At 40.1% G+C, this 67,402-nt stretch overlaps 1 protein-coding gene across 2 annotated transcripts; it reads right to left on the reverse strand.

Moving 5' to 3' along the window:
- Positions 1 to 33,827: 33,827 nt before the first annotated feature.
- GPR63 (G protein-coupled receptor 63) lies at positions 33,828 to 59,433 on the reverse strand. Of its 2 annotated transcripts, XM_032184961.1 has the most exons (5): positions 59,259 to 59,433; positions 42,931 to 43,016; positions 39,899 to 39,980; positions 39,124 to 39,201; positions 33,828 to 35,718 (listed from the first exon to the last, which is right to left on the reverse strand). In XM_032184961.1, exon 5 carries the CDS (start codon positions 35,572 to 35,574, stop codon positions 34,315 to 34,317), a length of 1,260 nt encoding a protein of 419 aa, XP_032040852.1. In that variant the 5' UTR covers positions 35,575 to 35,718; positions 39,124 to 39,201; positions 39,899 to 39,980; positions 42,931 to 43,016; positions 59,259 to 59,433; the 3' UTR covers positions 33,828 to 34,314. The 2 variants fall into 2 exon arrangements, with proteins under 2 accessions (XP_032040852.1, XP_032040853.1); XM_032184962.1 differs by lacking the exon at positions 39,899 to 39,980.
- Positions 59,434 to 67,402: the final 7,969 nt, after the last annotated feature.

Here is a 67,402-nt window from a genome sequence, read left to right on the forward strand (position 1 = left end):
GAACAGCAATCCTACCTCCAGTTTGAGTGGCCTCATTAAAATTATCCTGGGATCCCTCTCCACAGAAGCCCCTGCTCCTGTAGGTTGGTTAGCTGTGCGTGTGCTAGGTATTGTGTCTAATCCTCACAGCTAATGAGGTCTGTCCAGATCCGAGGCAGGCTCATTGTTCTCAGTCTTCCCAAACTGACAAATCTCCCAGGGACGTAGCATGAGAGAGCTTGCTGGAATAACTAACAAAGGTGCCAAACATTACTATAGCAACTGGGGAAAAATAGAAGCTCACTGTATATCCAAGCTATATTTTCTATTTCTTTTATCATTCGTACTCAATCTTTATGCAGCTATACTGCAGTCCTTTGGCATCATAGCCTTTATATTTATTACAAATAAAGTAATACAATGTTACTCAACATAATTGCATTTCCTTCCCTGGAGACTCCCCTTGCACATTCACTGACAGGATAGCTCCCTTTCTGTGTCAACACAGAAAATTAAACCTTTCTGGCCTAAAGTGAACTGAAGAGTAGGAAGAAGCATGACAGAATGTATAATGAAAACATTCTTTGAATGTAAATCATGTCACTTCTTATTTTTTTTATGAGGTGTTTCATTGTTTTTTATTGTAACTCTCACCTCATTGTAAGGGGCATGAGGGAGACATGAGCTTTAGATTTTCTAGTTTCCTGGCTTTAACACTTCCCTGTTAGGTGTTTTAAGGAGCATAGGATATGGACTGTTACTTCAATTGCATAAGAATTTATATATGTTAAATCCCCCTATTTTTTTCTTTTTTTCATTCTTTCCTTCACCTAAACGTATTATGCTCAGTGAACACAGTTTAGTCTGACAGAGTGCTGAAGGATACTCCAATACCTGGAACACCAAAACGGCCCAGGACTAGGGAGCAGACACCAAGATTTCCCCTTTATGTGAGAAAAAATATGCCAAAAATTGCTCTGAATGTAGTAAAACATCTCAGTTTTCTCCATTTTTGCTGTATGGGTTTCTGCACTGGATTCTACTAAGTGTTCTGGAAATTCCTTCTACCTTCACAACACTCTGGTGAGCTATGCCACATAAACCAGAGATACAATCCAGCAACTTTCCAGTAATATGAGCTCAGTGCTTGTTTTTTTGTTTGTTTTTTGTTTTTTTTTTTTTTTGTGCTGGACTCCAGAGCTCAGCAGGAGAAGATGGTGATGTAAGCTCCACAAGGATCTTTCTTTCACAATGGCTTCTTCTTGGGTAAAGAAGAAGAAAAGAAAAAAGAAAAAAATAAAAAATAAAAAAAAATAAAGCCTTCTCTCTTTTCATAGAGAACATTTTCTGGAGGTAGATATATTTATCGCAAATTGTTTTTGATGAAATAATTCCCAATTTTTGTCATACATTTTATCTGAGTTTTGGGAATGCTCTAATATTTTTCAGGCTGTTTAACTGTATGTATATTTTAAATGGAATTTTAGTTCTTATCTTTACAGTGAACAATCCTGCAATCTTGTGTTTGAAGTCATAACCATGTAGATCCATTGTGCAGAAAAAGTGTTTGTTTAAGGTGATTCTTTCAATATTAATCCTAATAATTTCCTACCTCTCTTAACGGTTCTCAAATTTGAGCAAGTACCTTATTAAGCAGAGTCAAAACCAAAGAAGACTTTGCTCTTCCTAATTTTTTATTATTTAATAATTAATTGCAAGTTATTATCATATTTATTTAATAAAGACAATTTTACAATTAATATTAATTGGCTAAATTATAAATCAGGACAAAGACCTAATAGGTTCAGGATCATTTTTAAAAATACAATCTTAACAACTGGGAATGGGTCATAAAAACTGAGATGCCTTGACTATCTATGGAAAACTTTAAAAATTTTCTCTTTTAAAGGCATATGTCTGGTATATGTTATCCCAGAGATAAAGCATATAGCACTAAGAATAGCTGTGCTATTCCCCAGAAGACATCTAAGCCTGCTTTATAAGTCAAATACCTACTGAGCGATCTGCATTTCTGAGTAGGCTTACATTATAAATCATGGGAAATATCCAGCATCTATAAGTAAATACAGTATAATGAGCAAGAGATAAAATTTATGAGTAACCATGAGAGTAACTGGCTGAAGCAATAACAAAATAAAATGCTTCATGAGCAAAGAAACAGAAGAGGTCTGGAAACATGAATTTATACTGTGCCTCTTCTCCCTGTCCTGCTTCTCACCCCAGCATGTCCACATACACTTATAACACACCCACTGGGAAAAAGAAATCAGTGGCTATGACTCATCTGGAGCTGGGTCCATGTGGTTAGGCCAACCTGTTATGTGCCTTATTAACCAGGAGGTTGCTATGAAAGAGAATTATAATGACTGAGTTGTGCCTATCTCAGAGGGGTCATAAATTTATCGTTTATCCTGAAATTTATTTCCATTAGACCAGTAGGAACATAAATATCCTTGAGTACTCTACCCTTTTTAAAAATCTGGTTAAAATTAGTCAGCATCAAAAATAACTGGGGGAAGGGATTTGGCAAAGGGATCAATGGCAAATATTATGTAACGACCTTTTTTTTTCTTTTTTTTTTCTTTTTTTTTTTTTTTTTCCTGGAATCCAGGCCTAAATGAAACATACTTTGAAGCATCCATGCTCCTTTTTATGATTAAATGCATTTATCCATCCAAAATTCATCAACATGAAATGTTCATTAATTTCCAAAATTAACACATTTTCCACAGCTCATAACTCAAGCCCCAAACTTGCAGTGTGTGCTGAGTCTGCTGCAAGCCCCACAGGTTTCAGCAGGGCTGAAACTTCCTGGATAGAGACGTGGAGCTGCTTGCCTAGGTTGTTTTAATGATAATATTTACTCAGACAATATTTCCTTGGTAGCTTAGCACCTCATAAACTGCAAGTTATATATTCTTATCTCTGTGAAGTATGGAGGCCCATACTTTACCCAGACAGTAACTCCTAAAGCTACCTCCACCAAGGAAGATGACTAAAAAAGCATTTATCATTGTTGCAGTAAGTTTTCAGATGCCAGGCTCCTAAGCAGAATACATGATTATTCTTCAGGTGCTTGATTTCCTTTATTGTGCGAAGAAGAGCAATTTCAGAGTCCAAACACAGGGCTCTGGCACAGGTTGCCATTTGAGATGCCTTAGGGTTTCCGTCTTGCCCCCAGATGCCTCTCCAGGAAGACACACATCTCCAAACATACCGCTAGACAGCTACATTTATGTATCTAAGTTCCACTGTAAATGACGTACATTTCACAATATGTAGGAGAATTCACAGTCACCAGAAATCTCTGCTTGGATGAGATTTTAACATCTTAAAAAATAACATAATAAAATACAAAATATAAAATATAAAATAATATATAACTAAATTACAAGTCCAGAATAGGCAGAAGCATTATAAAAAAAAATACTGTATGGACTCCAAATCTGTGAAATCTGTGAACCAGGTGTGTTCTGTCCAGCATTTGCCAGGAAGATACTGCCAGCACTAGAAGCTGTTGACATGTGATGAATTTTGTAAGATTTTAAAGTCACTGACAGGCTAAGGAACATTTGGACTTCAGGACATAGATTTTGAACTGGTCAGTTAAATGATCTAGATGATGTTTTAGGAACTAACATCCGATATATGCTTAAGCTGAATGGATTTTATCTGTCATAAATAAAGTCTTACGGATAGGGAGAAACTAAACTCCTTTCTCCCATCACCCAAAGCACTGGATGATGTGGGTGACCACCCACACCACTCTTACAGCACATTGGCTCACAAATTAAAAACACGTCAACTCTAACTCAGTCCCTATTTCCTTGATTTTTTGTTTTATTTATCTATTTATTTGCATATTGTCTTGCAGATTCAACTTCCTCTTTCATATTAAGTGTCTGAGAAATGATTCTTAGAGAAGTACAGCATGACAATAGAGAGGAGTGTTTTAGGACAAAGGGGCTACAGATTTTCTGAGAAGTGAAAGGCAGAGCTAATGGAAGATTGGAGGAGGTTAAATAGGACTCCTTCGTGCAAATGGATGGTACCCCTAAAGAAAGGTCTTACCTGCATTTGTTCTGGTACCACGACTGGCAAGTGTTAAATGCACTGGCATGATGCAGCATGATTACTGAAAAATTTGAAAAGCAAAATAAATGGCAGTCCTTACTCTCCCTAATTAAAACAGATTAGTTACAGCAATTTACTGTCAGGATTAATGCAGCATCAACCGGGCAGATGTGATCTATTAAAAAGCTCTGCTTTTGCCAAAAGAAATTTATTCAGCACAACTGGATTTTATAAAGTCTTCATTACAGCTAGACATCTGCATCTAAACATCTACAACTTTATGGCATTTTTAAATTCCCCTTTCTAAATGTTTTATTACCAAAGGGTATTATAGGCTTTAACAGATCTATAAATATGCATTCCTTTATCTGTGTCCTCTACTCAGAGCACAGATATACTGCAAAGTTTTGCCTAGATCGTTGTGGCAATGATTTCAACTTCATCACTAACTTGAAGAATCAAGAATGCTGCAGTTTTCATGGCACTGGACCTCCATCTAGTGAGAAGAAGAATAGTGCATGCTTCTGGGGCATAAAACCTGCACAGTTCTTGTTTCTATGTTCAAAATACTTTCATAAGTGGAACTGTGCATAGCTGCCAGAAGTGATGTGGATATCTTTAAATAAAATGCATAGGAAAGTGTCATTTCTAACTGAAAACAAACAAAGAAACAAACAAACAAAAAATCTTAACCTCGGTTCCACTTAAATGCTAGCGATTGTTCACAAATCTCAGTAAAGGAAACAAACCTTGAGAAAATCCTGTGGTAGTCAGACATGTCTAACAGCTGACATTGTATCACAGTGTCGTGCTCTGCTGTTTATCCAGTTTAAAGCCTTAAATAGGCTGGTCTGTGGACCCTGTTCCGAGATAAGGCGGTGTTATTACCCCCTTCACACAGGTAGAGAAGATGTGTTCCCCCAAACACATGGATCAAGGGATGGATTTTGGAGGTCTGAAAATTTCCAGTAATGTAGAGAGGCACGTACTTGAGCTTTTCTCGCATTAAGTGCCTAACTCCTCCTAAGCATCAGGGCAGATGCCTGTCTGCACCTTTCGCCACATCAGTGCCTATCAAACATTTCCTGGTGTGCCAGGCTGACAGCCCACTCTCCTTCCCATCCGGAGGGTCACAGAACTGCGGTGTTAGCATCTGCTGTGCCAATGAGCCAGCAATACACCAAGGCTTGCATTGAGAAAATCCTTAGAGCATGTTTCATGAGGTTGCTGTAAAAATATCAGAGACCTTTTTGCACAAATGATAAAGCCACTGTGTGAATGAATCTGAATGCCCAGATTTCTCTGTTGCCTTAACTTTATAAGTGTCAGTTTGTAGGGTTTTTTGTTTGTTTGTTCAGCTGCTGCTTCCAGATGTAGGCATCTGAGATGTTGTATGATGGATGTAAGTTTTTCAAGTAGGAAAAAATCTTTGCAGTGGACTGCCTCAGTTACTTAGGTCATGGACCATCAAGAGACAAGGATTATTTTTTAAGAGATGTAGGTATTGGCTATAAATATGACAGATAATGTCTTCAAACATGCAACTGCTTTAAATGTAGTTAATAAAACCATATGACATTTTCAAAGTTTACAAGAGAATTCGAAGCACTCCTGTTTTTCAAAGCCAAAATTTGAACATAAGCACAGATTCTGTTTTAATGGCATTAAATTAAATTAAAATTAAATGGAATTTTGTATTTGGGGAAAAAATAATTAAAAAAAAAAAAAAAAAGTAGATTATTTCTGAACACTGTATATGGCTATGTTCACTTCATCCTGAAAATAACAGAAAATGGTACAGAAAAGGATGTCAGAGATGATGGGAAATGGGAAATGGCTGCCCAAGAGCTTTGGAATAGGTTCCTAGCAAGGAAATACTGACTATATTGAACACTGATTAAAAAGGACAAAACTGAGAGAGGATACAAATGAGTACCCTCTGAAACAGAGTGGGTGAATCAGAAACAATCATTGTCAGCATCCCATAACCCAGAAACCAGATGATGTTCCCTGAAACTATTAAGCTGACCTTCTGAAGGAAATGCCTGTTCACACCATGTAGTTAAATTGGGTTTGCCTAGCATGACTGAAGACAGTGTTTCTGAAGCAGCCTCCAACGTGGGTGGTTTTTAACTTGCTGGTAGCAACAGCTGGGAGAACATAAACAGGAAGAATTACTTTATGCCTGCTCTCTGTTTTATACTTTTTCATGAAGAAATGTTGTTTTACCACATGGTGCTCAGGTTCTCAGCTTCTGCAGTGTCCCAGAGCCAGGCTGCAGGCAGTGGGAAGTCAGCATTGTTGTGTGTGTGCAAGAAAAATCCCTCCAGAAGGTGTTACTTTAAAAATCCATATATATGGAAGTAATCATGACTTTAATTGTTGTTTCTGGAAGTTTATAGGGTAGTATTTGCCTCTCTGCAGTTTTAGAGATGTAAGCTGAGGATGAGCTGAGATAGCTCTCTGAACAATGCTCCTGGTTCTTCCATCCACAATTATTTAAAATAAATCCCTCTGCAGATCATACGCACATATTGTGTACTGCAGCTATGACTAAAAATAATACACTGAATGAAACTGCTGGAGTTGCATAACATTCATCAAAACATTCTGCTTTATCTCTCCTTTTCCACATGACATAGCTTATTTTCCTCTGGAGTTAGCAAACCTGATGCCTTCCATTTTCAGATTAGAGATTTAGACCTCATCATGCCATTTCTTTGTGAGAACATTAGCCTGAAGGTTTTCTGTTGTATCCTCCAAGTCAATAGCTTTAAGACAGATCAGCTATACGGACTGGCATTTCTGAAGGAAACTACATAGCATGGTTACCTGGGATAGCAGAGGACAGGACTGGACTTAACAGCTCAGGAGGTGTTCTTCTACTCTGCATTACTGATTTATGTTCTAGTCAGTATGAAACAACTTCAACCTGAAAGCCATTATGCTCACTGCATACTCTCCTTACCTTGTTCCTTCCAGCAGCTGAGATGGCTTTCTAAGTGTGACATTTGACTTCTGCAGTGATGGCAGGATGGCAGCTATGCTGTCCTAGATTTAAGGAGTAGAAAAGCTTTATAGGGTGAATTGATCATGTTAAAAATCGGCAAAAGAAGATCAGACTTTGTGGTCAATGGTATCTTTATTATTATTATTATTATTATTATTATTATTATTATTATTAAAGAGAGTGGGGCTTCATTAACCACCACTTCTGAGCTTGGTGTGAGAGAGGTGATCCCCCAAGGTGGCAAGTAGGTAAGTGGATTTCAGAAGCTGATTTCTGTGTGAGTGCACAAAAGCTCCATGTCTTTCAAGGTCAATAGCATCAAATTTAGGGCTGAGGCCTGAAGATAGGCACAAGCACAACAGTTTCAAAATGCCATTCAGAACCACTGAAGCTTGACCCTATCTCAAGCATCTTTGGGCAAGGCTTTAGGGAGGGTTTCCCAGCTTTGCCACCTCCCCCAATCCTCCTCCACTGTGCTCTCACTAGAACCCCTTCTGGTTTAAAGAGAAGGTTTATTGCCTCTTTAAATAGTGAAGACAAGCAACAGTTAAAAGAGTACTGAGCATAGCTGCATGTGAATCAGACATAGGAATGCATAAACAAATGTCAAATATGTCATTAAAGCCATGGTAATTTTTTCATCTTCTCTGCTAACTCCCTGGATGCTATGAAGTCTACATATGCTTTAAGAAGCTTACAATATTATTGTCAGTCACAGACTTAACAATCTCACTCAAACTAAAAGCACTGAAGTGGTATATTTCTCTTAGTTGAAGAAGAAAAAAAGATTCTCTGTATTAGCAAGACTTTCACACCACCAGAGTTACGCTACCAATTGCAATTTACACCTTCCCTACTTTCCTCTCCTAATTTAAGGCCTTACTTTTGAAGGCTGCATAGAGGTACTAGATTGACAGCTTATTAATAGGCATAACAAAAAGAGATCCAAGGTTTGAAACAGTGGAAATCAGATAGGCTGCAAGAACACAAAAATTTCATACACAAAACTACAGCATTCTATTGATTTCCTGAGGCTTCTTGCACCTTGTTGTTATGCCTTTTTATGTGCATTGGCATGTCTGCAACCACCTCTACCAGCACATAAAAATACTCATGTATATTTAATAGAGGAAAAATGTGGTCTGAGTACTTTATTTAAATATATACATATATATGTAGGACCTTACCTTGAAACGTGGAGGACTATGTCTGCAAAGAATCACAGAAATGGTACCTGAATTATGAGGTTCTTCAGTCTGCACATACAATTATATTCTGCCTTCCTTTAGGTATGTTTTCCTTGTGAGGAAGTAGGGAAAACTGCTTGTAAATTCACACACATACATATACCCCCTCACACTGATCACAGGTATATATATATATATGTTATACTCTGGTGATCACCCATTTCTAGTACAGCTGTCATACTTCATTAATTCTTGAATTCAAAATATTATTTCCTTCCTTTGGTCTGCATATGTATGTATGTATTTATTTACATTTATTCTATGTGAATGTATCATTCTGTATTATTATTTGCTATTTTATATTAATTTCTTAACTATTGTGCATCTATATATTTACCCAAGGCAGAAAGATGTTGTTTTTTGTTGACTATCCTATTATCTTTTTCCTAGCATATGCAATAGTCATGGGGTTTTAAATTCCTCACTAAATTTCCTTTGTCCACTTAAGGAAAGCCACTCATACACACAGGAGGCTCAGGTGTGGATTCCTCACAACTATTTTTAGGATGCACTTGCACAAAGATTTATGCCATTCATTCTCTGGAGGCGTCTGCCTTTCTTCACCGATTAAATTGGCAGACTGTGTGACTAAGCTTCTAATTCAGGCATCTCGAGGATGATGTTAGGCACAAACAGAGCTGGCAGTTTTCTAGGGTGCTGACTGCTTCACCAGCATATCTGGCATCAGTAAGAAAAGCAGCTCTGCCCTTACCAAAAATCTTTACCTCCACCTCGCAGCCAGTAACTGACAAGTTACTTTGTCCTTGGCCAGGGGACAGCAAAACTCAGTGTTGCCTGCCCTTCTTGAGAAGAACTTCATCTCTTTTCATAGACATCTCAAATCAATTGCTTATCCTATTGCAGCTTCCAGATCAGCACCTCCACCTGTGAATTCAACCAATAAAGCTTAGCATATGTGCAGAGTTCACCTGTACAAAGCCCACAAAGTGTCATAAGGCTTCCCTTTAGACAAGACATGAAGACAGTCATGAAGATGTTATTGCTATCACAGTCAGGAGGTATCCTGTGTTTTCTCCACTTCCTTTATCCCAGACCTTAATAGAAGAGCCATACATTATTTTATTTTTTATTTTTTTTGTCAAGTCCTTATAACTATGATGTTTGTCATGAATTTTCATCCTGTCTTACTTAGATGATAGTTAAATGTTTCAGGGCTTTACAGCTCAGATATGGATGATGAATTCTTAAGCTTTTTGTGTTTCAAACATGAAAAGAAAAACACACCCCTGCTTCTTATCCATTGACTCCTTGAATAATGTATATTCAAAAACCCCCACTAGTTGTCACTTTCAGAGGAAAAGCCTGAAATGTTTATACATTTTTTCAAACTGTTTTCTCCTCATATCACAATATATATAGAGAGAGTTAACCAAAACACCAGTTTTAGTATCTTGACCATGAAGAAAATATAGAAGTATAATAATCTTTGGTCCATAATTGATATCTTTGTTGTATTTTGTGCTATTTAAATATTTATACTATACATGCTGTTGCAATAGCTAAACATCTGTCAGGGCAACTCCTCCGTCTTTTTTTTATGGCTTGTTTGGCAGAGTCTCTGGATTCTGAGAGGAATGATCCGCTGGCCTGGAAATCTTCTACTGCAGATATTTGCAAAATTCATTTCTTCAGCTCTCTTCTTTTTTTTCCCTTTTTTATTTTTTATTTTTTACCTATTTCTCAAGTTTCTTTTCTTCTCTCTACTCATCTTCAAAAGATCTATATGAACAGTTGTGCTAGTCATGATAGTAATTGCCTGGATTGTCCTAGTCAGTCATGGAGTTAATAGCTTGATGTTCAAAATGATACAGCTTATCCATACATTGTACAATCTGCATATTGACTTTGAGTTCAGGTATTGAGAGCAGAGTCAGAGGCAACATCAAGGAGGTGCCATGTGAGGTTTAAGATTTTTGCACCAGTTTGAATGTGGAGGTCCCCCAAGACATCAGTGTCCTCTAGTATGAATTCTGTGGAGGCCAACATTTGTTTCTGTTCTGACTTTGATTCTTGGAAGTATGAGTACAGGAGAGAAGGTGTTGTTTGGAAGGGAAGGCAATATTTTCTTTCTAAGAATATCTCTTTAATAATTCCTTGCTTGACATATGTAGTGGGGTTGTGCTCTAACTATTGCAGTGTAAGAAATGAGTGGAGATAACTCCAATTAACATCAGTCAGACCAGGCTGGTCTGCTTCAAGTCAGTATTGGAGGTCCACAGAAATGAGGACCTCAGGAAAAGTAAAAAGTGGATTTTTCTGATACAAAGTAGAGTGCAAACCGTAACTAATATAATAAGGAAAAAATATAGTGAAAAAAAAAAATATAGTGAATCCAGATGAATCACACACATTACATGGACAGCATGTTCATAGCCATGAAAGGCATTCTTCTTATTACAGCTCCTTGCTGACTCCTTTAAATACTGTTATTATTTCTGCAACTCAAAGCTGCAAAAAAAAAATAGCACAAATTGGAAACTGCTGTACACTGCCCTTCCCCCATCACAGTTTAACATTACCTAAATTTCGATAATCTTTAAATTTATACTATGTTACATTAGAGCATATTTTGAAAACTAAAGCTTTACGAGAAAAATAGTGACTGTGAAAGCTAAAATACCTTGAAATAATAAAGCTGGCTCCTGCTGGAACACTGAGATTCAGCACTGCAACTGCGTGAAAGCAAATCAAATAATCACTTTGGATTGCCAGCAGATCAGGACTCCCCAGCGACTGCCTTTTCAATTTCTCAATGGGGACCAACAGATGGAAAAAAGCTGAAGAGAGCAGGTTTGCTTTCTCTGCCTACTGAATAATTTCCTTCTTGTGCCTTTTTGTCTATCTGTAGCTTATAGCTCTGTTTACCCAAAATGATTAGAGCTTTCTGTCAAACAGGAGCTCAGAGGAACAACAGAAGGTCATGTATATTCTTGCTGATACAGCCACCTGTTGTCTTGCCACATACCCCATTTATTTACTACTGACTCACTCAACCTTTCTCCCTAAGCCCAGTGCTGCCAAACGGGACCCAGATTTCCTCTTTTCTTTTTTCTTTTTTTACTGTAGCAGGTTCTGTTGAATGCTAAAAGTCGACTGCCTAATTTTGTAACCTTTCTGCAGGTTCTGTCTTAACTTTCGTCATGAGCTGTACTATTCCCTGTTCAGAGGGGAGAAGAACACAGGATAAACCCAAAAACAAAGCTTTGGTCCCAGACTCTCCCACACTGAACATTTCCTCCCCTGACACCCAGGCAAAGCCTGTAACCCAGGCAAAATTTATTCAGAATATGAATCCATTGCAATCCTGGGAAGACGGTACTTGGGCTGCACGAAGGCAAAGAAGCAAAACAGAACCAGGGCTCATGGATCAGCTTTCCTTACCCTTCTGTTACTTATAGAAGGCACCTTGTTGTGTGCCGATAGCTTCCTATACGTGACAGCTCACAGCACAGCACAGGTTTATTTGCCCTGGGTGTCCCAGGGCTTGCCAGACCTTGCCAAGCTGCACATGGCAGCAGTAGGGCTGCAATTGTGTCATGAGTGGCTGACGTGCAGTCAGCTCCGCTGTGCTCCACTCCCTGCACCTTTACATCAATGCACAGCAGCCAGGGATGGACATCAGAGTTTTCTGATTCAATCCATTTCTCAGTGTATTGCTACCATCTTCCTTCCCTCCATATATCCCTCTCCTTAGCCCATACCCTTGGATTCATCATAGCATGCCCTATGGCACTGTTTTCCCAAGGAGAAGGCAGAAGCACTCAATTTGACTAGATATTGGGAAACAAGAGGCACCGTCTTCTCCAGAAGGCAATCCTAATCCTGGTTTAAATCCAGTCATTAGAGCACCAAAGAATAGTGAATGAAGAAAAATCTTCATGGTCTTACCTCCTACCACCTGCACACAGCATACAGGAGGCATGATGGTGGCCGGGTTTTCCAAGCACTGGAAGTAGCTTTGAGTCAAGTGCACAGCCAGAGAGGCATGAGAGAGAGGGAGCAAGGCAGGTTATTTATAATTGTTGAAGATGCTTCACTATGGCAAATCATCTAAGTCCCTGGTTCATTTTCTGAAGCAACTTGGCTCTGCTAGAGATTAATTTTCTCCACAAGACTTTTTGGCAGAGTCATTAGAGCCTGCTGAGACACTCTGGACTGCCAAGATCCACACTAGCAAGCATCTCCAATGTACTGACATTTCTAGGTCGAGCTGATTCTGAGATAAGATTTTTACAGAAAATATCACAAGGCATTTCAAAAAATGAAACACCTGGGTGATTTTTTTTAGGGTTCCTTGTCTGCAAAACAGACATTGCCCAATTACATTGAAACTTTTCCAGAAAATGTACCTCTGGCTACAGCTCCACTCTACATGCCACTTTCAGATGGAAAAAATAAATAAATAAAATAAGAAAAAAAAAGGCAAAAAAAAAAAAAAAAAGGGCAAAAAAAAATTAAAAGCAATCATTTGTTGATTGCATGGAGGTGAGGCAGCCAGAATTAGACATACAACAGAAAATGATTTGTACTTTATCTTTGGACTTATTGTACAGCATCTGTAATTTCACCTGTGCTCATTCTGAAGAAAGATGAGGAGCAGAAAATAGTATGAAAGACTGGCTTAAAGATAAGTTGAAGGAGGCATGGGTGCATGCTTCTGGCTTTCAGGAGAGCACAGGGGAACCAATTCTGTGGTCTTTTGCCACAGCCACTTTCTCCTAGTTTTCAGAACAGCTGGGTGAACGGAGACATATATTCAAAAATTTTCCCAGATTGCTTTCAAACACTAATTGACTAAGCCTCAAGATAACTCACCTCTCTAGGGGACTTATTCCATGATAATTTTTATTTCCAATCATAGTGGTGTTGTTTTAGTGCCTTTAAAGTTTGTGGCAGGACACTGTTTTTAAGTTGTCAATCTTCTTTTGTTACTGCTATCTTTTTGTTTCTGATGAGCTGCTTAACCTGAAACAGCAATTGGGCAAGTACCACTTGCTTGGGGTAAACAGTTAATATCTGCAGAGGAAAGATTAGGCTGGCTTTAGGCAGCATCATCAATTTCTTTCAGAAAATCTGTGTTACGTGTTCTGTCAGGTTATATTCACTACTTGAAGGCGTTTTAGGAAACAGCACTCAAATTCAACTCATAAACATTACAAAGCATCGTGATATATTAGAAAGAAACCCAGAAAAAAATGACCCCACTGAGAAGCGGGCAAGGAGAGCTCAGATGGGCTGGTAACAGCCAGCTGCCCAAACAGCCCATGCACAGCTCTGGCTCAGCTGGGGTAAGTTCTGGCTGGCATTTAGACCCAACACTTCAAACAAAGTGGAGGTTTGAGCACCCAAATGGCTTGAGCTGGCTCCAACAAGCTTCATGGTTTCACATGGACTTGGTCCCAGCTCCGTGTTACTTGAGGAGAGCTACAGAGCAACACGCATTTCTTTTCCATTACTATACCAGTTGCCTACAAGAAACCCATCAAACACAGTGTTTTTTCTCATAAAATGTCTGGACAGCATGAGGTCATGTCTAGGATAAATCCAGGTAGAGCACACCATGACAGAGATTTAAATCGTTAAAAAATCAATACCTCCTATCTCAAGGGCTAGGATTACATTTATCACTCTGAGGTTACACACCACAGCTACCCTTCCAAGGAAATCCCTACAAGTCTCTGACAGGAGATCTACTCTCTGTTACAAGATCCCTTTGAAACTCTTATTAGAGAGCCAGGTTTCAGTCACTGCAGCTTCTCTGGACACCTCCTTCCCCTGATTCAGACATGAAATTCATAAAAGTTGCCCAGCGAGATGGTATGCAGGAGTTTGTTTCCTCTAGTCACCTCACACAGACTTCTGTGACCATAGTATAGTTCCTGTTCCCATATGTGGAAGGCAGGGACTAAAAAGGTTCTGTCTAGGAGTATGTCTTATGTCTGTCTGTGATAAGCCAGTACTCAGTCTGGGAGAAAAGACAAGAGAGGTACCTTGCCCTTGGGTGATAAAGGACACTCACAGGATGCTGGCCCTACAGAGTGCCCTGTGCCAGCGGGCTGGCTCTGGGGTTTGGGGAAGATCTGAGTACCCTGTCTTCTTCATCCTAAGGCCTCCCAAAGGCTGTGGCATACTGCATACCATTCAGGACATTGGCAACCAGGAGATTAAGGAAAATACACCCAACTATAGATAAGCATCCAAATGCATGTCCCACACCAAGGAGCTGATACTCAGGCAGAGAGCCTGTGGAGCTCATATTATCACAACTGGAAACTAGGGAAGAAGTAACTGTGACATTTGGCACATCACAGACTGATAGCCTGACATTGTCAGTGTTCCTTTGCTGCTAAGACAAGGTCATTTTCTGGCACTGAATCTGTGAAGACAGGATTCATGCTTACCCAAGGGTTGTTAGTGTTCATTAGCAAGCCCATCCTGACATTCCACCAGCTCCTGTGTTAGCACTGTTATGGTAGCTCTTGATGTATAATCAGGCACCCATCTGGGGGGGCTACAGCAGATAGGTCTGTAAGTGGCCCCTGCTGAGCTACAGAAACTTTATTCAACTACGACTCTTTTGTTCACCCTGAGGTGACAGACGCCAAACTCAAGACAATGACATTGTGCTCCTGAAAGTTTGAATGGAAGCCCCAAGTTTGACCACAGCCATTTTGACTTGTAGCATACATACCAGCCCCCTGAACAGCATCTCAAAGATGAGAGGATTTTGTAACCTATGCTGGCAACAATAGGCAGAGTTAATGCAAGAGGGGTCACGGAGGTGATGCAGACAAGCCAGGGGACATATGAGTAGAAAAATGTACATTGGTGAGACATGAAAAATGAGAGAAATAGAAAGATGGAGTTTACTTTTGCCAAGCTTTGCACCAAACTGAAGCAAGCTGGAGATGAATGACTGTGTCTAAGGCAAGTTCAGACCAGAGTGAGAGCCAGGAAACCCATAGTGCCCCCTTCAATGAAAGAAGGCTTTTTAAGGTTTATATCTAATCCCACTGCTAGAATACCAAAGCTCTCAATCTTCCCAGAAGCAAGAGAAAAGAAATTGAAGAATTCAAGCCCTAGTGTAATGAAATGCACTTTCCACCCACTTAGATTTAAGATTGTGAATCAGTGCTGCATTTATGCAGTTTCTGGGATGGAAGGGCATTGTGGTGCATCTAAATCAGATTGCTGAGCCAGTGGTAGCAGATGGACCTCAAGAGAAAAAAACACACAGTCAGATAGCTAAAATAAGCAGATATATGTTTCACTGTCTCTGTTTCAGTGATGGTGTCACATTCTGTCATTGCCAATTCTAACAAGACTAGAAACCTCTTTAAAAATGCGACACATGAAAGATAAAAATATCAAGAGCAGAGGTTCGCTAATTTTACAGCTTCACGGTTTTTGCCCAATTTGCATCATCTGTATCATCTGTCTGACACTTTGACACACGACATACACAGAGACTGTACTGGCAGTCCAGGAAAGCAACCATTAAGAGCTATCTCACAAACATAATCATAAAAGATTACATTAATATAATTTAATTTAAAATGGATGATAGCCATTCTGAATGATGAACTCAATTTTAAGGAAAATTTTAACAGACTGTGAATTGGTACAGTTTTATTTTATCATTAGTCTGTTCTATTAAAAGAAAACAAAATAAGTAAACAAGGCACTGGAAAATCTTTTATGTATAACAACCTTAACAGAGAATAGTTTCATCCACTTTAAAAGTTACTTAATGTTTCCCTGACAAAGAAGCATTTACTTTTCTCATTCCAGCATTGGGAAGTTCTGCACCTTAGTTCCTATTAAAAACAAAAAACAAACAAAACACCAACATTCAGGGCAGTGCAACTGCTTTAATTTGGGATGCAGGTGACAATCTAGCCCTCACCAGAAGTATGCAGTTTAATCTGAGAGATATAAATCACTCCAACATGATGCCAAACACTGCCCATGGTGTCAAGCAGAGTTAAAATTAGTCTTTTTCTTGTCTAGCCTAGGCAGTAGCATTAATAACAAGTAAATTTAGAGTTGCACATAAAGCAGAAAAGTTCAGTCATCAAGAACCAAAACCAGAATAGCTTATAAAAGAGGAAGAGAGATGCACAGATGAAACATTTTTAGTTTCAGAAACTTCCAGTCGCAGAAATTGTCGTAGCCAAATACGTCATTACCATTTTATTCAATGCTTAAGATAAAATGTGGCAAAAAGCATCCATCTGTTCATCTTTAGCACCCACCCAGACAGAATCTATACTGCCAATTTCTGCTCAGAAGTACACCAGGGTAAACTAGTAATAACTACTTTGACAGTAATGTATTCACTCCAGGTTTAATATAGCATCAAATTTGTTTCCTGTGTAGCAGTTCTCAGAAAGATAAGAAAATCTCCCTAGAGCCCTACCTAATATCTCTTCTGAAAAAACAGTGCCATTATCTACAGTGGTGTTTAAGTCATTGTTTGGCAGATAAGTATAAATTCTCCATCCACTGTTTAGCTGCTGGGCAAACTAATTTAAGGTATCACAAGTGAAAAAAGCATCATATGATGCCACCATCTATTGAACGTGCAGGGAAAAAAAAAAAAAAAAAGAAAAAAAAAAAAAAAAGGGACTTAATATCTGGTTCTCTAATTAGAAAACATAACATCTGTATGATATTACAGGCAGTTTTGAATACTGCAGTTGATACAACAGAAGAAAGAGATGCCATCTAAATGGACGTGGACAAGCTTGAGAAGTGGGCCCACGTGAACCTAATGAGATTCAACAAGTCTAAGTGCAAGGTGCTGCATTGGGGTCTGGGCAATCCTGGACATGAGTACAGACTGAAGAGAAGAACTCTTTGAGAGCAGCCCTGCAGAGAAGGACTTGGGGGTTCTGGTGGATGAAAAGCTCGACACGAGCCAGCAGTGTGCACTTGCAGCACAGAAGGCCAACTGCATCCTGGGCTGCTTCAACAGAGAAATGGCTAGCAGGTTGAGGGAGAGGACTGTGCCCCTCTACTCTGCTGTCATGAACCCCCCACCTTGAGTACTGCATCCAGGTTTGGGGCCCCCAGCACAAGAAGGAGGTGGTCCTGTTAGGACGGGTCCAGAGGAGGGCCACAAAAATGATCCTCTCTTATGAAGTAAGGCTGAGATAGTTGGGGCTGTTCGGCCTAAAGAAGAGAAAGCTTTGAGGTGACCTCATTGCAGTTTTTCAGTACTTAAATGGGGCTTATAAAAAAGATGGAGAGCAACTTTTTGCTCAATCAGATAATGACAGGACAAGGCGGAATGGTTTTAAACTAAAAGAGGGGAGATTTAGGTTAGAGGCTAGGAGGGAATTTTTCACTCAGATGGGGGTGAGGCACTAGCACAGGTTGCCCAGAGAGGTTGTGGATGTCCCATCCCTAGAGCCATTCAAGACCATGTTAGATGAGGCCCCGGGCAACCTGATCTAGTGGGTGGCATCCCTGCCCAAGGCAGAATGGTTGGAACTACATGACCTTAAATGTCCCTTCCAACCTGAGTTATTCGATGATTCTATGATTTTTTACCCTACATGAAGCAAAGCCATACAGGGTTAAAGTTGCATCAGTCTTGTGAACCAACATATCCTAGTGGCCTTCTGGCTAGTTGACAGAACATTTTCTCTGAAGTACAAATCTTGATAGATGTTCTAAAACCCTTTCTTGATTTCAAAATAATCCACCTTGTGTTTCATCTGGCTTCATAAGCACAGGAAATCCCACAACAGACTTGCACAACATGTCAGATATTATCAGGAAGAATACAATACTTTTATCTACAAAGATGGTGAAGGGTCTCAAGGGGAAGACGTGTGAGGAGCAGCCGAGGACCCTTGGTTTATTCAGCTCAGAGCAGAGGAGGCCAAGGGGAGGCCTCATAGCGGCCTGCACCTCCCTCATGAGGGGAGCAGAGGGGCAGGCACTGAGCTCTGCTCTCTGGGGACAGCGACAGGACCCAATGGAATGGCATGGAGACTGGACAGGGGAGGGTCAGGCTGGGAGTTAGGGAACGGGTCTGCACCCAGAGGGTGCTCGGGCACTGGGACAGGCTCCCCAGGGCAGTGGGCTCCCCAGGGCAGTGGGCACTCACTTCTTGAGCCTGATAGAGTTCAAGAAGTGTTTAGAGAACGCTCTCAGACATATGGTCTGATCTTTTGGGTGGTCCTGTAAGGAGCCAGGAGTCGGACTCAGTGATCCTTGTGGGTCCCTTCCAACTTATATTCTACATTTGTATGATGTTAAGAAATACTTAAGAAAACTTGTTTTCACTCATCTACTGAGCATATTGGAATCTTTGTGCTGTGTTCCTCCATACTGGCAGCTAGTGTTTTGATTCACAGAGCTGACAATGAGTGTTGACATTAGGATAAATTTGCCTGGATGTTAGAGAACATTTTGAAAGAATTAAGGCCTTTACCTACACAAAGTCTAAGGCCTAAATTCTGCCAGTTCACCTCCACTCTTTTTTCAAAATTCTGTAAAGCCCCTTTATTCCCATCTCAAAGATGGCCTAGCACATTCCCAGTAAAGTAATGTCCAATTCTGTTCTCATTTTGAACAGATTTTGTTAACTAAAGGCAAGGAGTCTCATTACAATGCATCTAAAGATAAATTTAGCCCAAAATAGTCCTCCCTCTCTCATTTCTACTGTTCCACAAGAATTCAAAAGGTAAGATGTTAAATGATGTGTTGCTTAAAGGGAAGTGCATAAATAGCTCTGCACCTCTAATCCTTAATGGAGATTGCAAGTGCAACAACACTGAGAGGCCTTACAATATGGCTAAAGAATCTGTGATCATTTGCATTCATCAGGGGAGGCCTGCAATATGCTGTTTAGCAGAAACAAAACGTGGTACAGCATGAGTTGGCTCTTCCCCACATCATGTTCTAAGAAAAAACTTAAATCTCCACTTCTGGAGTTTTCTGATAAAAGAATAGTTGGATCTTACTATCTATTTCTGAGAACATTAGCAGTTGCTGAAGGCCACCCTCATCTAGGACTTTGACATCTCTAATCCAAATGACCTATTTGGACTCCAAACAATTGCCCTAGTTAGAGATTCAATTCTATCACCTAACTTTCAGGATTTCTTAAAAACAACGGCATTTTTAAAAGGTTAAAAATAAATCTACTGCATTTGTAGTAAATGAGTGCATCTCAAATAAATGACTGTATTTTCTGTTTGGCATAGTAGAAGCAATATAAAATTAATTTAAAAAATGGACTAATGCTAAGTTTTGAAGAACCACCTGTTATTTGATAACTTCAGAAATCTACTTTGAAACAAATAAACTTATCACCTCCAATTTCTTTAAAAATGATTAAATTATCTTAAGCTTAAGTATTAAAAGCATATAGAATCACAGCAACCATTTTACTGATGAAAATATAATCAAGGGGAAATGTACACCATGACCCAGTGTATTAAGTGAGGTTAAAATGGACCTGGAATTGGCTAAAAAGGTACTTTTTTTTCTGCATACCTAGAAACAAAATGAAGGAAAGGTAAAATATTTAGGTTTCCAGTTCCAGTTAGTTAGGTTAGCTAAGAAAATGAAATAGCTGTTGAAGAAGTAACCAAGCCATTAGCACTACATTCAAAATTGAAAGATGTCCGTGTGAAGAAGTGGAATACATGGAAAGGAAGCTGCAGGTAGCTCTCTCTTTGCCTACAGTTCTGCCATTCCTGGGGAGAGCTACCTGCCCAGAGACAAGCTGGCCTTGCTGCGGCACCCAGCCTGCCTCCCAGGACCTGCCACAGGCAACAACTGCTTTACTGCCTCAGTCTGTTGCCTTACTGCAGATGCCCTTCTTTTATTCCTGTGCCCCAGGTATATAGTAGACTCTGGATGTGGTACTGGCATGGATTTTATTCAGATGTAACAGCTTGCTTGGGAATGCAGAAGAAGTCAGCAAGCCCAATTTTGGCCTGTAAGCAGCAGAGGCATCAGCAGTTCCGTGTTGCAGGCAGACCGTGCAGAGCAGTGCCCTGACAGATAAGTGCCACTGTTGATGGAAGCTTTTTAGAGCTTAAGAAGAGCTCTTAGAAATTCCTCTGGCCTAGCCCATGGGCTTACTGGGAACAACGCCATATGTTATGACATTTGACAGTATTTCTGCTTGTTTAACATAGTACCAATAGTCTGGATGAAGCACCACAATCCCATAGTACAACACAGTAGCCATGCACCGCAGTACATTACAAGGTGTGTTGTACCTATATTTAGGTCCCAGACAGTGCCTAACTGTAGATGTCACAGGCCCTTTGGTCTAGACTGTAAGGACAGTTCTCTGAAAGAGGAATTGAAAGGCTGATTTGCTGAAGATATTAAAAATATCCTTGGAGGGAATAGATGAAAGAGAGAAATGCTGCTGGACACAGCTTGGAGCTAAAAAAAAAATGAACCTTTAAAAAAGCTTTTCTCCTGCTGTATTTTATGTTACTAATTATTTTAAATAAATAAATAAATAAATAAATAAATAAATAAGAGCCAAAATAGTATCATATAACAGTACCTTAACAGGGAGTCATATATAGCAGTCTAATAGTAACTAAGCAGTAACAATACAAGTACTAAATTCAGAATTTGATGGCAGCAATATTAATAATAATCACACATGAATATCTGCCTTAACAAAAGCTGACTTTTTTTTTTTAAATTTGAAAGTCAAAATTTTATGCTAATGATGCAAATGTGCAATGAGTTAGCTATAGGCAAAATTAATGGAGCATGTTACCGGAAGAATGCAAAATGTGACTAGTCATGGAAAGAGGGGGAGGGTGAGTAGCTGCAAGAGCTTTCATATGTATCATGCCAGAGAGTCTGAGAATTGTTATCTAAAAACCTGGGGGGTAATCTGTGTGTTTTAAGTAATGCCCTACAAGAGAGGAACAAGGTGCTCATTCATTCTATCACTCATACGCTTAACCAGAAGCAAGAGGACGCAATGCTCACCAGCCAAATTTTGAGCTAAAACAATCTACTCCCTCCTTATACCTCTGAATATACTGGTTTGTTGCACAAATGCAGGGGGCAATGCCATGTGAGATACCTAATTTATCTGCCCACAAAGGATTTGATTCAAAAACTATACAGTAAATGTCATGGAATAATCATGGTGTGATTTTATGCTTCTCTCTTTAAAAAACAGCCATGACCATGCTATTAAACAAGTCACATCAGATAAGAGTAGAAAAGAATGAGCTTCATCTGACCATACTTTATAGATATGACAGGCCCCCAACCTAAGTTTACCCGCCTCTATTGTCGCTGCAAGCAGGCAGGCATTTCTGGAGAATGACTCATTCTCCCAAAATAAATTTCTTGGATGGAAGGGATGATTCACCACCTGAAGGTACCTAGAGAGCATATGGGAGTAGCTCAGATTAGATGCCTATCTTATTGGTGCTGAAAGTTAGGTAAAATGAATCTCTAATACAGTAACTACCTGATAGTTCTCAGAATCTAGAGAAAGAAAAATATACAACATAAGATACATGAATTTGGCTCACTCTGATATACCCTCATTGCTTTTTAAAAACTGACAATAGTTATAGATTATTCTTGACAGAATTCAAAGCAAATGCCACGAAAAGACATGCACCAAGCAAGTAAGTGCAGTAACAAGGCACCATTTTTCTGTTCCTTTTGTTTCTCACATCACTATTACAGAAAGGAGACACAAAGTGATTTTGAAGTGTAGTTATGTTCAGGAAACCATAATGGGTCCCATTACTACATTTCAAACACAAATCCAGTAAAGCAATGTGCATTTTGCTATAAGACAAAAAAAAAAAAAAAAAAAAAAAAAAATCATGCTGATCCACGACACTGACATCAAGAAGCTTAAGAAGCATAGAGTCTGTTTTTTTTTAAAACCTGCCAGCCTATGTGAAGACAAAGAAAAACTTTGGAGACAAAACAAGCTCAGTTCACTGCCTTGCTGAGCTAATATGTCAGCATGGTAGAACTGGATATACCTCCTGCAGTTTTCACAACCGTGGATGCTTCCCAGCTCATAATGCATCTTGGAGCTAGAATGACTTGTTTTCTGAAGTATCTCATTATAATAGCCAGAAACTGGAATTAACTGGCCATCACTCTCAAAATAAAACATCCTCTATATTACCTTCACATGAGGATATTTCATAGCAATACGTCTCCAATTGTTTCTTCAGCTGGAAGAAGTTTCAGTCTGCATAGCCATATAACCCTTTTAGTGGGACAGACAGACAGACAGCAAGTGTAGACCACATTCCTGGTTCCATACTGATGCTGGTGGTAAGGAAAGATTGGCTGGGTAAAGAACTCACATATTTGTTATTTTCAGTATTCCCTTGAAAAAGAATAATCCCAAATTATGGCAAACCCTTCTGAACTAAATCTTCAAACATGTGGCAATATTAGGGACTAGCACGATGCTCTGGACAGCCACACGTTCTGCCAGGCATATTTAGGAAATAGTTTTTCTTTCAAAAATTTAACTACATTACTGCCTAAGCCATAATTGCCCTTCTGCATTTGTAGTGATTCCATTACCAGAATTTAATGAAAGGTTAAGAAAAGCCATATAAAAACAGATTTTACTATATGCACTCACAGACAGACACATTTGTTTTATAACAAGTAAACAAAAGTTTTCTATTGCACTGTGAGCTCAGTAGGGTATCTTACTGTTTGAGGCACATCTCATACTGAAGATGGTGATTTCTGGCTGGAAATAAATTACCACTGACTTAGATAACTTCATTGGGAAAAAATGTCAAAATCTGATTTATCAAAGACTTACCAGGTAATATTAACAAATTTTGGATATGAAAAAGGACACAGAGTCATCAGTGCATTGCAGATAGAAGAACTTGGTACTCTATGAGAACTATTATATTTATTTGTTTAAAATATTCATCCAGATTTATGTTGCAAGCATGCTTGATTTTCCCTTTAAGTCTTGTAATTTCCTAAGTCACTGAACAATCAGAAGACTCTGGATATAGGCGCTGAAAGACTACTTCACCCTACACCACAAAATAACTCATGTATTGCAAACCAAATCATCTGAAAATGGTACCACCTTATTTGAGACAAGATATATATTTGCCAGCACTACAAATGATAACGTGGTCATTTGCAGCTCCAATAGGGACGAAGGCCAGTACAAAGGGCTAGTCATCCCATTATCATTGCTGCATACATAAAAAGCAGTAAGAAATACACATCAGCAGAGCCTTCTCTTTATTCTGTGGCTGCATCTGTCTTTGAAGACCAATTCCAAATTATGCTGTTCATTATACAGAGATATGTGTGGATAGGTCTGTAAGCATACATGGATGACGATGATACATATGTACACATACACATGATAAATCCCTCCCAGAAGTACAATTCCATAAAAAATATTTAATTCTGGATGAGCGAAGAGGTTCAAACCTTTAATATGTGTCTGAAAAAGTCTGGGGGGGTGGTGGGAGGGAGGTAAGTAATCTTGCCCATTCTTCAATTGAATGCACAGAATTTGTTTCTACCCCAGACTTCAGAATGAGATCACTTGTGACAATGGACACACATCGTGCAATTTTAATATTAAATTTTAAATAACATTTTAATTTATTTCCTTTCCTCTTCAGATATGTTCTGTACTGGTCTGGTAGAGCCAAATACTGTGGGATTTGCAATTATATTGCAAAGTCTCTTGTAAGCAACTCTATTGAAATGAATAGATTTATTTCACATTTACAATTGCTATAACGAGAGTAAAAATTGGTCCCCTGTAATAAAAATGGTCCAGCCATGGAAGTGAAGATATGGAGAGTCCAATTAATTTTAAATATCTGAAACGTTTCCAAGATGGTTTTCATGTAACATCAGTAGAATTGCAAAAAATGACTGAGGTATTACGGAATGATCTGGAATTAATAATCTGAAGACATAAGCAAGCTCAGTATCTTTACTAATCATGTTTGCAAGCCATCTTTCCTAAATAGAGAATCACAGAATGGCTGAGGTTGGAAGGGACCTCTGAAGATCATCTAGTTCAACCCCCCTGCCGAGCAGGATCACCTAGAACATACATACAGTTTTATAGTAAAATATATGACCTCAGAGAAAAGCTAGTTTTTTAAATGCTCTCTGATTTCTTGCAGGAGGATGAGGGGTGAGGAGGTTGGGATTTTTTTAAGTACATATTTTTTGACCAAAAAAAATCTGCATATCATCTATTCAAACACTGATGGATAAACTGCATAAAGATCAGTATGTGGATGAGAAATTTTAATGCTTCCTACCATTTCAAGGACTAGCAGGTAAAAACATCACAGTCAGTAGGAATTCCAAAATTCCTGCTTACATCAAGAATGAAACAAGCCAGGGATTTATTTCTCAGACCAAATGGCATGGCTCAGCATACATTCTCCCCCATAAGGGATTAAGGTCTTCCCTTAAAATATGATCTCCATACCCAAACTGTTAAGTGCAATGAACTCGCCCTGTAGTAGCCTGTGAGCCGTGTCAGGGAAAAGGCTTACTGGCCCATAAAAAAGTAAGCGTGTCAAATATTTAACAGCAAGGACTGTGCAGTGGTGCTGACAGCATCACAGAATGGTTGAGGTAGGAAGGGACCACCTGGTCCCTTCAAGCAGGGCCACATTGAGCTGCTTGCTCAGAACCGTGTCCAGGCAGCTTTTGAAGAAAAGGCCTGGAAGGGGGCCTACAAGAAAGCTGGAGAGGGACCCTTTATCGGGGAGTGTGATAGATACTATGAAGGTGGTGAGGCCCTGGCACAGGCTGCCCAGAGAAGCTGTGGATGCCCCATCCCTGGAGGTGCTCAAGGCCAGGCTGGGTGGGGCTTTGGGCAACCTGGTCTGGTGGGAGGTGTCCCTGCCCATGGCAGGGGACTTGGAACTGGATGGGCTTTAGGGTCCCTTCCAAACCAAACCACGTTATGATCTCCAAGGAGGAAGACTCCACAGCCTCTGTGGGCAACCTGTGCCAACACTCTGTTAGCCACACAGTGAAGTGCTTCCTGATGTTCATACACAACCTCTTGTGTTCCAGTTTGTGCCCACTACTTCTTGTCCTGGCACTGGGCACCACTAAAAAAAGCCTGGCTCCATTCTCTTTGCACCTTCCCTTCAGGTATTTCTCAACATTGATTCTCCCCCCGAGCCTTCTCTTCTCTACACTGAAGAGTCCCAGCTCTCTTAGCCTTTCCTCCAAGGAGAGGTGCTCCAGTCCCTTAATTCAGCCATGCTGTAGCCACTATACCCAGGACCATTTAGCAGTGTATATGCTAAATCTAGTGGTGCAGATTCATTCCTGCAGCTCCCTCGCCATGTCCGGGACTAGCTGACCTAATGTGTTCAGGGGCTGCAGCTTTAGGCTGACCCTGATGCAAGGTGCTGTGAAGCTAAGGATGTTGGATCTCCAGGTTTGCTGACACAAAGATAAAAGACTTTGTCTCTGGAGACCAGGCTCAACTCAGGCTTTGTCTGCTCTGTTGCAGGGACCAAGCCAAGCCCCTAAAAGCATTAAGAGAGTTGGAAATGTAAGAGTTCAAGCTTACTGACACCCCTTTTTACATTGAGACTCCTTCACACTCCAGTCTGATTCTCTGGAGGTTGCCTGGGGTCCTGGATAGTGCAGGAGTCTCTGGAACAGAAAAACAGCAGCATTTTGTTGAAGAAATGCCAAAACAGAAGCTGCCTACTTTTCTAAAGGAATTGATTCTTTGTTTGCTGAGAGAATTTTTGAAACCACTAACTTGCCCTTTGAATGAAAATCAGAACATTCTCAGAACACTGGCATTTCCCACAGAAACCATAATGTAATTGACCTATGGCAACATCATAAAATCTTAATTGCTGCAGACAAACTAATTCTTTCTGTAATCAACTAATCAGACTTCATGCAACTTATTGATTTCAAACCCCTGTTTAAAGTGATTTAGAGCTTGCAACATAAAATGAGGATGCAGTTTAAGAACAGAATCCATTTCTAAAAATCACATTAATTTTTAAAAGCCAGTCAGTCTCTTGATAGATGTAAGCAGATGCACAAGAGCTTTAAACAGAGCTGGGAAGCTCCTGTACAACCCTGGATGGGAAAGTTCGGAGGGGTTTAGACACCAAGGCATTTTTTTAACTGAAGTGAGGACACATCTGCTTCTGGGCTCTCCTATCATTTGTACCTTGTATTTAACAAAACTGTTAGCTAAGCTAGGGAAGAGTGAAATCTTTTCCCTCAAAAAGCTGAATATCCTCCACCCCCCTTTTTATTTTTAACTTAAGGAAGCTGCAAATATATATTTCTACTCAGACACAAAGCTGCACAGAAATAATACTGAAAGATAGCATCTTTTGTGACCTAAGAAGGCATTCCTGTATTTCATTTCGCTCTGTCCTCACACAAGTAGAATAAGTGCTCTTCTTTGAATATGACTAACATACTGTATCTGATTCCTTTTCTCAGAAGAGTCGAGCATGCTGAATTATATCGTGGACTTTTTTTTTTTTTTTTTTTTTTTTTGCTTTTGAATGGTCATGCTGTGGTGTATTTGTCTGATGAGAGGCTGAATCTTGCTTTGTGTTTGCAGCAGACGGTGAAATGCTATGATCAGTCTATACTGATCTTCAGCTCCCGTGGGTCAAACAGCAGCTTTCACGGAAACTCCTGGAAATGCCCTGTGCATGGCACTACTTGTGGCCACTCTACCGGGGATACTGTTTCATCATATTTTCACTGCGTTTTGCTTTACTTTTGTACATGCTGTAGCTTCAGCCCCTCAAGAGACGCTCAACAGAATCTGTTGCTTAGTAATAGTAACCTTCATGGAAATTAGCTTGAACTTCAAAAGAACAAAACATCTTTCGTTAGTCACAGGTTTTAAGATAATGAATTCCTCTGAGAAAGTTGATTAGAAAAGCCAGCCTTCTAGAATCAAGTACCACCAACGTTGACCTAAGACGAATTACAAAGGTTAGCAATGCTCTTGAAAGGGCCATTTATTTGTACCCCTTAAATTATAGTTAAGATTCTTTCTAGCAATTCCCAGGCTCACCTTGACAATGGCACTAGTAAAGTGAAGATTTATGTAAGTGAAATCAGCCTCTCATACAGAAAAAAAAAGTCAGAAAGAATTACTGTGGTCATATAGTCTGGCCTCCTGTACAAGTCATGTGAATTAATTGCTGTAACACAAACACCTCCCAAAAAAATCTCAAACATGAAATGCTTTTTGAATTTTTCTTTTCCCTTAGAGACCTGCTTCAGTTAAAAAATAAAAAATAAAACATAAAAAATAAAGTCATGTGTTAAGGAGGAGGGGTTAAGATCCAGAGGTTCAACTTACAGGCCATTTGTAGACTCTCATTCAGAGGGTCAGAGACTAGCAGTACTTGCACTGAAAACAAAGTCATCTGCCTTCAAAGGTTTTGTCAGAGATAGCTAAAATAATACATTCATCCCATCATATGTATCTGCTCCTACACACGTCCATAAGTGCTGCAGCACTGACAGTGGTGAACAGTGCAGTGCCCATCTCAAACTAGGATTTATAGAACAGGCTTTACATTACCCACATCAGGAGAAATTCTATCCACGGGCATTGTCAGGGCTCATTCAACAGCTAAGACTGGAGAGAAAAAAACAAACAAACAAAAAAAACATAACCAAGACAAATTTCCTGGCAGACCACTACCTCCTTAAGCTAGTTATTCAGTGGTGAATATATTTATGAGGGAAATACCGTATCAGTTCAACTTAGGACCCAAGAGGATTTTAAACCACAGCTTCTGTCTCTCGTGAATGCTGTAACCAGTGGATTCTTACCTTATATATGGTAAGAGTAGAAGGGGCATTCATACTTACTGCATGCATCAGCAATGGGGCTTCCAGCAGTTGAAAACCTAACTGCAAAACTCTACTCCACCTTATATGAAAGGTGACTGGAGCACATCCTTCCATTTCCTTGTGAATACGCCAGCTCTTTCCCTCTGGCCCAAGAAATATGAAATCACTCACTGTGATAGCATCCACAAGAGGGACTGACAGCATCTCCCTGCTCTAGGACATATTGCAGTTTACAGGCCAATACATGACAGGTTCAATCTCCTCCTGTAAGGAAGGGAAGGACATGCAAATCCAGGGAACCAAATTCTAAGACTGTTCTCACCATCAAAGAGTCAACGAACAGGAGATGATGGAAGACAGGCCACTCTCTCTGCCTTTGAAAGGCATGACTTTTTCAGAGAGACAGCACTGGCACCTCAAAGAACAGCAGGACTTAAGCTGTACTTCAGCACCAAGACTTTGCTCCAAGCTACAGGGTCTCTCTCTTGCCATACCAGCTGTTTATGAACTACTGACAGCCACTAAAATCTCCCATCTTTGACACAGAGCCTAGGTCCCTTAAATCGAAAGACAACACTGATGTTTATCACAGCAGTGATTACAGCCCCTTTGGAGAACAGATTAATTCACTCCTGGAGGAATTATTGCCATTTATTTGATGAGAACTCCTCTTTCAACAGAAGGGACAGCGTTAGTAGAATTCCTACTCACAGTGGTGAAAAGGCTTACCTTTATTCCAGGTCAACCACAGAGGTTCGAATTGCAGTCATCTATTTAAGGCACAGCACCAATTAAACAAGGAGCATGCCTCAATATTGCTATGTTCTGCTCCCACACACAAGCAAAGTTAGTTACCGAGACAGAATAGAACAGGAACAAGTTCTACTTTGATATTTATGAATACTATCTGCACTTGCTTGCAGCACTTAGTGATTTTACCTCAAGCTGCACTCACTGTTGCACAATAAAGTAAAATAGACATACTATGCCCAAAGTATCCATAACTTCCATTTTACAAACACAGATCAGTTTCGTAAGGTGCAGCTGAGAATTAAGTAGCATCACCTACTACAGCTGACAATTTCCCCCATCATACAGTGCAGTAACTGACTTAAGTCTTTTTTTTTTTTCTCCTCATAACAGAGCAGACCTGATTGTCTTCATTAATGCCATTTTGATCGACAGCAAGCAGTAGGAACTCCAGTTCTGTTTAATACTCACTGGCAAATTCTGTGCCCAAGGTACTCACAAAAACAGAGGGACAAATTCAGCAATGAGCTGATGACTGTTGCAGCTCAGTTGGAACAGGACAAAAACTGAATAAAACCTGGAACTACTGGGGATAAGAGCAGAATCCTGCACTAACACTAGAAGCAAATATATGTGGACCTGTAATAGCTCTTCCCTGACAGCCCTAATCTTGGTAAAGTTGGTAAAACTCTCTCTCGGCCTGTCACATATGCTCCAAACCATACTCAAGGTGGTCCAACAGCTGCTCCAGGCACCTATGCTTCCTCCACTTATCCAAACACCAGCACCTCCTGCCACCACCACACCTGCCACAACACAGCAGAGCAGGGGAGGCAGAAGGCAAAAGTAGAGAAGATGATATGAAGAATTGGTTGTTGAAGAAGTCAGGGATGGAGCATTACAATTAGCTGTGTGGCCAGCTGAGCAAGGCCATCCCCTGGCACCTGGAATACCCATCCCCTTGCAGGGGTTCTCTAGGGATACGCCTTGACTCTTTACACTGTTCTCTGCATTACTCTAGTGGAATTTCTGCTGAATCATTAGCAGACTGAAAAAAATCCCCAAAACAGCCAAGCTGCTGAACATTTTTCATTCTACTAATACATGAAGTAATTCATCACATACAAACAAGCAGCATTTGAATCATAAAGGTCACTGTCTTATATTGAAATGAATCATGCCATGCAGTACCACTGCCTGCTTCATTTATTGTAAAATAAGATTATTTAAAGTACTTAGTCCCAGCTAAGAGATAGCACATGGTACAGGTAGTATTTTTGGATTTTTTTTTCCTCCTTTGCCGTATATTACCACTTTTATTTTAGCTATGTTGACACGCAAGCTCTTAAGAGAGCTTTCTATTTTTTTAAACAATATTTGGTTTTAAACTGCAATTTTGAAAAGCAATCTAATACTCTAATTTACAAACTAAATACAATACTTGAAACTAGGAAGCTGGACATCAAAACAGAAAACTTTTGCTTAGGTTTTGAATATACAAATACATAGCAATTGAATAGTCTTTTGCCACATTTTTTTGAGAATGTTTGTATTTTTTGTTGTTTGTTTCTCAGGTATGCTCACAGACACAGAAAAGACAATACCATTTTACTAAACAGGTTGTTTTAAAAGAGTAATTCAAGTTTTCTTCAGAAAATGACTATTTCTCAAAAAAAAAAAAAAAAAAAAATTAAAAGTTCATAAAGGTGAAGCGGTGGCTCCTAGAAAACTGGACTTAAGAAACTTGTCACCAGTGCAACCACAAACTTGTGCTCCGAATTTTTATTTTTCACTTAAAAATAAATCAAGATCTCTCTCTAGGAGGGCACTGTTGAATGATTTGAGAACTGAAAGTTTCAAATGGTTACATAAAGACTACTGAAGTCTTGCAATTGTTTATGCATGTGCCCAAATTCAAAAGAAAATATAAAAGCATCTGGCATACAAATTAAGAAAGTAACAGAAAACAGTAAGAGGCAAAACAATTTTCTTATCTATATACATAAATTTTCTTACATGAGTACCAAATGTCAAAAATACACAACTTTGAGTACAAAAGAATCATTTTAGCTATAGATTTCTACAAATGAGCCTTGTGTAAGCAGCATGCTTTCACAGAATGAATTAAACTGAAACATAAATGAAAATACATTCATTTCCATCATCCATATGAAAGATTTCTGAAAATGTAACATAAGGGAATGCAGTTCAGTAGCATGTATAATTTCTGGAGAACACTATTGTAATTTCCAGTAGAATCAAGAACGATCAACTTTATTTTTTTAAAATCCTGACTTGATCAAGCCCACCAAAATGCCTCAGTAGCCCTAATTCTGCAAACGTATGTGTTTTAACATTACAGATGTTTGCAAGGTCAGGCTTATCTTGGTGGGATCACAGACAGTAAGACTGAGCAGTTCTAGTGGTATTTATCTTGGTCCTAGAACTTCAGCTGTAATGATCAAGGCACTGCTCTAAAGACAGTGTATTAGACACAATAGGCCAAATGAATGTGTAAACACAGTTATCCTGGGGATTATTCTCTGACACCATTTTGTTTGTTTGTTTGAACACCCTTTGTTCACTACATGCTCTCATCATCTCTAAAACCTGGTTAAATGTGAATATTGTATCACCACCTCAGTCGCTTTTGAATTTGGGCTACACAATCAGCATTTCTTTTCTCCAGGTATCAGCAGGCCCAGCTCTGAGCAGAAACCTTGTTAGAGTAGTAATGAACAAACAAGTTATTCAGACAGATTAACTTTTTTTGATGTTTGCAATTTATACTTCACAGCAAGTACTTAACAGAGATTATGAAATCCCCCCAACAATCTTTTCCCTTTCCCCTTCAAAAAAGCCATCTCACTTTCCTGTATTACTCAATTCTCATTCCTTTTTGAATTACAATATTTTACATTTGTTCAAGCCCCTTATATCATACCTCTGGAAGACAGCAAAAAATACCTGTTCTGCCATCTTCGACAGTGTGTACTCTTACCATATTACATTAATTGTAAGCACAATTTTGCTGCTTTCAGAGATAAACAAGAATGACAGCTCTGAAACAGAAAATCCATACAACCCAGGTCATAAACTTTTGCCATCAATGTAAATGTAATTGAGAAATAAAAGCTATACTGCAAAGACACTAAAACACTCTGTTTTACAGCAGAACTCCTTTACCGCCTATCATTTTGATCAGAAAAATCCGTATCATCAGTGAGGTTGACAAGGAATAGAAATTATTGACATGGACATCAATAATTATCAGCCTTGCTAGGGTGCCTTCGCAATCCAGAACTTCCACTAGCAGTGCATTAACAAGCCTTTTTTTGTTAAAAAATGAAATTACTAAAATTCAGAATCATTTCTTTTATTCTCATAAAATGTAAAAATTGCCAACACTTTTACCAATAATTGTCAATGAGAGGAACAGAAATTACAGTTTAAGTAGTTCTTCACTGAAGACTTGAATAAAATCTGTGCTAGAAACGCTTAGCTGGCCTCCAGAAGCACGCAGTCCCTGGACATCCATGCAGTACAGAGCATTTCCTTCATACACTCAGTTCAGAATTCATGCAGCAATAGATAAAATTGCTCCTATTTGCTCTTCAGGAACAAGAACAATGAAGAGGCCCCATGCTTTGGAGTACTGAAAGACAGCTGGAACCAAGAGGAGCCCAACCCCTAGCCCTGGTTGACAAGTTCGTTGTGCCTTATTCCTCCTGTATCCCATCACAGACAGCCCCAAAAACCTGCTGCAAGAACACACAAGTTCTGCAAGCATTCTTCCCTAGCCTCAGAAAAACTGGGGATCTCACTTCAAAGCCCAAACCTAATTCTTATTTTTACTTGCCTCTCATTAAATATTTATTTAGCTGATTGAAAAAAAAAAATCTGAGCCTGGATTGCTGCGGTCAAGGAAGACGTTTGTCTTTCTACTTTCCAGGCAGGTATCAAGACAGCCTGGTACTAGTAAAAGGGTGGTTTGGCATTTCAGGGGGAGAACCTGATGCCTAATGCATGAGAACAGTAGAGCAAACCCTTGAAGTAGCAGCCACTACAGAAGGAAAGGGGCAAAGAAAAATTAATGTAAAGAAGTCTCGAGGGTAAAAGGGGAACTTTACTCCATCCCTAGCAAACTTTGCTGGCCAACTGTTATTCATTATTATGAGATTATGATTTCAACCTAACACTTAAACTGGAAAACAAGCAATTAGGATTTTTGTCCCCCACAGTTGTTCCTATGTAGGCTACATAGGCTTCCCCTGCTATCCCTAATTCTATCCCAATGAACACCTTATAGCATGATTTCAGCCATATAGAGCATACCTAGCCTTAAATGATCTTCATGCAGAAACAGCATTATACCAACGTACTGTGAACTGAAAGCACAGTCACAATTTCTTATAGCTTTTCAGGCATGTCATTAGGCTTGGATAGCATCTAACAACCTCAGGTAACCACACCACAGCTACCCTTTCCCCCTCCAACAATTTTCAAGTGAACTCCCCTTTTCTAAATCTTTTGTTAGCCTAAACCTCAGGATACGATATTTCCATCGCTTTCTTTCCTTCTTCCAACTCCCCTCAGAAATAAGCAGAAAATGCTATTTTTGATCAGTCATTTGAAAAACATCAAATCTATGACTGTAATTGTAGCTATACCAACATAAATTGCCCTCCTAGAGCTTACATGGGACTTTCATTGAAATTCACCAATATAACAAATAATAACAACAATAATACCCCTTCAATACAGAACAAAATATTCCAATGAACAAATTCTATAGCAATTTCTTTAAAGTGCACAAAAATATTTGTGGAAATATTAAAAAATAAAAAAAGTTTTATAGTGTCACCACCAAAACTTCTGAAATATTGTTAAAATTAAATAGAAGTTATCTAATGAGACTTTTTGGCTCTAATATATTGGCAGACAGCAGCAACATTTTTCAGAAAAATTACACCAACCGAATATACCGTATCTTAGCAGCATAAAAAATCCCTACAATTAGATGCAATTGCAGGTCTAGTAAGCATAAACCTGACAAAATGTTACAAATGCAATTTTTGTTTAAAAGAATGGATTTCCATGGAATCCTAGAGGTAACATTTGTTATTTTGTGTAGATTTTATTCTGGTAGTAAACCCAACTATAACCGATCACATCCCCTCCCTCTGTCTTTCCTCCCAAAATTGCACAGAAAATTTAATCAAGTTATAAGATATGGCCACACCGAAGAAGCCATATGAAACAAAAACAAAAATCAACCTAAAGCCTAAAAACAAATAATCCCAGAAAATAACAATCAATCATTGTCATACAACTGCAGCTTTACACTACAGACCGATGCTCTCCACACACATAGATGGCACTAGGTCGAATGCGCCGCCTTGTATGGCCAGGTAGCTGTGGCAAAAACTTGAAGTATTTGGGCATCAAGTCTAAGCATGCATCATGAAACTTCTTAATCCTCCAGTAGTAAATCAGTGGATTCAGTGCAGACTTGAGGTAGCAGAGCCAAAGGAGCCAAGTGCTTATCTCAAAAAAGTTGTGCTTGTAGTAGAAGTGGCTGTTGAATGTGGCAATAAGGCTGTAAGTGGTGAAGGGTGCCCAACAGACTATGAAGACAAGGAACAAAATCAAGATGGTCGTGAAGGCACGAGTTTTAAAGCTCATATCAATATTCATCTGAAAAGGTCTCTGTAAGCTCATGAGACCAAGTTTGCTGGCCTGGCTGAGACATATGCTATCAGGGTGGCTATGGATACGAACTGCATTGTGGCGGACGGTGTTGAGTATGCCCATAAAAGAATACAACATTACCAGGAATGGAATAAAAAAGGAAATTAGCAAGATAACTATCACATACGCTCGGTAACCTGGGTTGGTAGAGTAGCCAAAAACACACTGAGGTGCTCTCGAGGGTATCTGCAGATTAGGATTCCCTACTGACAACGGAAAAGCAACAACAAAGGATGCTGCCCAGGAAATCACAATTAGAATCTTTGCACGGTATGGGTTCAGTTTATCTTGCCTCTGCACTATGATAAGAAATCGGTCAATGCTAATAATAAGAAGAATGGCTACCCCCTCTATGACAAAAAGCCAGAAAAACATGGCAGAGACTCTGCAGAATATATCCCCAAAAATCCACTGAGTGGTAATGATTGTTATCAAAGCAAAAGGCATGTTCAGCACTGCCAGCAGCATGTCTGCAAAAGCCAGGCTTGCTAAGAGAATGTTAATCGCAGATCGCATAGCTGCCTTCTGGTAGACCATGAGGCAGACAACAAAGTTTCCAAGGAAAGAAACCAATAGGATAAATATCATAGCAGCAGAAAGAATGATCTGGAGTGGCAAACTCAAGCTCCTGAAAATTTCTTGTGATGGCAGGATAGCTGTAGCATTTACCAGAAAAGTACTTCTCTCAGTGGTTAGCACGGCACCTGAACTATATCTCAATGGCTGTGTTGTGCCACTACGAAGCAAGAAATGTGGAGTAGTAAAATTCGTGTAGGCGTTTTCATAAACAATAAAAGTAGCATTTGAGGTCCCAGGACTGGCCAATGTCAACATTGCTGAGAAAACCATTGCTTCAGGAAGAATGAAAGCACAACCAGAGGTCTTCAAGGCATTTCAGCTTGTTCAGGCAGTATCTTATTCCTGGTCATTTACCAAATCAGAGTTCAACATCCGAAAGCATCAAAGTTCTTAAATTCATGTCAGTATTTCCATCTGCAAAAAATAAAAAATAAAGAAACAAAATATGGTTCTCTAAAATCAATGTGAAGCAAATGATCACTTGCTTTCCTCAGCGACGAAAGTATCCTTACAATTTAAGCTTTGCAAAGCTTTACACTTCAGACTGATATTTTGCTTATGAACCCATGCCAGGGTCTAGCACTATTTGGTACTTTTCTTAAAGATCCTGCTCCTGTAGCCTTGCTGATACTGTACAATACTCTGACTCACCATGCTTCTCTCTACTATAACCAGGACTGGAAATCTTGCGTTCAAAACCAAAACTTTACTGATGAAGAGTGAATAATTCAAATCAATATAATCATAGATCATCCAGGTTGAAAAAGACCTTCAACATCAAGTCCAACCAGCAACCTGACCTAATGAGTCCCATCACCAAACCCTTGGTGCCACATCAGCACATCTCTTAAAAACCTCCAGGCAAGAGAACTCCACCACTTCCCTAGGCAGTCTGTTCCGATGCCTGACCACCCTCCCCATGAAGAAAGCCTTCCTGATACCCAACCTAAACCTCCCCTGCCACAATTTGAGGCCATTTCCTCATATGCTATAGCACCTGTCACCTGAAAAAAGAGACTGACACTCTCCTTGCTGTAGCCTCCTTTCAGGTAGTTATAGAGAGTAATGAGGTTTCCCCTCAACCTCCTCTTCTCCCAACTAAACAGCCCCAGTTCCCTCAGATGTTGCTCATAACTTTTTTTTTTCTAGTCCCTTCACCAGCTTCATTGCTCTTCTCTGCACACACTGGGCCTGCTCAGCATCATTCTTGTAATGAGGGGCCCAAACGGGACATGACATTTGAGGTGCAGGCTCACCAATACTGCATGCAAGGTTGGCCTTTTGGTCTCCTGGACACACTGCTGGCTCATGCTCTCTTCCCCAGGCCTATACTGCTGCATGGGGTTATGACCCAAGTGCAGGACCCGGTACCTACCCTTCTTGAATGTCATTCGATTGGACTTGGCCTACCCAGATCCCTCTGCAAAGCCTTCCTACCCTCAAGCAGATGGACAGCCCCACCTGACTGTGATCATTGCATTGTCTGTGATCTTACTGAGGGTGCACTCAATCCCCTCATCAAGATTGTTCATAAAAACATTGACCAAAACTGGCCGAAGTACTGAGCTCTGGGGAATGCCACTGGTGACAGGCCACCAACTGCACTGAACTCCATTTGTTATGACTGAACCCAGCCATCCAGCCGGTTCTTCACCCAACAAACTGTACACCTGTCCAAGCCATAAGCAGCCAGTTTCTCCAGGAGAATGCTGTGGTAAACAGTGTCAAACTCTTTACTAAAATCCAGGTAAAACAACATCCACAGCCTTTCTCTCAAGTTGGTCATTTTGAAGGAGGTGATTTTAGTCAGGCAGGACCTGCTTTTCATAAACCTATGCTGGCTGCTTCTGATAATTCGTCTGCCCTGTATGTGCTGTGTGATGACATTCAAGATGATCTGCTCCATAACCTTCCCTGGTACTGAGGTCAGACTGACAAGTCTGTAGTTCCTTGGATCCTCTATCTTTAAAGAATATTTATTTAAATCTCATAGCCAACTTCATGATTTTGTTTTGAAATCACCTACAGCTGGAAACATTACTAGTATTTCCAAATAACTTAGGTAGTACCAGTATCACCTATCTGCCTGTTTGGTAGGCACTGAAAAGCTTACCTATCTGAGCTACACTACACATTATAGAATCCCTTGTTCTAAGTCAGTCAGCAGCAGCAGATGCCTCAGGAAAGAAAAAATACATGTAAAACATCCTAACCTGTTATTTATTATCAAATAACATGTCCACAGGACTGAAGTATTTCTCAATTTGTTTCATACAGTGACTGACTCATATCAATGTGCAGGAAACTAACTCTTCTTTAGTTGCTACAATCCTGCCCCCCACAGCAAGAGTTCCTGTTTTCACTGGTCTAGCCATGTATTTGTTAATTCATTTTGCTATTCCACATAATTTAACTGTTCACGTCCTCTTTTTCCCTGTAAATCTAATCCTTAGACATTATGCTGAACTCCCTTCCTCATTGTTATGCTGACAGAATGCAACATTTCCTTTTTGAATTTACACATACTGTCTTAGGTATTTATCAGATATTCACTGTTCTTACCAACAAAATGCAGAAGAGCTGAGAGCTGTCTCCCCCTTTCAGTGCTAGCTCTTCACAGAACTCCTCCTCTCTATCTTGGACTATTAATTTAAGCATCCACAGAGTACTCTGGCATCTAATCAAGCTGGAGAACAGAAGGACTATGCCTTTTTTAAAAATGGATCACCACAGCCAGAAACATAAAGTGGGATTCATCTCATTCAATCTGGATGACAGTAGCAGCCACTTCAGGCTGTTTTCATGTTTTTAGTCAGATGAAGGATATAGACATCTACAGAGGGCAATCTATCTCCTCTTCCTCTGCACACTGTGACAAGTTTGTGCTACTAACTTGAGATGCCTGTGTCTAATAACACAAATCCCACCCATAGTATCTATGCAGGTTCTGGTTGGTACAAACACTGGGCACTAATGAAGGGAGGAAAAAACACTTAAGAAATTACACAAGAACCATATGCTTCAAGGAGGATCAAAAGCGTACTCTTCCCAGAATAATATTTCACTAGTAAAGGAATGAACTGTAAGGCAAGCCTAATGTACATGCTCAGGATGGACAACTTTTTGTGACTCAAATGCAAGGTTGCTCAGGATGCTGACAAGAATTCATCAAGAACACCAACATTTTGGCCTGCTCGTCTAATTCCATAGCAAAGCTATTCCTTTCCCATTTTCATGCTTATGATCACTAGATGATTTCCAGGGCCAGACAGCCTTTGTTTGTTTGTTTGTTTTTTAAAAGACAAACTATTAATCTGTCTCTCTTCATTTCCAGCAGAACCATGAAGAGGTATTATTATAAGCATGTTAATTTCATTGTGTCATACATATTCCATTTTTTAGAGGTCTTCCTGCTGCAATAGAAAAAAATATTATCATCATTTTCTACTTTACCCTATTACATTTCAACAATTGTTAAACTCAGCAAGAATATACCGAAGCATGTAAACTGACATTTTGTAAAAACATCATTCATTCTAGATTTTACTTTTCTCTCCTTTTTCTTTCATTTTATTTTATGAAACTTTCTGTAGAAGAGTTTCTAATGTTACTTATAAGCTAAAGCATAAATAGTAGATAAAACTTTTTTGTTTGTTTTTGTTGGTTGTTGGTTTTTAGTTCTGGTCTTTATAAACCTTCTGTTTACTACTCTTCTTTAAGATATTTGTTAGAACAAACTCCATAAACAACAGCAGAAAGTTAAAACAGCTTTCCAGGACAGATAACCACAAATTTCAGCAACGAACTAGAAAAACTCACCTGAAGTTCCACAGAGGCTTATGACTCCACAAGCCAAGAACACTGAAGAGGGGAAGAAGCTGTAGTGTTCTGCCGGGACTGTAAAAGAGCAGAAATTCAACAAATACTTCTGGATTTAAAATCATGGAGAACCGAAAATGAGATCCCCAGGGCAGTATCTTTTAGAGCTCTGTGAGCAACAAAACAGCAAAGGTAACTTTTGCATTTCTGTTTTTGACAAGGTTTCTCCACCAAGGCTCTAAAAGAAACTAATCTGCACTTGGATAAATGTAAAACCTCTCACAGATAATAATCAGTTTAAAATAGTAAACAAAAGGAGGAACAGTTAGTTTCTCAATAGAAAAAGGTCAGTGGAAAGATTCTACAAAGAAAAACTACACTGGGGTTCAAGCAGTTTGACATATGGAAAGAAGAGGGAAATGTGAATTCATGACATTTACTGATGATGAACATGAACTGTTTTTCAGAGCAATCTAATAAAAACAAAGGTCAACTATAAAGAGGTACAGAGGGATCTCATGATACTTAATGACAAGGTAATAAACTACCAGATAAAATTCAGTGTTGCTAGAGGTAAAGCTGTGCATGTGTAGAAAAACAGGGCTATCTGCACAGTAACAGATGCTAAACAAACTATTACCATCCAGAAGAAAAACAGATTTTCAACTGATGGTACTCTGCTCTAAGAAAACTAAACCAAGTGTTCAGAACTGTTAGTAAAGCAACAAAGAAAGGCAGGAGCTATCTACATACAATATATATTTATATACACTACCTGCTACAATACACATCCATGGCACCTCTTATCTTCAGTGCTATGTTCAATTCTGCTTCATCTGATCTCCATTCAAAAGTGACTGAAAAAAGGTATCACATAAGTCTACCCTAAGAGAAAAAAATAACTAGAAGCATTCATGTTCCAAGGCAAAGTATCGAAGTTTTACAAAATGCTGCTTTATCATGAATTGTCCTTCTAAACTGAAGGAAGGAAACAAGGGGAGAAAGAGCAAAAGTGGTCTGCATCCTTAGTTTAGCCAAGAAGATTGTGCTATCCTGTATTTCTCAAGCCAGCACTGCCCGGTATACAACAAAGGATGAACAGGTGTCTGTAGACTGTTCCTAAAAAATGTGACTATGAAAAATAATCTCTTGTATGCTCCCTCACCATTCCAGCTCCCTAAGCAAACTGCTACATCCTATTTTGCGACTATCTCAAGCTGCTGCCTGGACCCTGCCAAATGCTTTCAGTGGGAAGCGAGTGTCAGCCATTCAGTTGTTATGAAAGTCATCAGACGTATCTTCGGTTTGAGAACAATAAACAAGCTGTCATCCGCTTTTGTGAAGACAATACCTAACCTAAGAAGAGGACTGAAGTCTTTAGATTCCAGATAGAAAGAAACTGAGTGCTGCTCATGTGCTCACTGCTTCCTGATGGTTTCTAGGCAGCACCTTCCTCTGTTTATCAGTCTGATGTATGAAATCTCTCCATGCATTACACAGCAAATCTCCATACTTAAACGTGCTTTCAAGTTGTACTTATCTAACCTGCAGGCATGCTAGTTATGGCCTTTCTTGGCTATTCTTTGTAAAAGTCATTAGCATTTCAGCCAACAAACTCAAAAGGACCCCCTCTGTAAGCAGTCATACATTTATTTATTTTTTTATTCACAAGGCTTTTACCATGAACATTCACATGATTATTAAACATGCACCTTGTGTTTCTTTTCTCATGCATACCTCTTCCTACCCTCTCAAATTTCCCCAAAATTATGTAAGGATAGAAATTTCAAATGAAAGAAAAGGACCAATAGGATAACTTCAGAGCAATTTCATTTCAGTCCTCACTTGTTCTCTGAGAAAGACAGATCCTGTAATTTCAAAGGCAGTCATTGCTGAACAGCAATCACGTACCTTGTAAAAAGAAGACCATGCTCTGGTAGTTTAAATAGGTAAGCTTTTTGATGGTGAAAGTGCTCAAGCAAGGGGCAGGTACCTTTTATCACAGCATTCTCACTTTTGGAACATGTACTCTCACCAATTCTTTTCACATGCAAAAAAGCATCACATAATCACTTTTTTCCATTTCTGTACTGAAAATTACTGGGTATGCACATTTTCTCTCAAGCAAGGTTCTCACTCATATGCAACTTTCTTTTTATAGAACATAATAGACACAACTATTTCAATGAAGTACACACTTAAAGCTAAATACCACAAAAATTTCATTCATCAAATATGATGAACTGCTAGAACTATGGTGTCTGTTTTTAACAGCTTTTGAAGCTAAAAGGTAAATAATTTCCGTTCAAAATCTGGATAGTATGCTCAATCAGAAATAAAAGATTCTATCTCATATGCAAAGACAACATCTGTCAAAACCGGTAACTCCAACACAGCCAAAACAGGGAACTTTTTACTTGTGAAAACAGTACCATCATAGCAGTTGTGTTTGATGCAGATCAGAACATGCTATGAACTGCTGTCAAAATGTCCAGTCATTTACTAAATTAACTTTATGTGCTAAAAGCAAGCATTTTTTCAGTACTGTCTAGTACCAAGGTTTGTACCAAAAGTACCAAGGCCCAGCATGCAGAAGCCATCATTCTTCAGAAACTTGAAGCTCACAGTGCCTGAAATGGTGAATCTAGTTCTTGGGAGTATTTTAAATGGTCACAAATGGGAACCTGCTGTATTTTTTAAAGCTGACATTATTTTGAAGTAAAACTGCAAAAACAGTTTATGCAGCATAACCATAAAAAAGCAGAATACCCTTTTGGGAAGACAAATAAAGTCAAGAGCACGTATGAGGGTCATGGGCTTACTTTGTCTTTGAAAAAAATATTTTGACAGAAAATACTCAAGTATGCACTTTCTGACACCCTGTTATTGAACAAGGCAGCCTGGGACATATTCCTGCTTCAATATGAGTTGAACATTTTTTCCTGTGCCATTAAGTAGAGGCAGCAACATATTGCAGTGGAATCCTTTCTGCTAAAGCCAATACAAAGAATGAGTCAGAGCACAAATCAGCAGGGACAATGTTCTCTTACTCACCTAACTGTTCCTCCTGAAAGGAACCAGCAGTTTGCAGTTTTAATACCTATTTACATATCCTAAATTGAAACTAATCAACTACACTGCATGAGTAGATGACCCACAAAACTACTCACAAGAAGCGTTAGTTTAATTTAGGAAATTTTCCTTTCTTCCACTGTATAAACGTTACTGTGGCAATTTTCAAAGGAAAGTATGGTGGGGAACAGCCACCTCTGCTTTGGGTCATTAAATACAACTAATTGCCCTCTTGAGGATATTTATTTCTATCTTAAATTCAGAGAGCCATTAACTGTCAAGAAATGCCAGCCATGCGAGTCGTTATTACTATTCGAAACCATAAACATGCAAAATGTAATTAATAATTTTATATTCTTAGCTCTTGGGAAAAATCATGTTTTTGATTTGTAGATCATGTGAAAGGACTTCTGCACTTCTAGATTCATTTCTAGTACTGACACAGTATTCCCCCAACTCTTAGCTTTTCCAGTACTTCAACAGTCATATTAACCATACATATGTTGAAAAGCTAACTTAATACCGTAGCACCTAGATGAATGGCAAACCCTGAAAATATTATTGAAAACATACTCTTTTAGTTTATATCTCTGCATAATTAACAGAAAACTAGCACACTGGAAGCTTCCTAAATGCTTTGGTTCCTGAATTTTAGGAGTGGAACCTTTGAGTATATATGTAATCACTACACATCAGTTTCACAAATTAAAAAAAAAAAAAAAAAAAAAAGCATACCAATCCATAGAGTCTCCCACAAAGAACAGGAATCGAAAGTCATCCTGTGCTGTCCTGTTCAGCAAAGCATTCCTCTTCCAAATAACCTGTCCAAAAAAACAAAAAACACCACAAAGATTGATTACATATTTACACACAAAGCAGAACAAGATTAGAAAGAAGAGCAACACTTTTTCCTGTAATAGAACTTTATTTTTTTTTTTATTTGGAGAAGTAGAATACGCTGTGTCTCCCAATGAAATACAGATCACATCTCCATATCTTGCAGAAGGTACAGAACTTAGGAAGGATAGTTTCATTATTCCAATGAGATCCTCAACTCTCTTAACTGTGTAGAATTAAAATTTTACCATTTAATACCAAGATATTCCACGATTAGAGTGGCATCTTGTTTTAGATCTCATACAGATGCATAGGATTAATTTGGAAACAAGAGCAAAGAAATTAGCTGCCGTTAAGCCTTATTCAATCTGCTAAACTACATGCTTAGTCTAAAACATGAGGAACCTGATGTTGAGACCTCCAAAGCCTCTCAGAAGAAATATCATTTAAATTCACAGGGTGCTACTGCATGTCACAAAGAAGCTGAGTAAATTTTCCAATGGCACAGATAATGGCATAGCTATATCAGAAAAACAAAAGGCAAGAAAACAAGTCTGGAGAGGAAGAATGAAGATGAACAAGAAATAAGAACAAAAGGATCTCAGCGCTTCCTTTATATGCTCTACTACCAGTCAATCACCAGCTATCATCAGCCTCAAGTAGTTAAAATCATTTCTGTAAAGTGGGCTACCACAGCTAAAAACCTGCATCTTCTATCGTGACATACCTGTTGTTAATTCAGATCACCAATTTTCAATGTAGTTTCTCTACATATACCCAGAAGGAAGCTAGAAAATGTCAGGGAGCCTTGAAAGCTGAGTATATGCCATACCAAAAGATCCCAATATGTATAAATATTGTTTATATATAAAAATCAAAAGAACAAAGATATGGGACACCAATACTTTCGTATGCTACAAAAAGACTACACAACTTTCCATTTCTTTCAAAACTTCTCCTCCCCATTGGAGCAAAAGACGCAGGATCCTTCACAAACAAGCATCTTAAATAAATGCTGTACACGGGGGTTGGACGACAAGCCAGACCATGAGTTTACACTGACCTTCAAAGGAAAAAGAAGTTGTACTTTAAGACCCCTCATAATCTCCTGCTTCCTTCAGCAATTTGAGTGCTAAATTTCTGTATGTGCAACCAACTTAACAGGGACTTCAAACATCCAAAACATAAAGCCTGATTTGCCAGATTGGCACTTGCTGAGAAATCTGCCTTCTGCAGAACAAACTCATTATCTAGCCACAATGGAAGTCAGCATCTGAAAGATTTCCCTGACAAGCTATTAATATAAAATTATTTTACGTTCGCACAAAATTTGATCTTACTTTTATTCCACAGAACAATGTGGAAAGGAAAAAAAGGGGGGGGGGGGATTTAATTATGTATAAAAGAGAGAAAATGCAACCATGAGATTATTTTTCACCACCCAGTTTGTTCCCTGTTTAGTGAGATAAGGATCACGAACTGTTAATCTTCCCTTTTAGTCTTTCTGAAGAGTCAAAAGTGAATAGCTTTGCCAGCAGGGAGAAGACTGCCAGGAACCTGGATGGACCGAATACAGCAACAACCTGCCAGATCTTCCCACCAGACAAGCACATCTTCTGGCATAAGACTCATCTCTTCTCTCTACTTCTGTGTTTACAGAAGGTATTTCCAACTCTCATTAAAAGCACCTCTAAAACCAATTTTGAGAAGCATCCAAAATATCACCATAAATGCCTTCCATTTCAAGCTTCCAAGCAGGGGAAAAAGTAAAGTAAAATTTAGAAAAGTTTTCCAGATTAAGTAGCCTGATGAACTTGCTCTTACCTGGGCAAGATGCTTTGGGTAGTTTTCTGTTGGCAGTCAGCGGTTAACACTGTTTCCAAATGACATTCCTTTTTTCCCCTCCCATTTTAAGTGATTAGTCAGGCTTTTTTAGTGTTTTTTTTTAAAGTGAACAGAGAGGAAAAACTCTGTAATCTTACACAGTCCCTCAACGGATTTAAGTGCAGTGATTCCAGTACCTGCAGAGTTCTACTCTAGGAATTACCACCTCTATGAGATCAGCATTTAAAGCTGGTAGCACTACTGAAAGGCCAGTCCTCACTTCTTTATCATTCCTGAGCCCAGCTCCCCAGTCCTGAAGCATGCGGATTGATCTGGACTAACACAGACCCTAGCAAGCATATCAAACAGCTTCACATTTCTAGCCTGAAGATGTAGCAATACACAGATCGAGGCATAAGACCACAGCCTAGATTTGTGTGTATACTAACAGGTTCTTACTAGAGAGCACATTCAAGACAGAGCTGTGCCATCAGCAAGAGCTGTGCAAAACTTGTAAACACTGATGATCTTAGAGGAATTTGCATCTTACCAGGTCTAATTCAGTTCTCCAAGCCAGGAACTGCCATTTCCAAAGAACTGAAATGGCAGAACCAAAAGCACAGAGATCTAAGACATCATTAAACTTGTTTCCCATGAGCGTTTGGATTATATTAAAGACTTTGCAACAGGTTAGAGAAGGCCTCAAAACTGTTGTTTTCAGTATGCCATTGCTTTTCAGGTGAGTCATAACTTTTGACATGTACTTTACTGACAAGTCTCTAAATTCAGTTGCACCTCATGGTCACTTAAAAGAAAGTTTTCTTAACATTTTCTTGTGGTTTTAATTCAAACCTTGATGCAAAATAAACTTAAGCGCTGAAAGCTTCCTTTCTCCGCCAAAAGGTCAGGCTATCAAAAGATTGCAGTTAAGTAAAAAAAAAAAAAAAAAAAAAAAAAAAAAAAAAAGCCTTCTTCAAGTCATGAAAACAGTTGTCCTAAGACTATTTTGGCTTTTCAACTACAACAACTTCTGCAGTATAATCTCTAATTGAAAGGAAGATTGATGTTTCATCTTCATTTACCTTAGAGACATAAAGGTTCCCTGTCTTAAATTGCTCACACCTCCTTTGCAGTGCCCCAGTACACGCAGGACACTGTTGCACTCAGTTCTGCTAGCAGGAGAAAATGGATTTCCTTATTTGTTTTGGTAACAGCCATTAGCACACACTTTTACCAAATCCTAAAGGCTTACAAAATTAGCGTTTTGAAAACAGTAACCCGATCACCAACAGTATTTGATGCTGATGCAATTTATTAAGTTCTCTCTCCCACAAAAATATACTTAGTTTTTAAATAAAATGAATTCAATGAAAATTCATCTTTTTATTGAAAGATGCAGAGACAGTAGTGTCAAAGTGATTGATATGACTGAAAAAACGTTACCAAGTTTGTACCCGCTTTACACTGTGCTGCCCATACTGCAGTTTGGGTTAGTTCCCGGAGCAAAAGGGTCAGCCGTGATTATGCTTTTCCCACAGGAATTCAGCTCATGCTACAGCCAAACTCTGATGCCGCCCAAGAGCCCTGCTGCTGTAATACAGATGTTACAGATCTTGCTTCTTGGCTCATAGAGAAGACGTGTTAGTAGCAAGTTCAATGAGGTGACCGCATTTCAGTAACAGAAATGTTGCTGCTTGCAGCATCCTGCTCTGAGAGCACTCAAACTCAGTCAGAATAAGATTCAGCTGAAAACTAAAACCAGATTTAGTTTATATGCATATTTAAGTATTTTTATATTACTTCTGTGTGTATGTATACACATGCATCTTTGATAGTTATTAACATCTCTATTCACCCAAACCAAAAAATGCTTAACACAACAAAATGCTCTAATAGTGGTTTGTGTATTTTTCCAGATATACCCTATAATTTGTTGTGGTAGTCTAATTTAGTCTATTAAAGCAGTTACATATTAGACCATTATCTTATTTTCCCTAAAATAGAATCAGACTAAAATTCTTAACTATTTTTAAACCACATCATCCGATTGTTTTAATGGCTTCAGAGTCATTTTTGTCCAGTCAGCTGAAATAACCCTTTCAAGACAGCACATTTACCTCTGAGAAACAATCCTAGTTAGAAATCAGTCAACTCCATTCATATTACAGATCTGAAAAATTGTTAAATTTAGAGTTCCCATTTGGACAGCTCTCAGGGTGAGATGACATATTACAGATATTCAAATCCTGTGCAATACAGGCACAAACAATTTCTATACAGATGTGACAGGCAGGGCTTGGAAGCACTCCATGTATCATGAACAAATTTAATTTTAAAAAATATATATATCTACAAGCCAAAAATATCTAAATGAGCTGATGCAGTGGTTTTGTTTTTTAAATAACAATGCGAAGCAAGCAGATATGCTTATCTATTGAACAATTCAAATCCTTTGTAGCAACAACCTCTAAGTATCTTATAATTCCTTGTTACAAATAACTTTACAGATAACTGAGTGACTTTTTTAATACTCAGTGGTTTTGTGTTACTTAATAACTGTTAAACTTTACACCAAAACAGTTGTCTCACTGGATTTAGTTACAGCAGTTCCCAGTCAACATACCTCCATGGAAAAGCCCCTTAAGAAATTAAAGTGAGGGATTTTTACACTTTTTTTTTTTTTTTTTTGTTAATAAGTAATAATAAACTACATAGAGAAGTATTACCTCACAAGGCAGGAGTTACACATTAAGTTATGTTGTCTTCTGCTTTGCTAGCTCAAGATCTTATTTCTCTACTTAACCGAAAGCTGTTTAAGTACGGTCAATTAACTCATTTAGCAAATAATATCAAAGTGTTTCTTCAGTTACACATAAGTTTAGTTAGTTTCTTTTTCAATCTGATCCTGACAAAATACTGCATGGAATTTATCTTGCACCTAAGATAACTCTAAATAGAGCAATAAGCCTAAGACATAATTTCTAATTTGATTGTGACTACTCAGAAACTGCTCACAAATTCAAACCAAGAGACCTGTAGCAATTTTTTAAAACTCCAAAACCCACTAACAAAATTATGGGCAAGATGTATGGGGAAAAAAAAAATGTAATGACATCCATCAAGAGAGACCAGGAAATGATATTCTGGCCTTTGTGCTATACATAAATCTCTTTATAATCCCTAAAATGTCATTCATGTTGGAATTAACATTATTCAGACATCAAAAAGATTGAAAAGGATGCATATAAAATCAGAAGTGACGCTCCTCCTACACCTCCAAGACAAAAAAAAAATAAATAAAAGAATCTAAACTACTGTGAAAGGTAATTTTAAGGGATTCTGTACCAGGATGCTACAGAAGGTATCACGACTGTCAATTTACATGTAATTTTTCTGCCTTCCTCTGGAACTGATTTAAAGTAAGTATTTTTGTCAGATCTTATTTCTCTCAGAAAGACTTTCCTGCTCCAGATGTAATAGTGAAGTTGCTATTAGCAGCTCTCCAGTTCTCAGAGCTGGCTAAAAATAACTTTTGTAGAAGTTTTTGCTCATCAAATCATCATTGTTTTTCCATTTAAATTTTTGTTGAATTTAACATATTTCTACAAAATCTAATAAAAGCCCAAACTGTTTGCTACACATCATCATTCTGTTTACACAAGAAAAGATTCACTTTAACGAGACTTGTTCCAGCATACCTTTATACTTTATGGTACTTTTACTTTAGTTCTCATCCAAGCTGAACCAACTAAGAGCCACAATTAATCCTTCAGGGCAGTTTCATCTGGCTTGCTGTCTTCTTCCTACTATCTTGCATCCTAAAGGCACTTTGCAACACCAGTTAAGGTGATCCACAGCATGCTCCTTGCTGCTAGCTTTCTCACAGGTCCTAGGGCTCCTTCCACCACACAAGAGGCAAACAAGTTAGCAGGAGATGAGAAAAGTTTCCAGGAAGAGGCAGTGGATCCTTCAGGGAGCAAACATGGACAGGAATAATTAATCTGGCTCAATGCTAAAGCCCCTCAGAAAAGGCATAATTAAAGAGGAAAAGTCATGCTCTACATTCTTCGATAGCTGGATTCTGTTCCTGGCTCCTGATTGCAGTGATAAGGCAGTGATGGGTACTGATCCACACGTAGACTGATGGCACTCCCATCAATGCAATAAATCCAGTCATACGACAACCAGGCAGGGAAAGGCTCCAGTGTACTCAGTGCCATCTCCCCAGTGACCTCTGCTGCCCACCTGGCTGAAGAGACCAGACACTCTCCTCTCCAGTGTCCTCTAAATAACAGTTTTAACACTGCAGGCTGAAGAGGTTTAGTACTGCTGGAACACTGACTCATTTTCCGGAATGTGTTTTATTGCAAACAATTTCATTTCAATTCAGAAAACATAGAATGGTAATTCTACCAACCACATGTATATACTTTAAATCCTTTCTCAGCCTTCCATTTCCTATTTAGTTCACAAACCATCTTTGCTTGGCAAGTTCTTGTAGTTTTTAGTCTTACGATGAGCTTTTCAGATCTCCACTTTTCATTACAGAAATACTTAATACAAATTTCTGAATCTCTACAGACTCAACCAGTGCCTGCTCACCTCCCAGACCTCTTATTTTTCTTCTTTTTAAGCAAAAACAGCTTGTAAAACACTTACATGCTTTCCCATCCTGAATAGAAATGCAACATAAATGTCTGAGTAAAGATATAACCACTTACTTAAATGCTTTATCCATGTATGCACAGGATACAACTTCAAAACAGCAGAGCAGGCTCTCACTAGTTTTTTTTTTTTTGCTGCCCTTTGCTACCAACCTACCAAACAACAGTTTTTTTTGAAAGTGGGTACAAGTCTAAACACATCCTGTCTGGATGCAGATTGTTCCTTACTCTTATCTTGAACCATGGCTCACACGCTGCTGAGAAAGTGGGTACCACTGGCTACCCAAGTATTTCAGAGCTTCCGATCTCATCAGGCTCGCAAGGAAAGGAATTTAACTGCAGGAACACAAGGCACTTAAGAGTAAAGCAAGCAACATGAAAAAAGCACAAGGATCTAAAGTTACTGACTCTTCAGTTACCACCTTGGTTAAGTGGGAGGGGAAAGACCAGCATCCCATTATATCCTTTTAAAAGTGTGAGGTCTGCAAGTATTGCAGGCTATTCAGAACTTCTCCGGCCCTCCCCTTGTCCAGTCAGTCCATCTCACCAATGGCAGTGGTTGCCCAGTAAAATATACATGCTTTATAACTTATACATGAAGTTCCAGATTTGTAACTTCTTCAGGTCCACAGCAGCTCCGCTTTTTCCTAAGTACTTGGCATAATCTCATCTTATTTCATAGTCCCAGTTTTTCAGGAGGACCGTGCTGCTGCCAGGTCTTTCTTAGATCATTATCTACCTGCAAAGTAGTAGTTTTAATGATTATTTTAGGATCTACTTTACTGTACAGCTTTTGTCCATTTTCTAATTTTAGTAGCAACTTTTTGTTCAGTGACCCACACACCAGGTGGTCTGAGTGGGAATTTAAGGCACCTTTTGTAAATACTAATAAAGCGATGAAAATTAACGAAGCGTAAAACGCAGGAAATTAACTTCTCATCGCCCCAATTTATCTACCCACCTAAATGAGTTTAAAATACCAGCTTCGAGCAGTCTGATGTTCTAGGGACACTCAGCTGCCACTTCATTTATAGTCTGTTTCCTTAGCAACACTATAATCCATCTGGCTGCAGAAAGCTCCATTCCTAAACCATATCCTCCTGCACACCGGAAATAGCCTCAGAAGCATTCAGATTTTAAATAGCACCCAGTCATCATGATTAGCGAGCATATAAATGAAGCCAAAAGGCAGTAACGTTCTTAAAACACACACACACAACTCTCCATGCTCAAGCTTGAGTAAGTGATTCACCTACTGAGAGTGTACACAGGCTTTCAGCTTCCAGGTGTTACAACAGCATCCCTTCCTTAGCACTTCCTCAGCAAAGCTGCTGAAGACCCAAGTCCCTTGCTATGAGAAAGAGAAACCTTGCATGCCTTCTTCCAGCAAGTGTCAGAAGTGGGAACATCTCCCTCATCTTTGTGCCACCAGGCCCAGCTAGAGGATTCTGAAGGAGCCTGTGTACAAGGTCAGTATGTTCTCTTCAGACTTTTCTATCAGAAGTAATATGAAAGGCCTGGATGCAATATTGTTGACAGCAACCAAAAAAAAAACAGGGAAAGCTAATCACATTACAAAGGATAGCTACTTGTCTTAAAATACTTATCCTTCAGGATTTATTTAGTTATTTATTTTATTTTTGCATCTAGAACTACGACTATCATTTATAAACACTATAAATAAGAATCTAGTCCCCAACAGCAGCATTAACTCATTGTTAGGAACCCAAGAATGATAAATATGCATTTTTCCACCATTTTCACAGCGTAATAGCAATGCAACCTGTGTCACACACTCTCTAAACCCTCTTTGTGGTGGGAAAAGCACATCCAAAGGAGCACCCTATGCTGACTGGTCTCTTCTGGGAGCAGAATTGGTTGTGGTTCTCTGTTGCTTGCAGGTTTACTTTAGTATGCATGTTACATATTTGCAGCATTTATGTCAGAGACTATGTCAGCACGGGTGTCTTGTATTAGAAGCAGAAAGTGCTGTCCAGCTGTGTGATGATCCTTAGTGCGTTCCACAGCCTCAGGCTAGCCCACAAAACAGCTCCTATCTCATGTGGCTCCAGCTCATCCCTAATCTGTGACTCAAGACAAGCCTTTCTCACAGTGTTTTTTCCAGCGCTCGCTGAAGTAATTTGCTATGTGTAGTCACCCCCAAACCTTTAGATAAGATACAAATATTCAGGAGAGCCAGTTCTGAGATTGGAAGGTAACTAGAAGTTCAGCTTGGCTACACCAGTGCAAAGATGAAACGAATACCTACCGCCAGGGCATCTTCCCCCAGGACGAAGGGACACAACTTTAAATAGCAGAATGCACCTCACATGCATACCATTTGCACAAATTTAGCAACACCAACCTGCAAATGAAATTCAGCTCTAACCTAGCAGGCAAGCTCATCGTTTACATACACAGAGGGAACTTCTCCATTGCCTACATCTCACAAAGGCTCACCAATGGTGAGCTGAGGGGCTCTAACCCACAAAATGGTTTTGCCACACTGTGAACCATTTCAGCGACAAGGCTTTTGCAGCTTTGCCTGCCCACACCATGTTGTGGTGGCAGAACACAAGTCCACATTGCCTGATCTGCTGACAACCACCAAAGAGAGATTTCTCTTTCATATATCAGGACTCTCCATCGGCGAGGAGCCAAGCAGTGCTTTTCACTGCTATTCACTGGTTTGCATTCCTATAGGAATACTTAACACAGAATCCAGACTCCCAGTGCTTCCCTTGAAGAAGACTGCAGCAGGGCTATACTTCCATGAGTTCTTCTTATGGGAAATCTGACTGGAAGAGTAACTGCAAGTTCAATCCCACCTGACTGCTGATTACAACCAACGTTTCCTAGATGCTTTGATGGTGCCTGGTTCCGAGACAGAACAAAACAGGGCTGACTGTCAGACAGACGCAATGCTAGCTCTTCCTTGCTTTCCTCCCATGTGAGGGAAGAAATTGGTCAAATACCCAAACATCACTCTAAAATCACTTATGTATTCAAACACTTCTGTGCTACATGAGCGATCAGAACTTCTCAGGAGATGGTCTATTAATCATACATTAACTGACAGATACGGTTGATTAAACTCTTTCTTAGAATATGTTTTCAAAATGCACATAATCTTTTCAAATATGTAGATAACAACTCTTTGAAACAGTTAGGGCCTAGCTTTGTAGCAGTCCCCAGACTGAGCAGCAAACTGGGCAGGCCTTTGGGCAGCATCTGGCAACTGCCTTACATGCTCAGCAGTACAAATCCCCAGCTCACGATCTTAGGGTGCTCTACTCCCTCAGCAGTGTTTGCTTCTCCCCCAGCCCCCATTTCCTTCCTACTAGACTGATCTCACCTAATTTCAACAGAGCTCTGAAGTAATCACATCAGCTTGGTCCGCAATCAGACAGAACATGAATTTCTGGAACGCTAAATTCATCTAAACTAAAACAGATAGCCGAAACAATAATCTTGTTTCTTAAGAATGCTGTGTATGAATGCCCCGTCTTTATGTTTCTCCATCTGTCTGCATGCGTCTGTACTGTCTGAACCAACTGCCTCAGATGTATGCTTCTGCGCAACAGCTGCATAATGCTTGATAGGTGCATGCCTCCCAGGAACAGAGAGCCTTTGAGAACAGCAGGGAAACCTGAGGGAATAATATAGGGAGTACAATCTCTGCCTTGCTGGTGATAGCTAGAAGCACGTCACCACACAGCCAACGTGCTGTGGGGATGCTTTTTCAAGTCTATCATTTGTGGTGGCTGTGAACCACACGTGTAATCCAGCTCGTTTGGATCTAGCAGTGTAACAGCAGAAGTGCTATTACCTGAGACTTTACGCTTTGATATTTCTAGAAAAGATGTATGCAGCCCAAACTTGCTTTCTTATCAAAACAAAGGGAACAGGGAGGGAAAAGGCTCTGAACTTCCCTCAGCCAGAGCTCTCAGCCCCATCCCTGTGCTCACATAACAACTGCGATGGAAATTTCTTATGGCAGATGTCCTGATACCAGTACAGCATAGTACAACCTCTGCCTGTTATAAATACTCCAAATGTGTTATTGTGAGTCAGCATTAAATATTGCCAAATTCGTTTCAAATGCCACCTCCTTATCATAAATGACACACTTGGAGCCTGAGCAGACACACTGAAGATGTGGTAGTGTGAAGGATGGAATTAATTTCTCAGCTCTATCGACTCACAAACCCTTCAAATCAGAGATAAGGCAAGAGGTGGGAGGCCCCATTGCTACTCAGTTCATTTTGCACCGAAAATAAAGAGGTAGCTTCTCTCCAGGCCACACAAAAACTTGTCCAGAGTACTCAATATGAGCATACAAAGGTCTGGGGTACCAGTGAGTACTTCTGAGGAAAAGCAAATGCAAACTTACTCTTTTAATGTTTGATGGCGCATCTTCAGGTAGACGTTGGTTGTACGAAGGTACAGGTTCCAACAAAGGTTGGAATTTGGTTTGGAGGTTTTTACTTTGTGACATAAAAAGATTTTGGTAGTAATGGGAAGCACAGTAAACATGGATACAGATAGTTTGAAATAATATCTGCCTTTAGAATTAATACAAAATATAAAGGCTATGCACATAGACTTACTGATAGAGCAATCAGAAGATCACAAACACATTATGTGCATCTACTTTAAAACACATCCACAAAAAGCATGCAAGGCTCCAAAAATGTTTCAAGAAAATTCAGAAGTGACAACTGACAGAAGATTCTAAATCTAAATGAACAAGTAATAAAAGGCTTGTTGGAATAACATCTACTGAAGATACGAATTTAATCAGCACATAATATCATGTGTTTTCAAATTACTTTTCAAGTCTGACAAAAAAAAAAGTAATCTATTTTTCACAAGATATTACACCTTCTTTTCTATCATTACACACAATGAAACTTGTACAATCCTTTGAAAGGGATAATTTTGTGAATTATACTACTGATGCAGAAAACTTGCATCGGTAACTATTTCTAAGTAGTATCTTGTATCATATTTAAGATAGCTTTAGAAAGACAGAAGTATTATTTTGTAACTTGAATTAAAAATACACTTTCTCCCTATCTGTTGCAAAGTTTTCCCCTCATTTTCAAAGCAACGCAAACCCAACATCCTCTGTTTGTGAAGTTTTTCCTGTAAATCTGCATCTAACACAGCACTGTTCTTAAAATGCAGAGACAACTTGCACAAAACAGTATGGTCATGAAGATAACATATTGCTCCTGAAGAACAGAGATAACCCTGCCATAGAAGCATGCATTAACATTAATTATTACACATTCAGGATTGTAAATAAGGCATTTGACCGTATATTGAATAATGACAAGAAAATTAAGAACCGCAAAGGTGCTCATTAAGAATTAACGTTGTGTAAACGTAGCTGTTCTAAAAGGTGGACAGCAAGGCTAGAAGAGCCATCAGAACTCTCAGCACACTAAGCAGACACACAGAGAGTATAATTCAACCATAGGTGGGATAAAACACTTTCTGGACAAGCTTATTTTTCTCCATTGACCATACAGGTGCCTGGAAGGCTCGTTAAAACTATCTCAGAGTTGCCATAGTCCACAGATTATTCCCAGCTTCCCCTGAAAGCTAGCCTGTTGTTACTGGGTTTCAATTTGCTGTGCAGGAGTCCATAAATCTAATGAGGTTGAAAAAACAAACAAACAAACAAAAAAAAAAAAACAACCACAGTACAAGCTAGCTAGCTTTTAGAAGCTCATGTTGAAGACTTAGATTTACCTCCTAAAGCACCAGCATCCATTCACTGCCCACAGTGACGCAAGCACCTGCTGGAAATACAATGCATGCTCACGTGGGAGAAAGAAATTAGAAACTTCAAGGAGACTAGAGGGCTGCAAACTAGATTAGGATGAAATACTCTAACTGCCCAATTAAAATGACCAGCAACCAGATATTATATATGAAATCAACCAAGGGAAGAATCTGGCAGAAAAACACAGCAAGCAGCTGGCCAACAAGACAGCCCAGAAGAAACAGGGCAGTAAGGGTAAAATATTGTGGGGAAAACAACAGTAAATTCACCAGACAGCATTGCCCTGCAGACAACAGAACAGGAACCACACCCCAAAGTTTTGCCATTCTCCTCAGGTCAGCAATATTATATAAAAATTGAGAGATACCATGGGATAATTGAGATACTCATCTTTATTACCCATGTATATAGCATTCTATTTCCCTTCATTATTAATCCATGCATGAATCAAAAACGACTGCTTAAAGCTCAGCTAGTTAAAGCCTGAACTGGCATCTACAGGTTCTAAATCTGCCAAGAACATAGGAAGTGATTGTAGCTATCCCACAAAAAAATAAAAATAAAAAAAAAAATACACACCCATAAACAATGTTAAAAAAATAAGCACTACTAAGGTTTGAAAGTCAGCCTCTCAGAACTTGAGAAGTAACAGTTATGGAAATCTAATTAAACACCACGACAGAGCCTTTAATTACATGACTAAATACTATTTACCCACACACAATCCAACTTCCTTCAGAAGGCCCAGCACATGTGTTCTCCACAATTATTGCATGTTACCATGTCGTATTTAATCAACGCAGTTCAAAGCTCGCATTAGTAACTCCAAGGAGGAGAAAATCAAGGAAGGGATGCAAAAATCATCTGCTAATTTTGGCTGCCTGATTTTAAATGGTAAATGCTCTGAAAAAAAATGTATCCTAGATAGTATAAAGCATAGCTCCCAAAGCCCACATCACCAACACTTCATAGCTTTAAATTTTCAAACACTTATGTGCTTATGTGGTCTGAACAACGTTCTTTTAAACACGGCTAGTGTATAATCTACATCTAGATTGAGGTAAATTAGGTTACAGTTATGCAAGAGATTTCTCTAAGTGCCATTCAAACCAGTGGGGGGACTCCAACACTTCAACACATGCCTCAGTGTAAATATCTTACTGAATCACTGCTTCTACACAGAGGGCGAAGAAAAGGAAAGCTTGCCTTTCTCCTAAAGTGCATGTTGAAATGTCTTAATGTTGAGATTAATATTTTGTAAATTTCCATTCAAATGGAATTGAATGGAATTTCACTGAGACCTCACCTTAAACAACTTGTTTGGGAAAGTACTTTAAAGTATATACCAAGTCCCATCGCAACATGTGCGGTTTAGGTAATATTTAAGCACTATCCACAACTGAAAATGAGGCAACTGAACTATTTTCCTACTTAACTTTGAACTGCGCTACCAGCTAGATTAGCAAAAAACAGCTGCTAGCTGCAAATACACAGAAAAAATACACCTTTCTATTAAAGTATTTGATAAGTCTACGAGAGGCAGTGCAACCTGACAGATCCGTTTTCTGCCTGAGATTCTAATTCTAGGTTCTGTGACTGAGAGTCCTTACATGAGTAGTCACTCTTTCTCTTGCCTCACTTTCCTAACTTGTAACAATTAAATTTAATATCTTTTAGATTTGTTTGGAAAATTATTCATGAGACTATTACATAAGATTACCAAGACATATCAATACCCCCAAATCAAGCACAGCATAAAATACAACACTTCTACTAGCACCATTTCATTACTGAACCAAACTATGAGATACTGTAACACTGTGAACAAAACCACACATTTACAGAATGCTACAAACTACGCAGGCTTTGTTTGTAATTGCAGTGAAACAACAACAACAAAAAGAGACAGCAAGCATGTCCAGGGTCCACAAGATTGATTTTAAATATCCAGTCTAACACTTTTAACAGGCTAGTAATCTCTCCAGGCATCTAAAAGTAAATAATCTTTAGAGCATTTTAGAAAGATTTTAGAAAGTTACTTGCTCTGATCCTTTTAGCAAAGTGATTAGGAATACATCTGAACTACATGCCGTGGATGCACTGACAGCTGGCCACTGGGACGGCTCACGGGCACGTGCTGTCCCAAAGAACGGTCCCAGACAAGCAGAAGGAAGCTGTGTAGGCCTTGCTCCTGCCCTGACCACCCTTCCCTTTGGAGCAAGTGGGAAGGCCGCCCAGCCTGCACCTACTCCCTCTGCACCCACCCACACAAGTAGAGGAAGAAGCAGCCCTGGCAGTTTTCTGCAGAAAAGTGGAGTTTTATAGTGCCCAAGTTCCTGGATGCAGGCAAGTTAGATCACGGTGACTGAGCACAGAGTTAAGAGAAACTACTTCCAGTGTTACCAACAGCCTAAGCCCACACCAGCAAACCCAACAATGCCAGGAACCATCCCTGGGAGATGCAGCTTACTCGGTCACGCCGAGTGCCCAACTGCTACAGGCCAGCATGGCGTGTTTCTTGCACAGGCCACCACAGCTCCCCCATGCAATTCTTGGGCATGACTTGGGCTCAGCGCAGCCCAGGGAACAGCCACAACCACTTGCTTGTATTCAGCAGCCCTGTTCAGGAAGGTAGCAGAGGCGAGCAGCAGTGACAAGGGTGACTGGCTTCAGGACCAGAGAACAACCACGGGTACATTTAATTAACTGGGAGAGTAACGGAGGTAGCATCTCCGAGCTCTATCTGCCGTTACTCTTGGAGAATAATTTTAAATGTCACATACCATTAAGTACACGAAAATTATCTACATATCATAGTACACAAGAATTAAAAATGAGCTCATCTTGGCTTGTTCCTGTTTCTTCAGCTTGTTCCCTGCATGTGATCTACTGACATCCACAGCCTCCTCTTATTTTCTTCCATTTAACAAACAAAAAAAAAGTTCTATACATTTGATACGTACTCATACAGTAAGGCCACCCCCTAACAAATAAGTCATGCAAAACAGCGTAAGAAGCCGGGTTTCTGAGGGATGATCATCTGGCAGTAAATATTTCTAACGAAAGTTATTTAGAAATTATAATCCTACTAATTACCAGTCATTACCAAATCTGCTTCTGTAGACGAAAAATATAATTACAAGTGAATCAATTATGTTATTCTGGAAACTTGGCTACGGCAGTGTTGGCAAATACATTTTCACAACAGGTAACAGCACAAAAACAACAGTAAAAATACATTTGAGGGCTGTCAGCAGACAGCTGCTCAGTGTAAGTAATACTCTCTGAAACATCTTTGCAGTTTCAGGTAGCTAGAAACAGTCTGTTTAACCTGTACGAAGCTGTCCCTTTCACAATCGAGTTCGATAACAATTTTGTTTAGGCATCCTCTTGGGCACGGACCGTAACCCCACTCAGGCCATTTGGGCTGTGCGTGTCACTACCACCTGCCTCTGCACGCACATCCCATTTTCCTCAAAAAGTGTTTTTACTGTTAGCGAGGAAAACTTCATCGCACGCTTTAACTACTTCATCCTGCGCTGTATGGTGACTTTTAGAAGCGAAGCATGCAGAAGACCTCGCTGAAAAGAGCGCACTCGTTGCAAAATAGCTGGTACATGAAGCCAGGCGCTTCTTCTTGCCACAGGAGCGCCTCCCGCAGCGGGAGCACCATGCGCCTACGGGACACCGGCCACGCCAGCGGCGGGTCCCGGCTGATCGCAGACTTTTGCGCGATTAGGACGGGAAGGCGACACCCGGCAGCTCCCCGCCGCCCCGGGCAGGACAGGGCAGGGCGAGGCCAGCTCCCGGCGGCCGGCACCGGGCCGGAAACGCCGCTCCCGCCGTGCCGAGGCCCCGCCGCCGCCGCCGCCCTGCCGGGGGACCTCCACCGGGCCCCCGCTGCGCCCCCCAGGGAGGGCAGAGCCCCCCTCGCCTCGCCTCACCTCGCAGCGTGGCCGGCGCCCTGCGGAGCCCCGGCCTGAGCCCATCCCTGCGGGAAGTTCCCTGCCATCGCGGCGGCCGGGGGGAACAAAAGCTTCGAAGCCGGCAGGAGGAGGAGGGAGAGGAGGAGGAGGAAGGGCAGCGCAGGCAGCAGAGTGAGGGGCATCGCTCGCCCGCGGCGCCGCTGCCCCTGCCCGCCGGCACCACCGCGGAGGGCAGCCCGCTCAGCGCCGCCTCCCCATTCGCTCCGGCGGCGGCTGGGCTGCACGGGCAGCGCCGCGGAACCGCCGGAGCGAGGAGCGAGCGGGCGAGCCAGCGCCTCCCCGCCTGCCTTGCCTTGCCTTGCCCTGCCTGCCTGCCTCCCCGCCTGCCTGCCTGCCCTGCCCGCCGGCAGCCTCCCCGCGGCCGCCCGCCCGCCCGTGTCCCGCTCGCCGCAGCGCCGCCGGGCCCCGCCCGCGCCTCCGCCCGCCCGCACCGCGGCTCCGCCTGCCGGGGCTCGGCGCACGCTCCGGCCCGGCCGAGCCGCGGCTCCCGGCGGCGGCACGGCGCTCCCCGGCGGAGCGGAGCCGCCCCCGGACCGCCCCCGGGCGGAGAGGGGTCGGCCGTCGGGAGTGGGGCTGGGAGGGGGAGGCGGAGGTGGTGGGGTGCTGCGGGAGGGGGGTGTGCGTCTGGGTCTGGGGGAGCCTCCTGCCAGGCAGGGGCAGCAGCGCGGTGTGCGCCTTGGGGTGCTGTTACTGCAGCCCCTGTGTATGTGGAGGGAAGATTAATCATAAAATCGTGGCATCGCGGAATATCTTGAGCTGGAAGGAACCCACAAGGGTCACTGAGTCCAACTTCTGGCTCCTCACAGGACCACCCAAAAAATCACAGCATGTGTCTGAGAGTGCTGCCCAAACACTTCTTGACCTCCATCAGGCTCAGTGCTGTGACCACTGCCCTGGGGAGCCTGTCCCAGTGTCCAGCCACCCTCTGGGTGCAGAACCTTTCCCTAACCCCCAGCCTGACCCTCCCCTGTCCCAGCTCCATGCCATTCCCTCGGGTCCTGTCGCTGTCCCCAGAGAGCAGAGCTCAGCGCCCGCCCCTCCACTCCCATTGTTAGGGAGCTGCAGGTAGCTATGAGGCCTCCCCTCAGCCTTCTCTGCTTTGGTCTAAACAAACCAAGGGTCCTCAGCTGCTCCTCATACGTCTTCCCCTTCCCCTTCCTCATCTTTATAGAAATCCTTTGGACACACTCTAACAGTCTTATGTCCTTCCTCCGTAGCACCCAAAACCACAGACAGTACTCAAGGTGAGGCCACACCCCGACACAGAGCAGAGCAGGACAATTGCTATAAACTATCTCCAAGAATCACTGTTTCTGTGTACACCAGCTAATTTTTAAGGACTAGGATAAGCCTTTATGTCTTCTCACTGCCAACATTGCTCAGCAAGGAGGAAGAGTTACCAGATAGGTTGTATTTGTAACCCTAAGGCCATATGACATGCAAGGCAATAGCTCATAATTTCAGGTCAAAGACTATGTGGTTCAAGGTAGTTTATTATGGTTAGAATCAAATAGAATAGAATCAAATAGAATAGTTCAGTGGAAAGGAGCTACAGAGATCATCTAGAGCATGCACACTGCCTGACCACTCCAGGGCTAACCAAAAGTCACAGCATATTATTGAGGGCATTGTCCAAGTGCCTCTTGAACACTGACAGGCATGGGACGTCAACCACCTCTCTAGGAAGCCTGTTCTGGTGGTGGAAATAGGTCTTAGCCAGTAGTTTTATTGTTATAATTAAAACACGTATTATTTGGCAAGACTTGCTATATCATATTAAATGGGTTTAGAAGGATGTAAATTGATATGAGCACTCTCACTTTCTATTATATCACAGAACTGCTTGATGTCTGAGTCAGGGAGAGTCTTTCACAATCCCTTTTCCTATTCAAAATGCGTTTACCTGACTGTCAGCCAAATAATAGGTCCCTGTATCAGATCAGAACTGCCTGCAATGAACTCAGAACATGAGAGAGGAGAAAAAGGAACCTTCTTGTTCTCCGAGATAGGTCTCTGAAACATGAGGCCAATGTGGTACCAGCAGAATGTCAGCAGCTCCATCCACTGCTCTTGCTTTGTTTTTTAGAAGTACGACTCTCAGCTGAGTTCAGCCACTCTGCACCACAAGCCTACAGTTGAGAACAGCAATGCAAAGCCAAAGAGGGAGCAATCTGGCTTGTGAGCTGCTTTAAAAATTCTTGACCAAGTGAAATTGTTTATTCTTATATCTTCTTTAACAAGTGGCTATGAACACTTTTTTTCATTTATTCATCGGGGAATAATTGCTGTTAAGTTCTACAGCTTGTTTTGAACATAGGAAAAAAAATAACAACCGTGGACTCCAGTTGTTTTTTGGGATGCATCTGAGCTCCTCCCGTCTGAAACAAGCATAACTAAACAGTGAGCAACTCCCCACTGGGGCTTCTGATTCGTTTTCTGTAGTTGGCTGAAGTCTTTAAAGGCTTTTTCAAGCATAGGGGAGACATGATATATTGATTCAATTTGAAAATCCTCAGATATTATCACTACACTCCATCTTGTGGAAGAGGCAGCAACACATCTTAAAGTGATCCTACAGTGGTGGCTATTTTTATTTGTTTGTTTTGTTTTTGAGTAATTAAACCTTACAATTTCTGGTTCTTTCTGCCAAAGCAAGGAACAACACATAGCTGTGGATACAAGGATACAGGAAGAATGATTTGCTGTCAAAATGCAGTGAACTTCCTATATAGTCTCAAAACATCTCTTCAGAGCTAATTATTTAATTGACACATGTTTATAGCCTCAAAAAAAAAAAAACAAAAAAAAAAAAAAAACAAAAAAAAAAAAAAAAAAAAAAAAAACAAAAAAAAAAAAAAGCCTTTAATGCAAAAGAGTTTTTTTATCCCTGAGGACATGCTAAGTCTTGCCTGGGCAGTTTAATTCTCAGTCCACCTAATTGTACCCAATGGATCCATGTAAATGTCCTTGGATTTAGGGTATCTCTTTCTTCCTTGTTTTAGGAAGGAACTTAAGGAAAGTATTAAAGGGTACAGTATGAATAAAGTAGCCAAATCAGAAGCAACCTTGGTAAGGCTGCCAAGGAGCCTCCCGGATTTGGGCAAGTCCTTATAACACTGAAGAAGCCTGAAAAAGACAGCCAGGTGAAGCAGGGGCAGTGATCTGTGGGGTTATATGGCTGGGGTAAAGGCTCTGCTAAGCACAGTTGCTTTGTAGGGAACTGTTTTTGGTGTCCTTGTTTGTTTTGTGTGTGTGTTTGTGTTGGTGGTGTTTTTTTTTTATCCTATAATAAGTAAAATAACCTAGCTGTATCCTGGAAACTGTACCGAGGATCACCAGCTGGCTTACCAAAAAACAAATGATGAGGTGCTCTCTGCCCTTCTCAAACTGCATTTCATGGCTTTTGACCTTTGTTCCCTTGATGTTCAGTACTGTTTTGGGAAATCAGAATAGGTATTGAGGCAACAGCTGTGAACCATAGAAAAGGCATATTCATACATATTTGTGTCTGGCTGGGTGCAGAGAAAATTGAGCAACTTATCTGAATTCACAGCTATAGAAAGGTTAACCTTATAATAGTTGCCCTAGGACAAGCTTGAAGAGAAAGCCATTTAACTTTAATGAATAACTTAAAATACAAAGGCCTAGTTATTCCAGCTGTTCCTTGGACGGAAGGAAAAAAAAAAAAGAAAAAAAAAAAAGGTTTTGTTGAGAAAGGACTGCAGAAGAGCTTAGTCATTCAGACCCAAAAAAAAAAAAAAAAAAAGGAAAAACAGGTCTTGTGAAGAAAAAAAATCAGGAGGAAATTCTGTCATGCAAATGAGGATTCTCTCAATTACCTCAGTCCAGCAACAGGCTCCATAAGGAGGTTAAATTTAATTAGCAAAAGTGAAACATGCTTTATTTTCATCTAGTGCTCTTCCGTCTCTTGCACTAGCACTAATACATGAGCCTCTCCCTGTAACATGGTGTGGAAAAGCAACGCCGAACTAAGTGCTGGCATTTTTTGCTTCTTTTACCAAGGAGGGGCTTGGCCAACCCAGTGGTCAAACTGATGATTGCTGGTGCACTTTGCTGCTCCCATCTTTGCTAAGACTAGGAGGGTAAAATTGATCCCTTTTAAGTAATGCCTCAGTGCAATCCAGGCCATGAAGGTAGAGTGTCTCTTGCTGTCTGCTATTATGATAGTGGAGACAGGTCTCATTAACTCCAGAGAATACCAAGGGAAGGAAATCTTTGTTGATTACAGTATTTATTAGGTGTTCCCTGGCTTGTTGGTCATTTTCCTAGAGCAATGACTCATCGCTTCATCACTGTGCTGATTACATTAAATTGTTATTACTACAGTATAAGTATCATAACGCTTATGCTAATTTACTTTGTCTGCCACTGTCAGAATTCTTCAGTTCTCACTTGAAAGCATCTGACATGAGCATTTCAGAATTACTTCACATTCTTCTGATTATTCTATTCATATGTATGATATTTAACTCTGTTCAGTGGTGATTTCCAGTATAATACGTAAAAACGCAGAGAAAATGATCAGGCCTTTTTATGAAACCTTTTTATTGTTTGAAAAGAGATCTGGCTGTAACTTGACTGTTCTTCACCTTTTACTAAAATTCAACCTCTCAGATTTTTTTTTTCTCTTACAGAACAAGGCAAAGAGTAATATTGGGTGGGGGGCAGGGGTGACTTCCCCAAAACAAAAAATCTTTAGAAACATCAAACATGGGTGACAAAACAATGTAATTATGTTTTGTTTCCTAACAAGAGCAAGAAATCATCCAGATAAACAAACAAACAAATCAAATGTTGAGAGATTTTATATTTTTTACTTATTTCATCAGTTAGATATAAGCTGTATACCTCTGCAAAAGAGTATTGAGTTTCAAGGCTTCTGAACTCTGGGCCCTGAAGAAAAGAGAGGCTTCAAAATTTGGTTTCTGGTAGGTATATCCAAAATAAAGATAAATAAATAAATAAATACATATATTCCTTTTTACCTGCAATGCCATTGTAATGCAATTAATTTGAAGACATGAAAAAACATAGCATAGGGCAACAATGAAGGGACGGTACCAGAGCATGACCTTGGTGGGGCTATTCATGAGCTTGAAGTTAGAGTATATAGGTCTGCCCATACATGGAATGCACACAAGCTCAGCACACTATCTGGAGTCAGTGAAGTAAGGCTGGATGAGTAAGGATTATGGTGAAAAAACAGACTGCTATTTTGGAATGGAAATTTATGACATTTATGTGTGAATTGATGCAGAAGGCTCACAAACTGGAGCTGAATTTGAAGTGTAGCATGAAAATACTTTCACATCTCTCTATAGATATAAGGTCCTTTAGAGTTGTTTTTGCAGTGGAGCAAATATCAACTAGTTGTGTCCTCACAACTTCAGTACTTTGTTTTGTATCCTGTTTTTATTCTGAGAGGAAGATAGAGAAATAGAAATCATTAGAGAAAGATTTATTGTTTGTTATTACTTCTGTCATGTAATTTCAAGTATCCCCATGCATTCAATGTCTCATCTTCTCTTTTGCCCTACTGACTGCTATTGAAGTCATTTCTCTTTTATTTCTCTTAGCAAAAATGAAAAGATGGTCAACAAACCTCATAAATTCATCTTCCTCTCAAAGGCCATTTGCTGCTTCAGTTGCTACTGTTTGTCTTTGAAGCAGGGTAGACCAAAGCTCTATTGCATCAGTGTGCCATACACATTGCCTCAAAGAAATTTTTGGGGAAAATTCAGCATTCTGCTTCTGATCTATAGGGCCCTGGAGTGGCTGGGCTGTGACTCCATCCTTTAACAATTAGTTCTGAAGCTCGGGGAGGCTAAGGACATGGCATGGAAGAGTCTCCAAAGTGATATTTTTCCCCTGAAATTCAAGTCTGAGGACGATGTATCTTCATCCCAGTTCCCAATTTCAAGAAAAGACTCTCAACACTTCTCCTAATTTATAGTCTTCAGTAAGAACCAACTAACCTTCCCTTGTACATGGTCTGCTGGACACTCTGTGATTTCAGATATTAGCAGGGAAGCTATATCCAGTATTACAGAAGTTGATACATTCTTTCTAATCTTTGCTTTATTTTGTTCTTTAAACCAGGATCCAGGGGCAAAAAATCTAGATAGACAGACTTCCTAGAGGGGAACTATAAATGTTTTTCCCAACTCTCTGCCCTTCCCTCCCTGCAAGTTTGGTGTTCCCATGCAGGGGGTGCAATAAAGGGAATGTATTCTTTGCCGCCATCCAGCTCCCAGCTGCATCTGGTTTTGTGTGTGAACTTCAGGACTGAAACCCTGAAGAATGGTCAGTCAGCTGCTGCCTCTGCTGGGAGGTCCTGGATCTCCTTCGCCCCCATGGTGTTGGTCGTGTGTGCCCCAAAGTGCCTCAGGGCTGGCAGGACCGAGCGCCTGGTTCTTAAGCTGACCAGCATCTGAGTGAGAGGGGAGGCAGCCCCAAAACTGGCACTAGCAGTGGTCTCTGCACTTGCTTTGTGAAAAAGTGTGAATCCTGCTCTGAGGACTACTTGTTTTTACTCTGGTGACTTGTTGATGTAAAATTATACATAGGTATTTTAACTGGGTTTTAAACTAAGATCTCCCACTGGGCCACAGCACACATGAAACATCATTCATTCATTTCTTTGCCCTCTCCTTCCTTTTCTTCTCTCTCTTCCCCTCCGTCTCTCTTCACTTCCAAGGAAATCTATCCTGACAGCTGGAGAGCTGCTGGTTCAGCTGATCATCTCAGATATATTGATTCAAGTCCTTTCAAGTGAGGTGGGAATTTAAACAGGGCCCTCTGCATCTGGACTACTCTAACCACCAGGCTGTAATAGAAATGGTTATGGGCTACCATCGCCCTTTTTTAAGTATGACCACACACTTTTTTTTTCAGAAAGAAAAGAGAGGGAGAAGGTGGTCATACCTTGCTTCAGGGGGGATTTCTAGACCTCGGGATGTTGAGAGAAAAAAGGGAATGACATATAAAACCTTCCCATTTCCAGTATTTCAGCTGTGCCTGCCCAGAATAATGTTTGGACCGTGTTTTGCACCATGGTGTCAACAGCTTCAATCTTTGCAAGGTTTTGAATAGGAAATGAAGACACTGCAACTTAATGTGTGGTTTCGGACATCATTCAGAACAACGACGACAAATACAAGATGTCTGCAGAGCCTAATTAACTGATACACCTCGCTGAAGGATGATGTGCTTTTTTATAACACTTGGCTTTAAAAAGGGCTTAGAGAAACTAGTGGAAAAAAAAAAAACACTTTGCTGGCTCTTACATACAACATGAGTTAGCTTACTGGGAGGATAGCCCAGGAACACTTTTACCCTATACACAGGAGGCACAGTTGCATGCTTATTTGTTCTTTCACTGTTTGTTGCCCAAACACTGCTTTATTCAGTTTCATTTTTTCCTTAGGACTGTAATTTCCCATTTGTCTTTTCTTTATTTGCTTGCCCTTAGCTGTGCAGCTACTGGTTTTCTAGGGCAGCAGTTCAGCATGGGCACTGGAAAAAAGCAGTGATGGGTTTCCCTAGCAGCTTGCTCATCTCCTTCTCTTTGCAGATGGTGAGGCACTGGCGGTGGAGAATGATTGTGGGAAATCGTACTCAGAGCCAGATTGAGAATCACAGACATCAAGTACTTCCAGTATGAGGGCTGGGCAGAGCACCAGCTCTGTTCATTTTGGTTGCTCCCAAGGGGCAAACGTGTATCTGAACCACAGAGACCTGGAGCCTGGTGCAGAAAGAGTGGGATTTGGCATTAGCTCTTGCTTTACCACTCTGCTTTCCATGGCCCAGCTGTCTGATCTGCCTGCTGTCCTCTCTTGCAAGGGACAGAGACCTGGGCATATGGATTTCTGGTCTACCCTGGCATGGATATTAGGTTTGCTCTGCATCATGAAGACATTTGAAAATTTGGTATTTTTAGTCCTCTTTTAGAGTTCTGCCCTTGCATGGCATGTGACAGAAATAGGAGATCAAAGTAAAAATCAGAAGGCCTGAAAACAGACTTTCACTCACTAAGCCGATTGTTGAGCATTTATTAGCATACGTTTCCCCAGCACTGGGTA

Source organism: Aythya fuligula, chromosome 3, assembly GCF_009819795.1.
Source record: "Aythya fuligula isolate bAytFul2 chromosome 3, bAytFul2.pri, whole genome shotgun sequence".
Lineage (NCBI taxonomy): Eukaryota > Metazoa > Chordata > Aves > Anseriformes > Anatidae > Aythya > Aythya fuligula.

Excerpts from the sequence above, each read along its gene's own strand:
- GPR63 (XM_032184962.1), bottom strand. The coding sequence starts at position 35,574 with ATGGTTTTCTCAGCAATGTTGACATTGGCCAGTCCTGGGACCTCAAAT.